We start from the raw sequence: 72,089 nt of genomic DNA, 5'->3' as shown, positions 1-72,089 counted from the left end.
TAAATACGAAGTCCAGTTCAGTTTTGCTACCAATATCTGAGATGGATTTTAAAGTAAGATTTCTGTCAGTGGTACATTCAACAGCACCCATGGCCTCATACAAGTACCAGTCTTTGGCAATAGCGATTTCATTTTTGTTATAGAATTACTCTTTAATACACAGTGAGGTAATTAATATTTTCGGATAGTTAGATGTAAATCCAATAATCATGTTATCACTTCTGTGAAGTGTCCTTCCTTCTGGCACTACGTTCTACTGAGCAGATTCATTCAAGTACGTCGTTTTCATACTTGCTCACTACCGCCCGATGATGGATGCATTACATAACGAGGGACTCTTCATGCTGCCTTTCAACTACAAACTAGAAACCTTACAATTATTTTGGCTTAAAATACTTGTCCCATAAGACATACCAGGTCTTCTATTAGTACTGGTGCGCAGTGAACATCCCAGACATGTTCCACATGTGTAATTTGAATTTTGTCACCCTCTACATCCACAAACATTAGTACTTCTTCCATTAGTGTTTCTACGGAATTACGAACAAACATATTAAGGGTTTTCAACACATACGCAATATAATATGCGTATGTCTTAAATTACGTTCTTCCCAGACGTTACTTCTCCTAGACATTTGACTTCAAAAGGCTCACCTTGTCTTTCAACACATCGTTAATACAAAAGACATCTACAAATAAAAACTGCAATTTAAGGCACACACAATTTTCATCTGAATTTGCAACATAAGCTATATTGAATAGGATACATTTTGTTTTCAAGGCCATTGTTTTTACCTCACTGATGTAAGCAATGAATGGCAATCGGCGTATTTCGTTTTGACACAAAACCTGCTGGCTGTTGCAAGAGAATAGTTTCCTGCAAGTCCCCTCATATAAAGTGAGGCTTAATATCAAAATGACGGTCAAGAGTTACAGCTAAACTGTTTAGAGCCCTACGGATACTACGTCTCACATCTCGTGAAAGAGTTTCATCATAATAAATACCAAACTTTGGTCAAAACCCCTTAGCGCGAAAACTAGCTCGACAGGGTGGTGTGCTAACTGCAATCCTTTCCGATTCTAGTATTTACGCACCTACAGTAATTTTCTTCTTAGAAAGATCTGCAAATTCCCAAAAATCGCTGTTCTGGAAACACTTTTCGTCTTTCAGTGCTTTATCCAGTCTTCTGTCACTGCTCGATATGGCATTCTTCGGATTCACAAGATCTCAAACTGAAAAAAATCACTTATCAAATACGGGATATAATAGGGTACATGTTGAGTTTGGGATACATTGACTGACCTACTGACTGGCTGGTTGTCTTCAGGATAATCAGGGTCCGCCGGCAGCACGTCAGTCTTCTCTATGTTACCACTGACTGAGCATTCGAGATATGGTATGGGTCCTCACCAGTGCAATAGGTCCCAGCACTGCTGAATTGCACTACTTTTTGACTTCACCCTGTTCAGCATATTGTTAAATTCGGCAGAATATACAGTGATCTTCATTTACAGGTTGTACCCTGATACTGTCAGCCATATACTGATTCTCCAGAAGAACAACTCTCCTGCCTTTCACAGTTTTCTTTGTATTCTGTGGATCAATTAGTCTGTAACTATTAGATATTTCATCTTCATTTACATAAACGGATTCCTTGGTTTTGGCAGCACACTTCCTATTTTAAGCTAATATATGGAGAAGGGCTCGAGTACCAAACAATTTCTAATAGTTCAAAGTAGATGATCCGTCCTTCCAAAGCTCTTCTGGTATCTTAACATTAAGTGCTCTGTGAAGAACACGGTTCCATATCTAAACTTCCGCATTGCATGTTTCTGCCCAATATTGCTTACGTAGACTGGATTCAAATAATTTACACCGTAAGATTTCATGAATTGATCTCTTAGTCCTTTCCACTGAACCATTCTGTTCTCGGCCATAGAGCACACTAATCTGATGAGGTAACTCATCCTTTCTGAAAAATTAAACAAACTTAGAGTTCACAAATTCACTGCCGTCGATGTAAAAGGTCTGATGTTTGCACCATCACTATTTACTAAACAAGTTCTAAACACACAAGAAAAATCATCAGAAAAAGACATGAGTGACCTTCTGTGATAATTATGTGCTTGTATACCCATGTACTTAGCCACACCGTGTGACATTTGCTGTTTACGTGTCAATAAATGTCCTAAGGAACTTTCCATCCTAATTCAGAACAAGAGAAGCACTGCAGTATCTTGTTTATCTCCGACACTGGACAAAATATCTCATACCTGTGGGAATATTCATAATGGGTGTACGAGTAAAGGTTAGTTGGCGACATGTGGAAGTTTTGGGTCTGTCCGTGAGTAGTGCACAGATAGCACAAAGATAAGGCAGTCGCTCGCGATAAGCGTGAAATCCGGGTTCGAGACACGGTCCCGCACTAATTCTCATTGTCATCATTCCATTCTACAGCTGATGGCTTTCCATATTCGCAATTGCTAATACGTTTAATGTCAAAGTTATCTGTCGCTGTACCTTGGAAAGAATGCAATAGATCTGCGTGCTGCTATTGTAAACCTAACTCTGAGAGCCGCGTCAATCTACACATAATGAAACCGTCTCCATACGCTCAGTTTGTCCTCTAGGCGTCCGTTACTACCAGTGGTGCAACCTGTTCCACTCCTCTCTGCCCCATTGTGCGAAGAAAGTGAGCGAAGGAATACCTGACATATTACATGGATCTGCAGCATTGGGCTCTCGCCATCTACTAGTTCAGGACTTATATGGCAGTTGATGATCGTCGTAGAAGAGAATGGAGACGGCCAGGATCCCATGTAAGTCCCAGATATGCATTCCCATGAGTACAAAAGCTGATGCATCAATACTGTATCGTGCTGGTATATCTGCAGTTATTTAGCTCTTCCCATCTCCTGTGGGGTATGGTAACAAGATAATCCTAACTGTTCGGAAACACGCCGACACACCATACCTACCTAGTGAACACATCCTTTCAAAAGGCAACAATACACGGAACCAACTATTGACGTGAAACCGGATGTTCCTGGCACTGGTTTGAGCAGAAAAGCGTACATACGACTGGATTGCCTTCACTTTGGTTAATGTCTTGTTTTTAATTTCACAGTGATGTTTATTTAGTTCTCGTCCATGCATTTTCATGCTATACTTGAATCTAACGACAGGTGTGCAGGGACAGCAAAACTTTTTACTCTTTTGTATATTGGATTCATTATGTGTGGTAATGAAATTCCCAGTGATAAAATTTTGCTCACATAGCAATTTTTGGCGATGATAGCAGTAAAGCAAGGCAATAAGTGATTCATAAGTGTTCGGAATTATTTTTCTTGCCGCTGCAGTTGTTATGCATTGCAAAAAATGAACCGAGTCTGCAAGTACTTACTGTAGTTTAGAGATTCGAGTAATTTTCGGAACGATGTACTTACATACAGGAAGCTATGAAACTTCCGGTCGTGGGTCGTTTCATAGACGTCGGTCTGAGAAGTTATAAGCTGTGCACGGCTTTAAACTACTTTAATAGATCTTTACGGCTTGAGGTGTAAGGTAATGTTCACATACCAAGTTTGTAACTTCGTCAGGCGCTCCAGCGCTCCGAGTACACAACTTTATTGCAAAACCTTCCACAAACATGAGTTAAACTTAATCTCTACTCCTAAACGTGACGCAATGCAAAAGAGATAGACGTCAGATGCAGTAGTTACTACGCTCACCAGGGCAGAATATTTCATCAATATTTACAAATTTCTCTTTACCAGATGCACCGAAAATTAAATACACAGTTAAGACGAGAGTCATCCGTTACATGCATGTAGTAGTGAGTTTCACATCACTTGCAGTACGATACCGGCATTGGTTATTACGCTACACTCGTAGTGGAAGATGTGAAAATGATTTGTTAAGTAAACATAACTGTTGTACAACCAAAGAAAGTTATGCCAGTTACGCCTTGTTTTCTGTGTAAACTCGTACGGTGCAAAAATATCTACGCTAATAGTGGTTACTGCTCATTCTAATATGCACGTTCCACTACTGACACATTTCTAAGAAAATTATCATATAGCGGGCTCCTTTCGAGGATGTTCCAATAATACACACATAAAAAAAAAAAATTTGCATCACCCCGGTTCCCAAATCTCCTGAAGGTAAACGTTGACTGTGGATATTGTAACTCGGACACAGTCCCTCTGACTGTCCAGAGATGTCACTAAACCCCCAAAGATATATACAACCATACTTGAGCAACGCCTATTAGACGAAGGGAGTCCGACAGCGATTCAGTTCGAGTCATTCCACCAGGAAGGAGGTACATGGCCCGTGTTGTCTTTAGTTCAACCGTGAATAGACGGTCAATACCGCGGTTCGAGCGCGTCCGCATTGTTACTTTGTGCCAACAAAGGCTCTCAACAAGGGAAGTGTCCAGGCGTCTCGAAGTGAACCAAAGCGATGTTGTTCGGACATGGAGAAGATAAAGGGAGACAGGAAATGTCGATGATATGCCTCGCTCAAGCCGCCCCAAGGCTACTACTACAGTGGATGACCGCTACCTTCGGATTATGCTCGAAGCAACCCTGACAGCAACACCACCATGTTGAATAATGCTTTTCGAGCAGCCACAGGACGTCGTTTTACGACTCAAACTCTGCGCATTAGGCTGCATGATGCCCAACGTCATTCCAGACGTCCATGTCGCGGTCCATCTTTGCAACCACGACACCATGCACAACGGTACAGATGGCCCCAACAACATTCCAAATGGACCGCTCAAGACTGGCGTCGCGTCCTCCTCACCAATCAGTGTCGCATATGCCTTCAAACAGGCAATCGTTTGGAGGCAACCCGGTGAGGTTCAGCGCCTTAGACACACTGTCCAGCGAGTGCAGCAAGGTGGAGGTTCCCTGCCTTTTTGGGGTGGCATTATGTGGGGCCGACGTACGCCACTGGTGGTCATTGTAGGTGCCGTAACGGCTGGACGATACGTGAATGCCAACCTCCGACCGATAGTGCAACCATATCGGCATTCGTCTTCATAGATGACAGTTCGCGCCTCCATCGTGCACATCTTGTGAATAACTTCCTTCAGGATAATAACATCGCTCGACTAGAGCGGCCAGTATGTTGTCCAGACATGAACCCTATCGGAGATGCTTCGGATAGATCGAAAACGGCTGTTTATGGACGACGCGACCCACCAACTACTCTTAGGGACAACGCCCAATCGCCGTTGAGGAGTGGGTCTACCTGGAGTAACAGTATGCCACGACGAACACAGGAATGCATCAATGCAAGAAGACGTGCTATTGGGTATTAGAGGTACTGGTATGTTTAGCACTCTGGACCACTACCTCTGAATGTCTCGCTGTATAGTGGTACAACATGCAATGTGTGGTTTTTTTGAGCAAAAAAAAGGGCGGAAATGATTTTTATGTTGATCTCTGTTCCAATTTTCTGTACATGTTCCGGAACTCTCGGAACCCAGGTGATGCAAACCTTGTTTTGTGTTTGCGTAAAGTGTGCCTCTGTGATGAAAATTTGATACTGGCGCAGAAACAGTAGGAACTCACAGGAAGGAATGATTTTAAGAATTGAAAGTGATTAAAAATATTGTCAACCTAAAAAGAGCTGTGAGAAAAAGACGAAACAGCTCTCAGCTAAAACGTCACAAACGCCTATTGGTGAAGATTTTAGGTCGACCAACACAACCTCTATGGTACACACTGACGTGTGAGGTACCAAGCTCCCAGGGGTGTATAAGTTTCTCGTTCTGTATTCACTGTCCCTAGAGTTTATTTCGTAGTAATCAGATATGTTGAGTTTTCTGATTTCATGACTGGAATTTCTACACATATCTAAAGGACAGGCTATCCGCTGGCTTCCTTCAACAAGTTGTTCGGAAATTCCCATTACAAACTTCCAAGACTTGCAGCGAGTGAGTATATAATATTTTGGCGTGAAATCCATGACCGGAAACACACAGTTACCATGCTGCAACGATTTAGAAACATGTTGGTAATACGACCGTATTTGCCATTAATTGATTAGGTGCGGCCGAGTAAATCTCTTGTTTTAGTATTCCACACTTTAGTTGCCAAAGAAATTGCTCGTGTACTCGTTGACGGATTCTCTTCAACGTGATGCAGTATGGCCTCTCCAATTGGAGTACCACTGGCACGCTTCCTGACAGTGAAGGTACCATATCTCGAAGCCGTTCTAGTATTCTGGCGAGAAGTGTGTGCGATGCATTCCGACGTTGTGGAGTACATTCTTGATAAAGGCTCTTCCATTACTGTGAGCTTTGCCATTGAGAAGTACCAAGTCGGTGTATTGTGCAAACGTATACTCAACAATGTTCCTCTAACACTCACAGATACGTGAATGAGGACTGAATCAGGTCAGAGAAGTGGGGTGGACGTCAAATGACATCAGCCGATCCGACGGAACCACTCCTAACATTGCCTATGCTCTTGCATACCCACCTAGTAAATATGTTTGCAAGCAGCTATAGCACGGAAACGGGACGTTTCCATATATGGGTTCTGTCATGTCACCGCCAACCACCACACTTGCTAGGTGGTAGCCTTTAAATCGGCCGCGGTCCGGTAGTATACGTCGGACCCGCGTGTCGCCACTGTCAGTGATTGCAGACCGAGCGCCACCACACGGCAGGTCTAGAGAGACGTCCTAGCACTCGCCCCAGTTGTACTTTGCTAGGAAAGGTTCACTGACAAATACGCTCTCATTTGCCGAGACGATAGTTAGCATAGCCTTCAGCTACGTCATTTGCTACGACCTAGCAAGGCGCCGTATTCAATTAATATTGCAATTATACTTTTGTATCGTCAAGAGCGATGTACACCAATTATAGATTAAAGTTAAGTATTACATCATCTACGTACTTTATTTGCAATTCTCAAGACATTGTCCTGTTCCAGACCTCACGCCAATCTATGTGAGCTTAAAAGCGTGCATTTCGGCCTCCTCTAGCAACACGGTGTTGGCTCTTCAGCCAACACTACACGTTCTTTCGTACAAAACGTACGGCCGGTCAAACTAATCGGGAGTGGGTTGCAACTTTGCAAGGCCTTACTAGGGATTGTGCTTCTGAGTGTGAATGTGGACTACCTTATTCAGATACTATGGTGCGTGATGCAATTGCACAGAACGTTTCTGATGTTCGTATAAGGGAACAGATTTTGAAACTAGTCAATCACTCCCTTCAACAAGTGATAGACATATTGGATAGGCAAGACACACTTGACTTTGCTCAGGAATCATTTAAACCTTCCCCAGCTGTGTGTCACATTAACCGGCCCGCCAGGCGCGCTGCACGGAACGGTAAACAGCCCTCGCGCCCATCCGCGCAGCTGCCGCCAAGCTCTCCGCTATGTGTGCCGTGCAAGCAAGCAAATGCAGTGCTAAAATCATGTCCGCCGTGTGCAACTAGACATTCGCGTGACAATTGCCTGTCACGCCAAGCTATTTGCTTTTTCTGTAATAAAAAAGGACATGTTCAGAGTGTTTTCCAGAAAAAGCTCAGATCGGACACTCCCAACCATTCCAGGCCCTTTGCTTCACGCCGGAATCGAAGCAATAATACTCAGGCTCGTGAACCTTCGCCCATGGACATTCATGCTGTTCTTTCCACTCCGCCCAGTGCCACTCTCTCTAACAGTGACTATGTTCGTCCCACAAAAAGTGTGCGTCGACGTCGCAGGAAATCCCGTCAAGTCCCAAGTGATTCTGTACAAGTGTCAGTTCACGTTGCACGAGACAGTCGCTCTTGTCGTCAGCAGGACAATAAACTTTTTGTAGACTTGGACATTAATGGCAACGTGGTCCCATTCCAGCTTGATACCAGAGCTGCAGTTTCATTGATCAATAGAGACACGTACAAACAACTGGGCACACCTCCGTTGCGTGCCGCAAATGTTAAGTTAAATAGTTATTCCGGTCAGAATATCCCTGTGTTAGGACAGTGCAGCCTTCTTGCAACATACAAGGGACAAACAAAACTTGTGTCATTTTACGTTCTTCGTTCTTCTTCTGCTGTGAACTTGTTTGGTTTAGATTTATTTCGGTTGTTTAACTTGTCTATACTCAATCAGGTCCTATCAGTGAACCAGACTGTGCCTTCAGCCAGTGTCTCTCGTCTATGTGAAGAATTTGCAGACATTTTTGAATCCGGCCCTTGGTTGCGATAAGAACTATGAAGCCCATTTGGAACTGAAAGTAAACGCGCAACCGAAATTTTTCCGAGCGCGCAAATTTCCCCACGCATTGCGTGATGAGGTCGCAAGAACCTTACACGATTTGGAATCACAAGGTGTGATTGAACGTGTGCAGGCTTCTCTCTGGGCATCACCCTTAGTAATATTGCCAAAACCTTCCGGAAAATTGAGACTTTGTGTGGACTTCAAGGCTACGGTGAATCCTCAACTAGTGATTGCAACTTGTCCTTTACCCCCCCCCCCCCGGAAGATCTTTTTGACAAACTGTGCCCGGGTACATATTTTTCGAAGTTGGACCTAGCAGATGCGTACTTGCAAATACCAGTGGACGAAGAATCCCAGCGCGTTTTGGTGGTTAACACGCTTCTTGGTTTGTATCGATTCAAACGACTGCCATTCGGGTGTGCATCCATCCCTGCATTGTTTCAGCACTATCTGCAAACTGTTTGTGCCTCGGTCCCTACTGCAGCAAACTATCTGGACGATATTGTGATCTCCGGAAAGACGGAAGAAGAACATTTAGCCAATCTCAGGACATTATTTCAGGTCTTGCGACAAAATGGTCTTCGCTTGCGGAAGGACAAATGTGTGTCTTTTGCTCGTGACTTACCCTATCTGGGACATGTAATCAATGCCCCAGCCATACATCCCAGTCCAGAGCACGTCCGTGCCATACAAGACTTGCCTTCGCCGCTGAATTTGAAGCAGCTACAGAGTGTGCTGGGAAAAATACATTACTATAACAGATATGTGCGCCACGCCTCTTCCATTTCAGCTCCGCTTCATCGCTTACGCCGTAAAGGTGTTCCGTTCGTCTGGACGACGGAATGCGAACGCGCCTTTCGCCAGTTGAAATTGGCGTTGCTTTCCACTACTTGCCTTACGCCATTCGATCCCCAGAAACCCCTTTTGTTGATGGTAGATGCATCGGATTTCGGGATCGGTGCTGTGCTTGCGCACAAAGATGGTTCGCACGATCGCCCTATTGCCTTTGCGTCCAAATTGCTCTCGTCTGCGCAAAGTAATTATTCACAGATAGAGAAAGAAGCTTTGGCTCTCGTATTTGGTGTTACTAAGTTTCATGATTTCTTGTATGGTCGTCACTTTACCATCATCACAGACCATAAAACCTTGACGTCGCTTTTACATCTGAACAAGCCTGTACCTACACGTACAGCGCAGAAATTCATTCGCTGGTCTATTTTCCTCTCGCAGTACCGCTACGATATCTTGTATCGGTCCACTGCTAAGCACGGAAACGCCGATGCGTTGTCCCGTTTGCCTGTTGCTGAGGATAGAGCATTCGATTCTTCCGAACTTGCTTGCATGTTCATTGACTCGGAAACCGATGACGTGGTCGAATCGTTTCCGATTGATTTACGTCGTGTAGCTACAGCCACAGCTGCTGACCCTGTCCTTGCTACCGTTTTGCGTTTTGTTGCTACGCAATGGCCGTTGTCAAAGTCACGGATCGAGGATCCGTTGGTTCGCCGATTTTTTGCTCACAAGGAGAGACTTTTTGTACGATGTGGTGTTTTGCTGTTGCGTTCTGATAATGATCAGTCCAGGGTCGTGGTCCCACGTTCGTTACAGTCCTCTGTCTTACGGCTTCTCCACCTAGGACATTGGGGTATAGTGCGAACGAAACAACTTGCTCGTCAGCACTGTACTTGGTTCGGAATCGATGCTGCGATTACGAATATGTGCTCTTCTTGCATGGCGTGTGCCGAACAACAATCCGCACCACCGCGGAAATTCTTTGCATGGCCGAAAGCCACTTCCCCTTGGCAACGCTTACACATCGATTTTGCTGGTCCATTCTGGAATGCTAGATGGTTGGTTCTGGTCGATTCATTCAGTAATTTTCCTTTTGTTGTCAAGATGCCTTCCACGACGTCATCTGCCACCATCCAAGCGTTATCTCCTATCTATTCTATTGAAGGTCTTCCACAGACTATTGTTTCCGACAATGGCCCACAATTCATGTCCGCAGAATTTCACTCATTCTGCAAGGCCAATGGTATTCAACATCTGACATCCGCGCAGTTTTCGCCTCAGTCAAACGGTGCCGCTGAACGACTGGTCCGGACTTTCAAGTCACAGATGTTGACGTTAAAAGAGTCGCATTCTCGGGAGGCCGCGTTATTGCTCTTCTTGTCCTCGTATCGCTCTCAGCCCCGAGATGGTCGCTCGCCGGCTGAGTTGTTGCACGGTCGTCCCCTTCGAACCTTGATGTCTTTGCTACATCCGCCGCATCAGGTTCCTGTGCAGACACCTGCTTTTGCCCCAGGCGACGTTGTATACTATCGCAACTATCGAGGTTCACGGCGTTGGCTCGCAGGGCGCATTCTTCGCTGCCTCGGCCGCGCTATGTATCTGGCTTTGGGGGCCACTGGTGAGGAGCGTCGGCATCTCAATCAGCTGCGCCTCTGTCGTCGCATGGGTTCTGCCACTTCCCGTCTGCTTTCAGCGACGGTGCCGTCATGTCAGCGCCCTGGGGACCCATCTACTGGCTCGCCTCATCCCCAGGTGTTACCGACGCTGTCTTCCATTTTGCCCCATGGCGCCGCGCCGCCACCGCCGCCGCCGCCGGTCCTCCCGCCGGCGACGCCCGCAGTGGACGCGTCGCTGCAACCGTCGGGCGCCTCCCTGGGTCACGCGCCGCCGATCGCTTCCCGTGACCAGCTGTCCTCCGACATGGAACTCTTGCCCGCTCCGGACCAGATGTCGTCTTCGCCCGTCGGGTGCACCGCCCCGATGGAGGTCGACCCTTCGGCCCCTCCTGTCTCTCTAAGGGCGCATACACCGCACGTTGGCGTGCACCCTGGACTAGGTTTCCAGGCGTTTCCTAGCTCCCCTCGGACCGAATCTCCGGGTGCGGTTGGCGCAGCCTCGCCTGTTGTTAGGCTCCCCACCTCGTCGCATACGTCAACATGGGGTCATCCCCACGGCGGGCGGAAGCCTTATAACACTACCGTACGCCGATTTGCGGTGGAGGAATGTGGTGTCACCGCCAGACACCACACTTGCTAGGTGGTATCCTTTAAATCGGCCGCGGTCCGGTAGTATACGTCGGACCCGCGTGTCGCCACTGTCAATGATTGCAGACCGAGCGCCACCACACGGCAGGTCTAGAGAGACGTCATAGCACTCGCCCCAGTTGTACAGCCGACTTTGCTAGGAAAGGTTCACTAACAAATACGCTCTCATTTGCCGAGACGATAGTTAGCATAGCCTTCAGCTACGTCATTTGCTACGTCCTAGCAAGGCGCCCTTACCAGTTTATATTGCGATTGTTATTAATGTACCGTCAAGAGCGATGTACACCAATTATGGATTAAAGTTAAGTATTACATCATCTACGTACTTTATTTGCAATTCTCAAGACATTGTCCTGTTCCAGACCTCACGCCAGTCTGCGTGAGCTTAAACGTGTGCCTTTCGGCTACCTCCGAGTGGCTTGGCTGTCTTGCCAAGTTACTACAGGTTCTTATTCAGAATATTATATTCTCACTCCCCTCTACAACTCTAGAAGTCTGTAACGGGGGTTTCCGAACACCCTGTATTGCTGAACAGACTTTATTAATTAATTTTTTTTTGGGGGGGGGGAGGCTGAGAGGGGAGTCTTCTGGTTTTATGCGGGCTCCCACGAATTCCTCTCCTGTGCCAACCTCTTCATCTCAGAGAGTAGCACCTGCAAACTACGTCCTCAGTTATATGCTAAATGTATTCCCATCTCTGTCTTCCTCTACAGTTTTTGTCCTTTACAGCTCCATCTGGTATCATGGAAGTCATTCCCTCATGTCTTAACAGATGTCCTATCATCCTGTCCCTTCTCTTTATCAATGTTTTCCACATAGTCATTTCCACTCCGATTCTGCGCAGAACCTCCTCATCCCTTACCTTATCAGACCACCTAATTTTCAACATTCGTCTGTAGCACATCTCAAATGCAATTTTCTTCCGTTCCGGAGTTCCGACAGTCCATATTTCACTTCCATGCAATGCTGTTCTCCAGACCCACAACAAAAGTGAGGCGTCACGTAAACGGTGGTGGATAGGGCAAGGAAAAACTGTGAACCAGAGCTGCTTTATGCAAAATTTGAACATCTGCATGGTTCAAGAATTGTTATTCGTTCTCTGAGGGGAAAAGAGCGTTACAACAACCGCGTAGTGATGCTCAAACGCCGGTGAAATCGAAACTTTTCCTGCCGTTCATTAAGGACGTGACTGACCGCATAGGAAAAAGTCTGGAGAAAGTGGAACATCGCGGTAACCTTCCATCTTCCATTTGGGTCTGTAAGATACAAGGTAAGCTAAAATTGGCAAAGTATGCTAGCAAACGCTGTGAAAGGCTGGAATTTATAGGATTCCGTGTCGTTGTGGGGAGCTGTACCTGGGTAATATAAAAGAACTGTCAAAAAACGACTCGAAGAGCACAAGAGCAATTGCAGAAGAGGGGAGATTGACAGATCAGCTGTTGCGTGACTTGATTTACAACAAGAAGACCATCACATTCATTTTGTCTGGCCTCAAGTACTGCCAGCCAAAAACAGATAGTATCACAAAAGGCTGTATAGAGAGGCCACAGAGATCGTGTAACACCCCAGGAATTTTAATAGGAAGGAGGAGGGTGTGACATTGAATGAAGTTTCGATTTAAATGCTGAAGAAAATGCGTACCAGTCTTCCGCCATGGGATGACAGTAACAGCGGACGACGGCAGTGTAGAACGCCAGTTGCGGTCGCTTATTGAAAACATGTGACGTCACGTCACTGCGCGGAAACTCGCGAAAGTGGAATTCTGTTGTAGTTAGCAGAGAGGCAGGGTGTAAATCGGACATTCAAGAAAGCTACGAAACGTCGGGCTTTAATGTGAAATCCCTACGACCATGGCATAATTACCGGGAATGTTTTATTAATTGTGAGAATTCCGGCCGTGAAAGTTTACATTTTCCAAATGGTTCAAATGGCTCTGAGTACTATGGGACTTAACATCTGAGGTCATCAGTCCCCTAGAACTTAGAACTACTTAAACCTATCTAACCTAAGGACGACACACACATCCATGCCCGCGGCAGGATTCGAACCTGCGACCGTAGCTGTCTCGCGGTTCCAGACTGAAGCACCTAGAACCGCTCGGCCACTCCGGCCGGCTTACATTTTACAATTACTGTATTCAAGCCTTGGTCTCCCTCAACAATATCTATCAAGTTGTGCGCCGGCCGCAGTGGCCAAGCCGTTCTAGGCGCTTCAGTCTGAATCCGCGCGACCGCTACTGTGTGTGATGTCCTTAGGTTAGTTAGGTTAAATTAGTAGTAAGTCCTAGGGGACTGATGACCTCAGATGTTAAGTCCCATAGTGCTCAGAGCAATCTGAACCATTTGAACCAACAAGTTGTTAAAGAAATTTGTTTTATTCACAATTCGATTCATTACCTCCTCATTACCTCATCTAATATTCAGCTTTCGCAACTAGCAGCACATTCCGAGGTTCATGTTCTGTTCTTTTATGAAGTGCGTATCGCCATCTGTCACTTCCCACGCAAGCTTACAGTCCAGAAAAGTAATTTCGGAAAAGACTTCACAACTTTTAAGTTTATATTAGATGTTGACAAATGTTTTTGTAACATTTGATTTTTTTTTTTTTTTTTGCTATCTCGAGCTTTCATTTTTACATCCTCTCTTCTTTGGCCACCATCAGTTACTTTTTCCCGAAATAGCAAAACTCGTTTGCTGTTTTACTGTCTCATTTCCCAGTCTAATTAACTCAACATCGCCTGACTTTAGTTGCTGGTATTAGAGTAACAGTTTTCTGTTAATAATCTGTAAATAATCTGTATCTATTTTTTTTACTTGTTAAATCGGTGGCTTGGTGGTATTTACACCTGTCAGGACCTGACTTAGTTTGAATTGGAATTATAACATTCTTCGTGAAACTGCCTGGCAGATTAAAGCTGTGTGCCGGGTCGAGACTCTAACTCGGGAACTGTGCCTTTCGGGGGCAAGTGCTCTACCATCTGAGCTACCCAAGCACGACTCACGGCCCGTCCTCACATCTTTACTTATGCGAGTACCTTGTCTCCTACCTTCCAAACTTTGCAGAAGCTCTCCTGCGAATCTATCAGACCTAGCACATCTGAAAGAAAGGATATTGCGGAAACATGGCTTAGCCACAGTCTGGGGGATGTTTCCAGAATGAGATTTTCACTCTGCAGCGGAGTGTGCGCTGATATGAAACTCCCTAGCAGATTAATACTGTATGCTGGACCGAGACTCAAACTCGGGAACTTTGCCTTCCGCGGGGGAGTGCTCTACCATCTGAGCTACCCAAGCACGACTCACTGCCCGTCCTCACAACTTAACTTCTGCCAGTACTTAGCCGCAAAAGGCAAAGGTCCCGAGTCAGAGTCTCGGTCCGGTACACAGTTTTAATCCGCCAGGAAATTTCATATCAGCACACACTCCACTGCACAGTGAAAGTGTCATTTTGGAATTCTTCGTCAAGTTCGCCCGTATGTTACCCTTCTCACATACACTATGTGATCAAAAGCATCCGGAAACCCCCAAAAATATACGTTTTTCATGTTGGGTTTATTGTGATGCCACCTACTGCCAGATACTCCACATCAGCGACGTCAGTAGTCATTAGACATCGTGAGAGTGCAGAATGGGGCGCTCCCCGAAACACACGGTCTTCGGGTTTTCGAACGTGGTCAAGTGATTTGGTGTAACTTGTGTCATACGTCTGTACGGAAGACTTCCACACTCCTAAACATCCCTATGTCCACAGTTTCCGATGTGATTGTGACGTGGAAACGTGAAGCGACACGTGCAGCAAAAAAGCGTACAGACCGACCTCGTCTGTTGACTGACAGACACCGCCGAAAGTTGAAGGGTGTCGTAATGTGTACTAGGCAGACATCTATCCAGACCATAATACAGGAATTACAAACTGCATCACGATCCACTGCAAGTACTATGACAGTTTGGCGGGAAGTGGAAAAACTCATAAGCTACACATCATGCCGGAAAATGCCAAACGACGTCTCGCTTGGTGTAAGGAGCGTAAACATTGGACGACTGAACAGTGGAAAAACGTTGTGCAGAGTGACGGATCACGGTACACAACGCGGCGATCCGATGGCAGGGTGTGCGTATGGAGAATGCCCGGTGAACGGCATCTGCCAGCGTGTGAAGAGCCAACAGTAAAATTCGGAGGCTGTGGTGTTATGGGGTGGTCGTGTTTTTCATGGAGGGACCCTCCATTCCTTGTTGTTTTGCGTGGCACTATCACAGCAAAGGCATCCATTGATGTTTTAAGCTCCTTCTTGCTTCCAACTATCGAACAGTAATTCGGGGAAAGCGATTGCATCTTTCAACATGATCTAGCCCCTGTTTATAACGCATGGCCAGTGGCGGAGTGGTATCACTACAATAACATCCCTGTAATGGACTGGCCTGCACAGAATCCAGATCTGAATCCTATAAAACACCTTTGTGATGTTTTGAAACGCCAGTTTCGTGCCAAGCCTCACCGACCCACATACATACCTCTCCTCAGTGCAGCACTCCGTGAAGAATGGGCTGCCATTCCCCAAGATACCTTCCAGCACCTGATTGAATGTATGCACGTGAGAGTAGAAGCTGTCATCAAGGCTAAGGGTGGGCTAACACCATATTGAATTCTAGCATTACCGATGGAGGGTGCCACGAAGTTGTAAGTCATTTTCAGCCAGGTGTCCGGATACTTTTGATGGCATAGTTTATCTTGCACACAAGGTCATGTGATTTAGCTACGGATAACTCTCTCAGATCGTCGTCTAGGGGTAGCGTCTTTGCTCAGTGATAAAGGTGTCCTTGGTCCCGTGTTTCGATCCTGCCATCACTTAAATGGTGAATAACGATTATCGGCAATGGAGGAAGACCTATGGCCTAAAAAGTCACTCTCATTCTTTCAACGGCCTTATCAAACAGACTGGAGAAACTGGCAGACGGTTAGGGAACTCTCTTAACTGTTTGGTGGGACAATGCACCTAAAGGTGGGCGAATCAGTAATAATCAAGGGCATGAGGATGCAGAAGGTAGTGAAAATAATTACATTAAAGACGCATAATATACATCCACAGGACATGTGGCCTGTAAATGTCAAAATGTCGTGATGATGTCTGCATTGGCAACAGGTTCTATTCAGATAGTCCGGGAGGGGACTGCCATGGGAGAAATTACCAGAAGGAAAGACCGAAAAACCAACGAAATAATCACGTTGTTCGAGTCGGGGTGTGGAATTTCAGAAGTTTGAGCCTTGGTATGGATCTAGATAATCTGAAAAGTGAAATGTTATTGTTCGAACCAGATATAGCGGGAGCCAGTGCAGTGAAGTGGGAAGAAGAGAAGAATTTCCGCTCAGATGAGAATAAGGTAATATCGGTAGGACCAGAAAATCGTATTGCGAGAGTAGGTTGCGTTATGAATAGGAAGGTAGGGCAGAGAGTGAGCTACTGTGGACATTTAAGTGAGAGGTTTAATTTCACCAGAATGGACAGAAAAAAAAAACAACAACTCTAGTTCAGCTATATATTCCGACGTCGCAAGCCAAAGATGAAGACATGGAAAAAGTTTGTCAGGATATTGAACGGGTAATTCAACAAGTAATGGGAGATGAAAATCTAATAATAATGGGGACTGGAATGCGGTTGTAGGGGAACGAGCAGAAGAAAGGATTAGAGAAAATGAGGCTTGTTCCTTGGTACTAGATATGAGAGAGATGAAAGACTAAATGAGATCTGCAAAATGTTTCAGCTAGTAAAAGCGAATACTCTATTCAAGAGTCACAGGAGAAGGACGTCTACTTGGCACAGGCCGGGAGCTACAGAAAGATTTGAATTAGATTGCATTTTGGTCAGGCAGAGATTACTAAACCAGATACTGGATCTGAATGTGGCTCCATCATTTGTTGCGTGAACCACCACCCCCACAAAATAGAAGACATAACAAAATATAGTAGCTAATCCACACACACATCGGAAACCTTAACTGTAAAAACCACATAAAACACAGTGAACACGCCTTCTGGCGTGTGTTCAAGTAACCATGGCACAACGTAAAGCACGAACCACAGTAGAACATGTTACTGTAACGATCATATTAACGTAACATTGACATAATTTTGAGCAAAGCCGAGACAACCGGATTACGCTATTATATCCTTTGAATTTAAATTTTATACCTACACAGGTCCAGACTTCTATATGACAGACAATGTTTAAAAATGAAATTTAGGCATGGAAATATACAACACAGCTCAAAAAACGTTTTGAAAAACCAATATACAAGTTCCTCATTAGTCATATATAGGTAAAATGACTGTACTCACACCTCCTAGAGTTTTTGAATCACCATGTGAGTATAAACCTATATACAATACCATATAAAACCTTTTTAAAACCTTTTAAAACCAGCATAGAAATTATTATGATATTCAGATAAAGTGACATTAAGATCGTGTAGTGCCATTACACGCCCTTGTTGTGCGGCTTTGTAGACTGATTACTCTCTTTCACTTCAATTTTAATTTGTACAACTTAATATTACAGTTTACTGTTATGGAATGTTTGTTATCTAAACATAAAAGGAAACAAAGAGGAACTGAGTCCTGCAAAACAGTTTTGTTCCTTCACGGTGTTCCGCTGCAGTAGCATTATATAAAAGTAACTATGGAAAGCCCCTACCCCCATGAACCATGGACAGATGGCCGTACCGTAGGTGCAACCACAACGGAGGGGTATCTGTTGAGAGGCCAGACAAACGTGTGGTTCCTGAAGAGGGGCAGCAGCCTTTTCAGTAGTTGCAGGGGCATCAGTCTGGATGATCTACTGATCTGGCCTTGTGACACTAACCAAAATGGCCTTGCTGTGCTAATACTGCGAACGGCTGAAAGCAAGGGGAAACTACAGCCGTAAATTTTCCCGAGTGCATGCAGCTTTACTGTATGGTTAAATGATGATGGCGTCCTCATGGGTAAAATATTCCGGAGGTAAAATAGTCCCCCATTCGGATCTCCGGGCAGGGACTACTCAAGAGGACGTCGTTATCAGGAGAAAGAAAACTGGGGTTCTACAGATCGGAGCGTGGAATGCCAGATCTCTTAATCGGGCAGGTAGGCTAGAAAATTTAAGAAGGGAAATGGATAGGTTAAAGATAGATATAGTGGGAATAAGTGAAGTTCGGTGGCAGGATGAACAAGATTTTTGGTTGGGTGAATACAGGGTTATAAATACAAAACCAAATAGGGGTAATGCAGGAGTAGGTTTAATAATGAATAAAATAATAGGAGTGCAGGTAAGCTGCTACAAACAGAATAGTGAACGCATTATTGTGGCCAAGATAGACACGAAGCGACTGCTTACTACAGTAGTACAAGTTTATATGCCAACTGGGTCTGCAGCTGATGAAACAATTGATGAAATGTATGATGAAATAAAAGAAATTATTCAGGTAGCGAAGGGAGACGAAAATTTAATCGTCATGGGTGACTGGAATTAGAGAGTAGGAAAAGGGAGAGAAGGAAACATAATGGGTGAATATGGATAGGGGGAGAGAAATGAAAGAGGAAGCCGTCCGGTAGAATTTTGCACAGAGCATACTTAATCATAGCTAACACTTGGTTCAAAAATCATAAAACAAGGTTGTATACATGGAAGAATCCTGGAGATACTAGAAAGTATGAGATAGATTATATAACGGTAAGACAGAGATTTAGGAACCAGGTTTTAAATTGTAAGACATTTCCAGGGCCAGATGTAGACTCTGACCACAATCTACTGGTTATGAACTGTAGATTAAAACTGAAGAAACTGAAAAAAGTTGGGAATTTAAGGAGATGGGACCTGGATAAACTGACTAAACCAGAGGTTGTACAGAGTTACATGGACAGCATAAGGGAACAATTGACAGGAATGGGGGAAATAAATACAGTAGAAGAAGAATGGGTAGCTCTGAGGGACGAAGCAGTGAAAAAAGTAGGTAAAAAAACAATGACTAGTCGAAATCCTTGGGTAACACAAGAAATATTGAATTTAGTTGATGAAAGGAGAAAATATAAATACGCAGTTAATAAAGCAGGCAAAAAGGAATACAAACGTCTCAGATTGACAGGAAGTGCAAAATGGCTAAGCAGGGATGGCTAGAGGACAAATGTAAGGATGTAGAGATTTATCTCACTAGGGGTAAGATAGATACAGTCTACAGGAAAATTAAAGAGACCTTTGGAGAAAAAAGAGCCACATGTATGAATATCAAGAGCTCAGATGAAAACCCAGTTATAAGCAAAGAATGGAAGCAGACAGGTGGAAGGAGTATATAGAGGGTCTATACAAATGACATGTACTTGAGGACAATATTATGGAAATTGAAGAGTATGTAGATGAAGATGAAATGGGAGACACGATACTGCATGAAGAGTTTGTCAGAGCACTGAAATACCTGTGTCGAAACAAGGCCCCGGGAGTAGACAACATTCCATTGGAACTACTGACGGCCTTGGGAGACCCAGTCCTGATAAAACTCTACCATCTGGTGAGCAAGATGTATGAGACAGGTGAAATACCCTCAGACTTCAAGAAGAATATAATAATTCCAATCCCAAAGAAAGCAGGTGTTGACAGATGTGAAAATTACCGAACTATCAGTTTAATAAGCCACAGCTGCAAAACACTAACGCGAATTCTTTACAGCCGAATGGAAAAACTGGTAGAAGCCGACCTCGGGGAAGATCAGTTTGGATTCCGCAGAAATGTTGGAACAGGTGAGGCGATACTGACCTTACGACTTATCTTAGAAAATAGATTAAGGAAAGGCAAACCTACGTTTCTAGCATTTGTAGACTGAGAGAAAGCTTCCGACAATGTTAACTGGAATACTCTCTTTCAAATTCTGAAGGTGGCAGGGGTAAAATACAGGGAGCGAAAGGCTATTTACAATTTGTACAGAAACCAGATGGCAGTTATAAGAGTCGAGGGGCATGAAAGGGAAGCAGCGGTTGGGAAGGGAGTGAGACAGGGTTTTAGCTTGTCCCCGATGTTATTCAATCTGTATATTGAGCAAGCAGTAAAGGAAACAAAAGGAAAATTCGGAGTAGGTATTAAAATCCATGGAGAAGAAATAAAGACTTTGAGGTTCGCCGATGACATTGTAATTTTGTCAGAGACAGCAAAGGACTTGGAAGAGCAATTAAACGGAATGGACAGTGTCTTGAAAAGAGGATGTAAGATGAACATCAAGAAAAACTAAACGAAGATAATTGAATGTATTCGAATTAAGTTGGGTGATGCTGAGGGAAATAGATTAGGAAATGAGACACTTAAAGTAGTAAAGGAGTTTTGCCATTTGGGGAGCAAAATAACTGATGATGGTCGAAGTAGAGAGGATATAAAATGTAGACTGGCAATGGGAAGGAATTCGTTTCTGAAGAAGAGAAATTTTTTAACATCGAATATTGATTTAAGTGTCAGGATGTCGTTTCTGAAAGTATTTGTATGGAGTGTAGCCATGTATGGAAGTGAAATATGGACGAGAAATAGTTTGGACAAGAAGAGAATAGAAGCTTTTGAAATGTGGTGCTACAAAAGAATACTGAAGATTAGATGGGTAGATCACGTAACAATGAGGAGGTATTGAATAGAACTGGGGAGAAGAGGAGTCTGTGGCACAACTTGACAAGAAGAAGGAATCGGTTGGTAGAACATGTTCTGAGGCATCAAGGGATCACAAGTTTAGCATTGGAGGGCAGCGTGGAGGGTAAAAATCGTAGAGGGAAACCAAGAGATGAATACACTAAGCAGATTCAGAAGGATGAATGTTGCAGTAAGTACTGGGAGATGAAGAAGCTGGCACAGGGTAGAGTAGCATGGAGAGCTGCATCAAACCAGTCTCAGGACTGAAGACAACAACAACAACAATGGAAAGCTCAGTGACCGTCCGTTAGAATGACGGGTCTCATTTTTCGTAGTCAACAGCAGAAGTGATACAATGGATTCCCATAAGTAATTGCTCTTCATTGACGTCTCCTCTTTGAGCAGCGTACATCTGACCGACTTTTTAATACAAAATATCCTTCTTTTAGTCCGCAGCTCGTGGTTGTGAGGTAGCGTTCTCGCTTCCCGCGCCCGAATTCTATTTCCGGCGGGGTCAGGGATTTTCTCTACCTCGTGATGACTGGGTGTTGTGTGATGTCCTTAGATTAGTTAGGTTTAAGTAGTTCTAAGTTCTAGGGGACTGATGACCATAGGTGTTAAGTCCCATAGTGCTCAGAGCCATTTGAACATTCTTTTAAGGAGATCGAGATACCTTCATTTTTCACCCTGTGGAACACGTTTAGTTATGATATCAGATGAAGGGAGTGGGAGTGCATGGCCAGTAGCAATTGAATATGCTATGAAATCATATTTTTCTTCCCCATCCTTCCCATTCAGTGGCACACGCTCGCGGAATGGCACATTAATACTCTAATTTTTTAAAAATTCTAGGTACTCTTGTGATGACAACATAATATAAATTTTTTCTATGCAGGTTTCAAAAGGTGTTTTAAAACGTTGTATAGAGTTTTATATCTATTGTTTTCATACGTCATTAAAAATGCATGAGTGTCAAAATTAAAGCCAGAAGTTGTGCTTGGTCACTCTACCTAGTTATGAATGATGACGAATTTTTACTCTGGATTTTAAAATTTTTTTACACTGTATTGTGTTTTTATACCTACATTGAATTTTAAACATTGTCTGTCTTATGGGCCGTTGGAACTGTATAAATATAAAATTTAATGTCAAAGAGCATAACGGTGTATTGTAATTCATTTGGTTTAGTTGAAATTATTTCAGTGTTTCAATAATACAAATGATGCAATACTACAGAATATTTAAGTATGGTCCATGAAAAACCATGTACGTTGGCACATGGTTCATGAAACAAATGTGAGCACTATCAGTTCCATGGAACAATTAATACTACAGATTTTTGCATTTGAGGTTCTTGATGTGTGCATTGATTAAATACTATATTTCGTTACGTCTTACGTTTTCAATAATAAAAGATAATGCAATAGTTATCATTTAAGTTGGCACTGTCGCATCCAAAGTTGGCAGTGAAAATAGCTGGGTAGCACCCTGTAAGCAGCCGGCACAGATGATGTTATACCTTCGGTCTGACAAGTGCTCTTCAATGATACGTGCAGATACTGCAGTTTCATTGTTGTATTTATGAGTCCACAGGGCTTTAATTCTGAACATGTTGATGCAAATGATCTCTTCTTTATATTCTTACCTGTATAGATGGCATATGTAGTATATTACAGTGTAGTCTAATTACTATAGTCTTGTTTCATCCACAGCGGTAATGATGGGCACATCGTGATTGAAACCGATTTGCAACACAAATAAAGATTTTTACTTCAACGACCAGCACTAATCCTCCTCCTCTTATTATATACTAGATTGTAAGGCGTACTCAGGAGCAGATATAGATTCAGATCAAACTTTAGTGGCGAAGAAGAGTGGCCTGAAGTTTAAGAGTTTGGTCAGGAAGAATCAATGTGCTAAGAAGTGAGATACAGAAGTACGAAGAAACTTAGAGATACGTTTCAAGTTCTCTGAGGCTGTAACTACTGCGATAAGGAATAGCATACTGGGCAGTTCAGCTGAAGACGAATGGACGTCTCTAAAGCAGGACAATCACAGAAATTGGAAATAAAGGGATAAGTACAAGGAAGGTAACTGCGAAGCAACCATGTGGAACAGAAGAAATACTTCAAGTGATCGACGAAACAATGAACTACAAAACTGTTGAGGGAAATTCAAGAATACAGAAAAACAAGTCACTAGCGAATGAAATAAATGGGAAGTGCATGAACAATGTGAAGAAACCTAAAATAAAAATATTGTCAGAAGGACTAACTCACCGTAAAATGAGGTTAAATTAACCTCCGGTGAAATGAAAAGAACGGGTGGTACTCAGCTTGGCAGCTCATGCATCCAAGTTACTGAAAAAAATAATATACAGAAGAACAGAAAATAAAGAAATGATGTGTTAGATGATGATCAGTTTACCCTTAGGAAAGGTAAAGCCCCCAAAGAGGCAATGCTGTCGTTATGGTTGACGCTGGAAGCAAGCCTAAAAGAAAATCAACACTCGGTCGTAGCATTTTTCGACTTGGAAAAAGCGTTTGACAATCTCAAATGGTGCCAGCTGCTCGAAATTCAGAGAAAAAACGAAAACTATACAGAGAAAGACGTGTAATATGCGGTATATACAAGAGCCAAGAGTGAACATTAAGAGTGGAAGACCAAGACCGAAGTGATCGGATCACGAAGGTTGTAAGACAGGGATGTAGTCTTTCTTCCCTACTCTTCAGTCTGTACATCGAAGAAGTAATGATGGAAATGTAAGAAAGGTTCCATAGTGGGATTAAAATCCAGGGTGAAAAGACATCAGTGGTAAGACTCGGGGATGACATTGCTATCCTCAGTGAAACGGAAGAATAATTATAGAATTGCTGAATGGTATGAGCAATCTAATGAGTATATAATATGGTTTGAGAGTAAATTGAAGAAAGAAGAAATTAATGAGCTGTAACATAAACGAGAAGCGCGAGAAACTTAACACCAAAACTGGGATACCGAAGTAGACGAAGATCGAAACTTCTGCTACCTAGGCAGCTAATAACCCTTGGTGGATGAAGCAAGGAGGATATAAAAAGCAGACTAGCCCTGGTAAAAAGGTCGTTCTTGGCCAAGAGTGAAACACATGCCTTAACATGAGGTAGGATTTTCTGATAATGTAAGTTTGGAGCACATCATTGTGTGGCAGTGAAACATGGACTGTGGAGAACAGAAGAGAACTGAAACCTTTGAAATGAAGCGCTACAGAAGCAAATTGAAAATTAGATGGACTGATTTGGTAAGGAATGAAGAGGTTCTCTGCAGAATCGGCGAGAGAAGGAACTTATGGAAAACACTGTGAACAAGGACGGATGGGAAAATAGGGCGTCTGATAAGATATCAGCGAATAATATCCCTTGTACTAGAGGATGCAGTAGAGAGTAAAAACTGTAGAGAGAGATTGCAATATATCCAGAAAATAATTGAGAACAAAAGTTGCAGGTGCTAGTCTGGGTTGAAAGACTTACCCATGTCAAACAAGTCAGAAGACTGACGCCAAAAAAATTTTGCACTGATTTTGGCTGATTCAGGGGTCTTGTTTGCAGATAGTTCTGTCAGTGCCCTGTTGGATACATGTTTCAAACCCTTCAGCTCATCATTTCTTACTTTCTCCGGTCTGTCTCTAACACTGTCCTAAGTTTTCTTCTTCGTGTTTATATTCTCTATACATTCCACCAACTTGTCGTCTTTTGCTTCTTTGATTGGTACTGGACTGCCATGTGAGCTCTGAAAATTGGTACAGCCGCTTCCCTTTCTTCCGAAAACGTCTTTAATTTTTCCTATATGCGGTAATAATTTTTTCTTTAGTGAGACGGGCTTCTATAGCCTTGACATTCCTGCCTATCCATTCCTGCTTAGCGATTTTGCACTTTCTGGCAGTCTCAATCCATATACGCCTTTATTTCCTGTTTGCAGCTAAATTTGCGGCATTTTTATATTTTCTGCTTCCGCGAATTAAATTCAGTTTCTCTTGTATTGTACAGGAATTTCCACTATCATCAACTACTGCCTTCATTATATCTTCTCTCATAGCTGTCCATTTAACTTATACTGTATTTATTTATGTGTTTCGACTAATCATAGTGTAATGTATATTTTTACAATTTTTTCAATTTTAATATGTAGTTCATAAGCAATTAATCGTGTTCAAAATCCATACCTGGTACTGGAAATGTCGTAAAACTTAAAATAGGATCCAAAAATCTCTGTGTTACCAGTAACTAATTTGTAACAATCCAACACCCCAGGCCTCTGCCACATTTGCAACCTCTTTTCATGTGTTAGCGATAGTTAAATTATTCTTTGTGCAAAATTAAACCAGACAGCTTTCTCGTTCCTCCCTTTCTCCAGTCCACATTCTTCTACTTTTTATTCCTTTTCTCCTTCCCTTCTTCATAGGCTAATTCCTGTTTCCTTAAGTATAGCTCGGTCCACCGTGAGATTGTCACTACAACATTTCCTTGGGTGGCATACATTTCGTCTACAAGATACTGATGTATTTCTTACAATTTTCGCAATCTTCTATTCATAAATTCTGTGTATGTGTTCGTTCGTTCACTCATTTGTCACACGTACCCACTCATTAAAGGAGTCTCATTTATATTCCTTTCCAATGGTTTCGCAGAATTTTAATTTCCATGGTCTCCAAAAGTTTCCTAGTTTTTGATATTTTATGTATAATCTGAGACATGTATGTCATAGTTGGTCTGCCTATTGTTTCGTATTTTCCTACTTTTGCATTTGTCCTAGATGTTAGTTTTTACAAATTATACCATTTAAACAAGCCGCCACTTCGTTTGCCTTTATTAGTTATTCTACGTTTCATCTACTGGGCAACTCATTATCAAGGTATTTAAATGTTACTACCTCTTGAAAACTTTTCCGTCCGTTCTCAGTTTTCATTTAACGGATTTCCCAGATAACATAACACATTTAGTTTTTTCAGTGGTTATGACCACGTTTAGGTTTATCGCTACCACGTTCATCACAGAAAATTTATTGTAAGTTCACTGTTTGCGACGAAAACTACATCGTGTGTATAGCCAATGAGATTTTTAGTTCTTCCTTTCCCTTTCTATAACCGGTACCAGCCAGAATCTTCTTAATCACGTCATCACTGACTGTATTGTAATGTTGTGGTCTAAAAGTATCACATTGTTTCGTACTCCGTTTAACAGGGATACAGCTAGTTAATCTGGAATTAGTTTTCGCCTGGATATAGTTGTTGCCATAGATATCGTCAGTTGTTTGTATTAAGCTGGAAATGCCACGATTGTAAAGCGGCTGTGTCACATTGATTAACTGGATCCTGTCAACTGCCTTCTGAAAGTCAATAAGACGGACATAAGCTGGTCCGTTGTATTCAAAGGACTTCTCTGCAACCTGTCCAGGAAATAATACTGCATTTGTTTATAACCTACCAGATCTAAGACCCTACTGCATCTCTGCAAGGGTTATGATGTTTCTTTTTATTTTATTTTATGTCATTTTTATGTAAGTTTAGAAGGAACAAACAAAAGAAACAAACATGTGGCCAGTATAGCTTGTTGTTGTTGTTGTGGTCTTCAGTCCTGAGACTGGTTTGATGCAGCTCTCCATGCTACTCTACCCTGTGCCAGCTTCTTCATTTCCCAGTACCTACTGCAACCTACATCCTTCTGATGTGCTTGGTGTACTCATCTCTTGGTCTCCCTCTACGATTTTTACCCTCCACGCTGCCCTCCAATACTAAATTGGTGATCCCCTGATGCCTCAGAACATGTCCTACCAACCGAACCCTTCTTCTGGTCAAGTTGTGCCACAAACTTCTCTTCTACCCAATCCTATTCAATACTTCCTCATTAGTTATGTGATCTACCCATCTAATCTTCAGCATTCTCCTGTAGCACCACATTTCAAAAGCTTCTATTCTCTACTTGCCTGAACTATTTATCGTCCATGTTTCACTTCCATACATGGCTACACTCCATACAAATACTTTCAGAAATGACTTCCTGACACTTAAATCTATACTCGATGTTAACAAATTCCTCTTCTTCAGAAACGCTTCCCTTGCCATTGCCAGTCTACATTTTATATCCTCTCTACTTCGACCATCATCAGTTATTTTGCTCCCAAATAGCAAAACACACATACTACTTTAAGTGTCTCATTTCCTAATCTAATTCCCTCCGCATCACCCAACTTAATTCGATTACATTCCATTATCCTCGTTTTGCTTTTGTTGATGTTCATCTTATATCCTCCTTTCAAGACACTGTCCTTTCCGTTCAACTGCTCTTCCAAGTCCTTTCCTGTCTCTGACAGAATTACAATGTCATCGGCAAACCTCAAAGTTTTTATTTCTTCTACATGGATTTTAATTCCTACTCCGAATTTTTCTTTTGTTTCCTTCACTGCTTGCTCAATATACAGATTGAATAACATCGGGGAGAGGCTACAACCCTGCCTCACTCCATTCCCAACCACTGCTTCCCATTCATGTCCCTCGACTCTGATAACTGTCATCCGGTTTCTGTAAAAATTGTAAATAGCCTTTCGATCCCTGTATTTTACCCGTGCCACCTTCACAATTTGAAAGAGAGTATTCCAGTCAACATTGTCAAAAGCTTTCTCTAAGTCTACAAATGTAGTGGGATGTGAAATTGAAGCGTCACCCATCCACCAGTGTCAGCCCAGTTTGCAGGTGAATATAAGTTTAATTTAGGGTTTTGTTTATGTATTTTTGTAATCTTTGTAATTGTTGTGAATTATCTAAAGTTTTGTATTTGTTGTTTATGTTTCATGTACGGAGAGGGTGGCGCAACGAACGGAGACAGCATCTTCACTGCCGGGGCCAGAAAGAAAATTGCTGGCCACTATACGTCGCGGGTCGACAGCCAGAGCGCAACAGAAGATCCTGAAACCGAATTGTTGCGTCGTGCTTCTAAAAAACTGAAAAAATAAGAATTTGTAGTGTTTGTACAACAATGACGCTATAGAAAGTTTAATCATGTTGTACATGTTCAGTCCTATCTTGTCAAGGCTCAGGTTCACGTCTATATGTAGTATATATTAAGATAATAAACTAGTGTATACTGCAAAGTTTAAATACGTGTTCCGAGAATTTATTTATGAAGAATGATATTAAGGAAGAAGCATTACTGATTTATTTGACAAGATTATTAATTTTTCACACCGTTCATCGCGAGTTTGAGTCTTAAAAGTTTATTCAATGTGGTTTTAATAAGTGTTAAAGCAGATAACTTGCATTAATATAATTTCTGAGAAGAAACAAGCGACATCTAAATTGGAAAAAGTTCGCGAAAACCAATTGGACTGAGTGACATAATTCTGCGCATACGACTCAAATGATGATGTTTTACAGTTTCGTTCAAGAACCATTCAGAGACAGTTTAAAAAGAATTTAAATAATTTTGAAGTGTGTTGTGACTGAAATAGGTGACGAAGTCTGCACATGGTCATATGTCAAAAGAAAATCATTTATCTAAAAACTTACGTCGTTACACTACACCGTGGCGACCTTAAAAACAGGACTTGTGTGCAACTAAGACACACAGGTACGAAACAAAACATCAAGAGTCCTTCGGAAGTCAACGCGAGTTTCGTGGAGCCTTCACCAGCCAGCGGTGACTTCGCGGGTGTGGGCAACTGACGGAGCGCAGCCAAGCAGTACGGTCACGCAGTTATTCTACGAGAAGGCGCATCTATTGGGCAGCAGCTGAACGCTGCAAACCCCGACAACCATTTTCTCCCTAAACTAACAGGCCCAGTACGTCAGCTGTGGGGCGTTCCTCCGGCTGGTATTAGAGGTGTTGCTGAGGGCTTCGCCAGACCACAGTGGGGTCGGGCGTGGTTGCAGCCAGTGACGTCTCCGGTGTTCGACTCAGCGTCCTGCCGGTTGCGGAAGCGGGGTCGCAGCATCTCAGCGGCTGCATCGACGGCTGTTACTTCTGCAGCCCATAGCAGTACACTGATCACCGAGGACTACAAACTACAATATTAGTGTCCGGTGAGTCTGTTTTAAGTTGGAAGTGGAGTGTTGTACATAGGGAGTGTGCTTTTATAGGATTGTTGATTACAAGTCTGCGTGTGTAACTAGTTAATATCTTACAATAATGTCGGGAAGTAAAATGTCAGACGAAGAGCAATCTATGTCCGATAGGAGCATGAGATCCCTTTTAGGGCGATTGCTAAATTGAAACAATCTAACGTAGAATCTACTGCTAGATTAAAACAGGAATTAAAACAGTCTAACGAGGAATCTACTGCTAGATTAAAAGAGGAGCTTACAAAATCTACAGACAGGTTACAAGAACATCTTAATGAAACCAGTCGAGAATTAAGTGATAAAATAGAGGCTTCTAAAGTTGAAATGCAGGAAAAACTAGTAGGACTTAGTAATAATATTGTTGATAATTGTAAAAGGTTAGAAGAACATATCCAGGAATCGCGTGAGGAAAAAGCTCGCATGCGAAATGATATTACTGGCTTAACCATCAGGCTAGATAATGTCAATGTCTTAGTTGTGAATGAAAGAGAGAAAAATAACGATAAGTTACGAGATGAATTTTCTATGCAAACAGTAAGTGTTCGTAGAGAAGTATTAGAATCTATTAAAGAGGTTTCTACCGAACCTGTAGAGATTTCTTCAATAGATAATGTAGAATTAGAGACATTAACTCATCGAGTAGAAAAAGATCATACTGAAATAGAAAACATGAAATTTTTAATTACCGAAATATTCAGTAACCTTGAGACTTCCAAAGATAATAACATTGACGAAGGTACAGAGCGTTCACATCGTGAACACAGTGAAGAATCGATATTAGCTAACCACGTATCCAATACAGAAATGCGCATACAGGAAATTACTAAACGGTTATCGGAATTAGATAATAATGAAAACATTTCAAGTAGTAGAAGCAATAACGTAATCAGATACGACAGTCGCATCGTGTTTGCTAGCTCGGACGACAACAACACAAATAAAGAAATCACGGCAAGCAAATCCGACGCTACTCCGTCTCTGCAATCTAAACAAAAACCAACTATGTCTCTCGCAGAATGTTGGGATGATAAAACGAGAAATTCAAATATAGCAAGTCGATTTCCTGTATTCAAACCAGGAGGCGAACGTCACCCTATAATCTTTATGAAAGCTTTTGAAACTTCATTGTCGCCTAAATGGAGTAATGAAAAACGGATTCAATTTGTAATAGGACATTTAGAAGCAGAAGCTGCGTAATGGTCAATACTGCATAGAACTGAATTTAGAGGCTGGGATGATTTTGTTAAGCAGTTTAAACAAAATTATTGGTCAAGAGGAAAAAAAAAAACAACACTTAACTTTAGAGTTGTTAGACCCTCCTCCATTTCTAAACGGTGGGGAGGTTATAGGAATTATTTCGAATGGCATTTAAACCGTGCTAAATTAATTGAAGAATCAATTATTGAAAGTCATCTAATACGAGTCCTAATTAGTAGGTTACCGTATTATATAAAGGAAAGATAAATGTTATTCTACAAATTGTCTATCCAAACGAAAAAAAAATATTCGCGAACAGATTGTTAAAAATGCTGAACGGAGAATTAAAAGTTATAATCAGCATGCTATAGAACCCTCGTTTCAGGTAGGAGATCATGTATTAGTACGATCTCATCCTAAAAGTTCGAAGATCAATAAGGAATGTAGAAAATTCTTCATTATCTTTGAAGGTCCATATGTTGGTCATAAGACTGTACATCCCAAAGCGTTACTTCTTATGGTATCTCCATCAGGTGTAATTAAAGGATTATATAGTGTCGATCATATTAAACCCTTCATTCCTAAATAAGTTAATACTTAGTATATGTTACATATGGACGAGCACTCATAGTTTATTCATTTGAAGTTTTTCGTGATAGTTACGTGTTATTTTAAAGAAATGACAGGAAGTTTAAACAAGTATTCTACATTAATCTACCGGTACTTCAATATGGGAAAGATAATTGAAAGGGGATTTATATGGAAGAAATTTTGTTATTAGGTCAGAAGGAATTTTGTATATTTTATATTTACTCGGATAGTAAGAACCAAAGGGGATGGTTAATAATTTTAGGGACCATGGGTGTCCAGAGCTATATGGCTCACGAGAACATGGCAGAGTTCCTTTAATAGAGATTTGTAATAGTGTTAATATAGAACACACCAAACGGGGCTCTCTCGCTTGTTTCTCTTAAATAAATTGCCATTACCCAACGAAATGTCCGAAGGTAAAGAATGCCGTGCCGAGATTCTAAAGAAAGTTTTGCTTGATTTCTTCTTGACCTCAGGCATAAATAAAGCATTAGGGAAAACAACGACGTAAAGTAAATACTACTATTAGCTATTGTGAGAAACTTATTAGTAATATACATTTTGGAAAGAATAACTCTAGTAAGTGAATAAAACTGAAACTAACCTATCACAATTTGAACGCTCTGTCTTAATGCAACAACGTTAAAGAACGTACATAATTATTATTTACTAGCAACTATTAAATGAAAAGAATTAATCTCCATATATTCGGTTGTGAATTACCATTATAGCACAATTAAAAATAAATGACGAATAGTCACAACAATATTGTCATAAAAGGATTGAACCTATCTAACATCAAGGACTTTAGATTACGGAAAACGTGAGAAAAATGTATAATATTAACAGTTAAATATTGTATATAGAAGAAGTTTAATTTCGGTTAAAACCTGACAAACTTAGCTTGTGGGTGGGGTATGTAGTGGGACGTGAAATTGAAGCGTCACCCATCCACCAGTGTCAGACCAGTTTGCAGGTGAATATAAGTTTCATTTAGGGTTTTGTTTATGTATTTTTGTAATCTTTGTAATTGTTGTGAATTATCTAAAGTTTTGTATTTATTTTTTATGTTTCATGTACGGAGAGGGCGGCGCAACGAACGGAGACAGCATCTTCACTGCTGGGGCCAGAGAGAAAGTTGCTGGCCACTATACGTCGCGGGTCGACAGCCAGAGCGCAACGGAAGATCCTGAAACCGAACTGTTGCATCGTTCTTCGAAAAAACTGAAAAAAGAAGAATTTTTAGTGTTTGTACAACAATGACGTTATAGAAAGTTTAATCATGTTGTAAATGTTCAGTCCTATCTTGTCAAGGCTCAGGTTCACGTCTATATGTAGTATATAGGAAGATAATAAACTAGTGTATACTGCAAAGTTGAAATATGTGTTCCGAGAATTTATTTATGAAGAATTATATTAAGGAAGAAGCATTACTGATTTATTTGACAAGATTACTAATTTTTCACACCGTTCATCGCGAGTTTGAGTCTTAAAAGTTTATTCAATGTGTTTTTAATATATATTAAAACAGATAACTTACATTAATATAATTTCTGAGAAGAAACAAACGATATCTAAATTGGAAAAAGTTCGCGAAAACCAATTGGACTGAGTGACGTAATTCTGCGCATACGACTCAAATGATAATGTCTTACAGTTTCGTTCAAGAACCATTCAGAGACAATTTAAAAGGAATTTAAATAATTTTGAAGTGTGTTGTAACTGACATAGGTGACGAAGTCTGCACATGGTCATATGTCAAAAGAAAATCATTTATACAAAAACTTACTTCTTCACACTACACCTCACGTGTTCCAATATTTCTACGGAACCCAAACTGATCTTCCCCGAGGTCGTTTTTCCATTCGTCTGTAAAGAATTCGCGTTAGTGTTTTGCAGCAGTGACTTATTAAACTGATATTTCGGTAATTTTCACATCTGTCAACACCTGCTTTCCTTGGGATTGGAATTATTACATTCTTTTTGAAGTTTGAGGGTATTTCACCTGTCTCATACATCTTGCTCACCAGACGGTAGAGTTTTGTCAGGACTGGCTTACGTTGTCAAAATCTCTCAAAAAATAGGAAACCCAATTAAGTCACAGAAAGCGAAGGTAGACTTCTCCATAAATAATATACTACATTTGAAATTAGTGCACACCTTAGATAATAACAGAGATAAATTATCAGAGTCAGGAATTTACAGAATCACGTGTAAACTTACCCAAGGTACTGGACAAGACATATAAACAGAAACTTTCGTACTCGACACAGTGGACACATCAGCTGTTACACACATAAGCAATTAATAAAATCGGCAATAGCAAGAACTTACAAAACACTGGTCACCCATTCATAACGTATAAGAAGATCTAAGGAAACTCCATCGCTTCCAGATATCCCATACCATCGATTAGTGGAGGAACTGGAAATATCTGTGTGCTACAAAAACCAAGGGAAAAAATTTACCGATGATAAACTAGATAGTGAAATGGTTTTTCTTTAAATACTTCTTCTGTTTGGAGTAAGTATAGCAAATTCCATAAATAAATGAATTTCTGCATATCCTTTACTCACTTTTTGCTACAATATTATAGAAATTAGACTATAAAGGAAAACTGATAATTTAAAAGTCAGTAATAGTCAGTAATGGTATGACAAAAAATTATGAAGGACAACCTCATGCAAATAATGTAATAAACATAATACTTGACAGTCCACGTCTATATCCGAACCCTTTGTAAAACCATACTATTATAGTATTTATAAATCATATTCTGATATTACAAACAAATAGTGTGGGTGAACGTTTTGTGTCTGTGTGGATTTCTGCTTGATCAAGGAAGTTCAGCACCTTTTAGTAGAAAAATGCTTTTTTCTGACACTGACACATAAAACATCTACAGGTTTATATTATTCGATTTTAAGACTGCAGTATAACCTAAAGTATGGTGCAAGAGAAACATAAAACACACATGAAAACATCACACAAAGTATTTATCTAAATATTTGCACTTGACTATGAGACACAGGTTCTCGAAATGCATCGCGCCTAGCATAAAAAAGTACCTTACTGGTGTAATGTTTTATTATTTAAATCATGAATTATAGAGTTACATGCTTTTAAAAGCATCGATTATGGCATACGAAGTTAAGAGCAGAGCTGAAGAGATTTAGTCATGTGTAATTTGTTAGGTCTCTGTCATCTTATTCCTTGAACTTGAGAGTAGTCATACACGTTCTCCATTCACATAGAGTTTTGTTATGAGGTATAACGTTCTTAAATAACTTGATTAATTGTTCTGTTACTAAACAGCGATCGTACTTTAGCTATTCATCGTGAATCCCGTATTTTCCTGGAGACTTTTACACTGTCGTTTATGTGTGCACTGACTTCTGCTGTCTTCCCAGTCTCTGGCAATTTTTTATCTTTAAACAACTGTGTTCGTCATTCAGTCATTTATTCCTCATTCACGTTCTTCACTTTCAAATAATATTTAATTCTTTCCTCTGTTGTCGTACCCCTTTCTAGGTATTTTTCTGCACGCCACCTTTTTTATATCGATTTCTCAGTATTCCTTCTTAAAACGGTTCACTAGTGACTGTCTCATTAAGAGAGCTTTTCTAATATTCTTAAGAGTTCTGTGTTTTGACTACTTTATATTTCAGTTAGGCACATATCTTTTCTTACATCCGTCCTTAACCTCTTTCCAAAATTTTGAGATTTTGTTTCCTTTGCAGTCATGCTTTGTAGCTCGTGTACCTAATGCTTCAAAACTTCCTTTGATTTACTCCCAACTATTATCTACATTATCGTCTCTATTAATAACGTTCTCTTTTATTTTCTCCACTAATCGTTTCTGATGTTAAACTTTTGTGTGTTCATTCCATAGTGACTCTACATGCCTTCTACTCCTTTACTAGCCGATCACCACAGCACTCACATACCGTTAGCTTTCTTCTGATGAATGATAGTAAGTAAAGTGTCGTATGTGGAATAACATCAGCTGCCCTCACGTGTCGTTTCCGGTGGCATAGCTCGTGATGTGTGCCCTGCTCTTTCCCTCCAAAGCTGTCCCAACACACGATGTGCTGGCATGTGTAGCATCGCAGCCGACCCGTGTGTGCAGATGGGTAAGGGCAGGAGCACAGATCAATGCATCATGCTATTGAAGTACTTATGCATTATACAATGTGCACATGAATGCAACAAATAATGTGAAAGTATGTACTAAACACACTGAAGATTGTAAAAAGCGTTGTATTCATTACTTTAAATCGCATCACGTAGCACATATCACCCAATAAAAGAATTTTCACAAATATTATAAAGATGAAAAGTCAAAAATAAATTGATTTTTCAAACAGTAAATAATTTTGCATCGTTTATAAAGTAGGCTACTTCTTTCCTCGATTTCAAGCTATCCCCATACCAAATGTCTTCGAAATCAGTTCAACGGGTTCGTGATGAGAACGTAACAGATAATATTAGTATTGGATAAGACTTTCAATTCCGATATATTTTCCTCTGTGATCCGATTTTGATGAAATAGTGCCGATACGGTGCCCCCAGCTATGTTCAGATATATTGTACTGATTGTGAAAACTTCACGAAAGTGATTTTTCAAACAGTAAATAATTTTGCATCGTTTATAAAGTAGGCTACTTGTTTCCTCGATATCAAGCTATCCCCATACCAAATGTCTTCGAAATCAGTTCAATGGGTTCGTGATGAGAACGTAACAGATAATATTAGTATTGGATAAGACTTTCAATTCCGATATATTTTCTTCTGTGATCCGATTTTGACGAAATAGTGCCGATACGGTGCCCCCAGCTATGTTCAAATATATTGTACTGATTGTGAAAACTTCACGAAAGTGATTTTTCAAACAGTAAATAATTTTGCATCGTTTATAAAGTAGGCTACTTCTTTCCTCGATTTCAAGCTATCCCCATACCAAATGTCTTCGAAATCAGTTCAACGGGTTCGTGATGAGAACGTAACAGATAATATTAGTATTGGATAAGACTTTCAATTCCGATATATTTTCCTCTGTGATCCGATTTTGATGAAATAGTGCCGATACGGTGCCCCAAGCTATGTTCAAATATATTGTACTGATTGTGAAAACTTCACGAAAGTGATTAGTGTGTTCAGACAAACAGAGAAATACGATGGTTTTGGGTAAAATTTTAAATCATGATTTTTTTTTTCGTGATCCGATTTTGATGAGATAAAGCTCATACGGTGTCCCAGTCTATGCTCAAGTTACCTGTGAAAACCTACGAAAATTTGTCTAGAGATTCGGAGATCAGCGTGGTCAGAGAAACATAGCAAGATTTTAGATAAGCATTTAAATCTCGATATTTCTTTTTCCATGATCCAATTTTGTCGAAATCAAACCTGTCTGTTGTCGAAAGCTACAACCACATCTTTTCTTCGTGATTCTATTTTGAGAGACTAAAGCCTATACGGTGCTTGTAGCTATTCCTAAGTTACTGTGAAAACGACATGAAAATTCGTTTAGTAGTCTTCGAGAATCGTGTCCAGTCAAACAGGTAGACACTACAGCTTTGCCAGATTTATCATTAGTATGGAAGAAGAAGAAGAAGATACCTTCTTCAACATGCATGTTTCTGCCCATATGCAATTTAATTTTTGCAGTAAGTATGGTACGATCACTCCTTGTCTTGCCAGGGTTTATTGTACGATCATGAAGTAATGACTGCAGACTGCTGTTCCTGTTTGTAAAAAATGCACTCTCTTGTAAATTTATGGCCTCCTGTGTTCTGAAATGTCTGTTTATCTGCTGTTTGTGATCATAGAAAGTTTTTTTTTTATTTTCTGTTTGCTACTTCAGCGTAATTTCTTAATAATCTCACGATTATTATTTAGATAGTTTTCATTAAGAAGTTGTTTAACTCCAGGGATGACACTACTTTCAATACGAGCATTAGAATCCCCAAATGTCACGATTAAGTTCGCCTGGAGGTATCAGATTGATTTCTTGTAGTTGCTCATACAAAGCCTCTCTTTCAGTCGAAGGTTTCCAATTCTCTGGACTTTCAAGAGATACATAGTTCAGTTTGTTGTGAGCCAGTTTTGTTGTATTGACACTCTTCAATAACAGCTTTGTATTTGCTGTGGATACGATTGTATGTCTGCTCTTGCTTTAGCTCTTGTTCACTTCTCCATTTGAATAACTGTCTTTCTTTTCCTATTACCAAATTCCAGTGGCCAATAACTTTTCCTGTCCTTACCTGCCTGAATAATTGGTTATATAATTATACGTTCTTTCAGTCATTTCATCATTAGCAGATTTAGCAGACATATTAACCTTTACAGTTTGGGGTGCTGTTGATTTCATGTACATCTTGGTTAATATAATGCGTACGTCGTGCTATTCCTCTTTATTAGCTTCTCCCTTCTTGCGTATTTTCTTCTTTGCAGAGACCTGAATGGATAAGCTTTTAAGGTGAAGCAGCCGTTTTCGTACGTATCTGCCATTGTTACCTTTGGGATTGTGTGGATTTTTTCCCAAAATCCGATGGTGAATCTTCAGATGCAGAGACACTAGAAACACACCGCATTGCAATGTTACCCGTGGTTATCACCTAATCTGATATCAATTCTTCCAAAGCACAGCTCTGGCTAGTACTTGACGCCTTGTGTCTTCCTTATCGCTTTACATTTCTCTATCCATTACGTTGTAGAACAGTTCCTCCCTTGCAGAAACCTATACTGTCTTCTTCCACCTATCCACTCTGTCTTATGTTTTAATAGTTGATTTCCTCTTATAAAGCAAAGACCTTTGATTTTAATTTCTTGTAAGGCTCTTTTGACTTTGGCAATAAGTCGTTATAATCACCTTTTCTTTTCAAATATCTTCACAATTTCGTGCTGCCACTTCGTCTTGGCTTCTAAGCCGTGCATATTTATTTCATTCAGAAAAGACTTCTGGTCTTTTCCAGGGCATTTTTGTAGTTACCTCTTTCGTAGATCAACTGAGGTTTTGCTGTTGTTAAATAAGATTTGTTCGAAGTTTCCTCCCCTGTAGCTATATTAGTTGACAAAACTTTTTGATTACAATTTTTGTATATATTCATTCCTCTTCAACTACTCGTTATTTTTATGTTCACTATCGTAGTATCTACATACTACATCCGCAGCCTTTAAAATTCTTACAGAACATACCAAAGCACATTTTATTGCTAATTTAGATACACAATAATTGATATATACTAAATTGGTAACATTCCGACTGTGTAACAACGGCGATATATAATTTCCTATTGTGTTACTAGTAGGATTTTTGTAGCATGCTACCTCTGTATAACATATTACATTTTATTCTTCTTTACGCGTTTCAGTATACTGTGTATGCAAAATTTGTTTTATGCCACAAGCTGTCCATTGTTAATCCTATGTAACTTGTTACCAGAGTAGCGCTTAAACTAATGTATACTGTGAACTGTCAAAAGAAATATGTATTACATTTACAGTGTTGAGATGGCTGGACGAGCACGTTCCGAAACCCAATAAATTAAAAAAGAGCACCTACATCCTTGGAGCAGTCCAAATGCTGGTTATTATTCCAAAGTAATTTATTACAGCAGTTCTTTCGATGCTGATTCTTTCGACTCAGTACCTTACTATAACATTTTTTCTCATTTTTATTGATTCTAACGATTCTCTTAGACTACATTACTAAATTGCGATCTGCGTCAGTAAGTGCTCCAGGTTATACCTTACAATCCTGTGTCTGACTTAGGGATCTCAGTTTGATCATTGACAAGACGGTAGCGGTGTTGAAAATGTGGAGCCGATGCAATGGTAATTGTAGTGAGGATGGGAGCCTATTTTTATCAGCATATAATTGTTAACCCAAAATTATTTTAGAAATAACAAATGTAACTGGGCCTGTAAGCAATGTTACATTCACGGTGTAGGTGAAGTGATTTGCACTAGTCATAGTAGCGTTAGCTGTACTCCTTCTAATGACGTAATTATACTGATAATTAAATAGATATTAGCATATTCTGGAACCAATATTCTCAATAATAACAAAAGTGCCAAGTTTACTGACCAATGCTCTATCAGTAGATACGAGGTAATAAAATCGTTAATGTTCTGCAGAAGACGCATAAAATCTTAAAATGTGTCACTATTGAATTTAACTTCCCTAGAAACTATAAAAACATAAGACAATGTGCTGTACCATTCGTTTCAATATTGAGTATGATCATCTCAACTCTGGAACATAAAACTGAAAATATGTTCATACGTTGAACACCTTCATCAACGAATATAGTTGCATTTATTGAATTGCATTCGTACTTTTACTAATCCACAGGACTGTCATTTAAAACAAAGGGATCCACAGGAAGACAAGATTGACTTGTGCGGCGCTAACGTGTAAGCCAAACAGCAAAACAGCATAGTCACCACCCTAAGCACTACAGCACTAAGTGACTTCTGCGAACACCAAGAAACAAAGCCGACAAGAAGAAACGACTGCCAGCACTCTTGCAACCAGTCGACATCGCGTTCACTGCGTTGTCCTCCTACACAGTGCAATGTGCGTCGCTCGCCCTCACGAGGCGTTGCTAACAGCGAAGCGCCCTTCCCTTCTCCTCGTTTGCTGCCGCAGTCGTCTCGTTCATCAAACTGAGCCAGGTGACCCTTCCACTGGAAGCTGCTGCTCTTCCCTCATCGACTTTCAGTACACTACTGAACTGCATGTGAATCTGGCGCCATCTGATGACCGAACTGGAACCTCCTACAGTGCCGCGAATATGGAGGCACACCATGCTGTAATTCAGTTGGAATCGTTTCACTTAGAGTTGTAAAACCGTAGTCTGTCATACATAAATGTAGACGAGAATTCTTTGGTTTTCCTAGTAACCATGATCACGCAAGATCGTAACCACTTTACCTGTACGTTAGGTATGTTGCCTACCTATAGGGCGTTACCATATTTCGATCGTTTTGTTTGCATATGCGCTCAGTGTCATGCTAGAGGCCCTAGGAACCGGAAGTGATGAATTGTCCAGAAACTGAGTGAGGATATGCAAAGGGCCACGTAAACAATGGAACCTTTTTGTTCCACATGGTTACATTCAGGTCTGTTACTTAAAAATAAACAGTATTTGTAGTAAAATTGAAATTGTCAATGTTTAATTCAGGTTTTACTCGAAAATTTGTTCATTTATAACGTGAAACAGAGGAATGTATAGCAAAAATTAAAGAAAATGTAATACAGATATATAATAAACGTAATTTCCTCAAAAGAGGTAAAGTAAAAAAGCACAAAAGATATCGAACCTCGCTTCAATACTTTGTCAAGCTTATGCAGAACATGTTCCTGTTATTCACCGATAATGTAACCACATGAAACTCTTGCCTTTGACCATCACGAAGAACATTCCCTTTAGTGGAAAATGACAATATATAGATAGACTTCTTATATTTGTGCATATAAACTGTACTTGTATAAAAAGTAATTGCCTTGGTTACCCAAAACTGCAAAAGTTACGCGATCAGCTAATTTACATTACTTATAAAATGTAATTTATATTCTGTAAGGATGTAAAATGCAGAACACTGTAGGATGTGTGGTTCGAATTACGTGAAAAATAAATACACGAAGGCCAAGAGAAGTCATCAGTTCCCAGTTTCTCCCTCTTGGATTTATTCGAGTTTCATTCCGTATCAACGCTGCCAATACTAAAGGTAATCTTACCAGTTACTATGTTATTTATGTACTGTAGCAAAAGTACCGAACCTTAGTTTTAGTAGGGCGCGTCTCGTGTCTTCTGACCTTTTACAAAGTTTACAGCGTTGGTCACGTGAGACACAACACACCTTTTATTTCGTAAGCAGTTCCATATATCGAACCGAGGTTTTAGGCTAAAGATAGTCGCAAAGTAGCACGTAATTCTCTTATATGATAAAGAATCGTAACTCTTGTATCGGATCGTGACACTGAAAGTAAGTATAAATTTTTAAATAGAGTGATATAAGTTTCAACGGAATCTGAAAGTGCTTGGAAAGACGAGTACAGTGGTATAATACTTGCTAATTTGGAGACTGAAGCTCTTTGCAAAAGATTCAGCAAAATGGTATAAAATTGGACAGCAAGTCGGCCGGAATCAGCTGTTCCGTTGTAAACACGTTCACGCCAGGCTACGTCGTTTTATCAAGCCTTTCGACCGTTTACTTGTCTGCACTGCAGAACTAGCAACAAATATGTCGCCTGTCGGCACTACATCGCTGCTTCAGCACTCCTTGTATATGGAGATGTACACCAACTAGGAGAATCTAGACACACTATTTATATACGGAGAATGTCGAAGAAACGCTGTCGAAACGGAACAGTGGTGTAGAGGTATCTATCCAAATCGACGATGTCAGTCACACCAAGGTCCTGCATAAATTATTTAGGTTACTAGTGCTAACAAGCAGCTTCAAAGTCAAACAAATGAAGAAGACGACCACTACAACTTACAGAGCACATGAAAAATATGTTCAGATTAGGGTGCTTATCAATCCGGATGCTGGCGCGAGACGCACAGATACGTCGCACAGCTGGTGGCACCGTCTCTTTCTAGTAGTGTCGTCTTTGCCATCGATTTCGCTTTGGCCGGCCACGAGTCAGTTGTTCATCGCGGGTTCAGCTATTTAAGTCTTCAGCGTCAAGGCAGTGGGTCCTCCCCCTCCCGGATGATGCCCTCTCTCCCTCGATTTATCCCTCCTATCAACTCTGATCCTCACCGCTCCTCCTTTCCTCCATCCTTTTCTTGGGCTCCCTCTCCCCCCCTTCCATCCTCCTTTTTCCCCACCTACCCTCTCTCTCCCCCCCTTCTCTCCCCCGAGTTCTTTTGCATTTCCCTCCTCTGCCTTTCCCCATTCCCTCTCGCGTCTGCCCTGCCCCTCCCCTCCCCTTATGAGTCCTCTCCCTCCTTTGGTTCCACCCCTCTTTCGTTTCTCTTCTTCTCCCTCCTTGTTTTCCCCCTAATCTGTCCAGGTACATCCCTACCCACCCATCTGCCCTACGCTATGGTGTGTCCTCTTTGTGCCGACATTTTAGTGCAGTGTTTATAGTAAGTGTTCAGTGTTGTGTGTCTTTTCCGAAGTGTTGCGAACGGCCATCATTCTGTCGCTGGGTGTGCTTTTATATCTCTTGCGAACAGAAACCAGACTGTCGCCATGTTTTTAATTGTGTGTCTACTATATTACCTGTCTGCATCCTGTGTATTTTATTCGCTTTGCCAACCCTTTGCTTTATGTTTTTAATTTCCACAATTTTCGGCAGTTTTACAATTTAAGTCCCCGTTTTATCGCCTCCTTTTATAGTTTCTTAACTTCTTGTTACGTTTTAAAAAGTCTGTCGGCTGCAGAGCAGCTTAATAAGCTGCTGTCAGCCCGCCTACTTCAGATGGAATCGAAATACAATAAAGGACAAAAAAAAGAGCAGTAAGTGTCACGGTATGGTCTGTCGATTCCGGTTACAGGTTGGCCCTTACTAGTGCACGCTCTCATTGCGCGTGGTATTATTGGAGTGCTGCGGCCGTAACCAGCGGAAAGATTTTGGATTCCAGCACGAGGCGTGGTGTCTGGCTTTCTCGCAACGCAGCGCATGTTTAGAAGAAGAGCTTGTCAGAGCATCGCCTGGCATTAACCGTTCGCCTGGGTGTACGGCGTGCTTTTTTTTTTTATAGAGGTGGAGTTGCGTGCTTATATATAGTTGTTAACAGATAGGTAATGTAATTTTTAGGGACGCCTCTGAAGTGTCAAGGTTATGTCACATGCCATGATAACGGAGCTTGGGCTTTCCACCTTAGTTTACTACCACTTTGGGAAGGATGTGCATCTATATGTAAGGAAACCCGGTGAGCTCCTTACTATTGAATGATGATATATCTAAAATTGTTGTAATCTTGGTCATTAAGTACCAAAATTCGCACATTAACAGAGGACGATGTTGTCTGCTAAAACTACATCAGATTCTATGAAAGTGCAGATCTGGTTGACTGTTGACCGTTTAAAGTAATACTCGGCTGTTGCCATTACCTTTCAAGGAACAATCTTATTTACGACTATACTGAAGTCTTTAAATTAATTCTTAAATGTTGAGTTACACTGGATATCGCAGATACTTATTTCCGCGTGAGCTACAGAGCTTATTTCTGATGTGTGTAGTGTTTTGTGATGATTCCAGTCACGATTAAAAATTTTTATAATTGCATAAGAAAGAAAAATATAAATCCGAACTGAGGGCACAGCACGTCAAGAAATAAAGAAAGGGATACGAACAATCATCACTAGAGAGCTGATCTCCAATGAATTAACTTGGTACCGAAATGAAACACGAGTGGTTACGGAAGAAGATCCGCACTGAAACAGGATCTACATAGCAGAAAACGTGCATGCTATTGCGTGAAACCTGTAGATGAGCTTATGATAGCTGAAAGTTGAAAAACTGGAATGAACTCCTCTCTCTTCATTTTATCAGGATCACCAAAGTTGGGAGTGCGCATTGCAGATGCAGACTGCAGACCATGCGCGGTGTTGCATTGGGTGTCTGCTGTTGCTGGCATGGGCTAATGCGATATGAATGCGATTGGTGGATCTCACCATCTTCCTGCTTACCAATTGAGGATGCCGGTATGTTCGAAATAGAAGCTCAAAAACATGGAAACTGGCCGAAGTGAAGGTAAACGCGTGCAAGCGCAGAATCCGAAACAGAATGAGCATTTTAATGAGAATTCTAAACTGAATAATCTCTTCAAATTGCGATGGCCTCCTTTCACACCTCAGAATGATGCCCAGTACAGTCTTCCCTTGTAGAGCTTGTAGAGTGTTCCCACAGTACGGGCGGAGTTTGAATATTTCGCCGACTCACATGCGACCTTATTCATAGCTTTTGGTGCACAAGAGAAAATTTGACAAGAAGCTGAGTTCTTAGCCCTTGCGTCATTAGTTTTCCCGTTCTGCTATAGAGGACTTGCAGAATAATCCACGAAAGGGTTACTCGGCGGCCTGTGGGGTCCTCTAGTACGAAAACTGCCCTTTGAGTAGAAACAGTTCCTGAAGAGATTACTAAAGGTTCCACCTATTTCAGACCATTGCCATGAGAAGTTCACTTGACCAAGACCAGATACTTTAAAGAGTGAAATTACTACAAGAATGAAATGTTAGACTAGGTACAGAGAGATGGGCTATTTATATTCACGCAGTACCTGATATTTGACGCTGTCCAAGTGACTTTCCAGGAAGACTCCGTTTCGCAGCCAGCAGACGTCATTTTTCCAATGTGTGATGACAGTTACAAAGTGGTCTCAGTTGCAAGAATAAGAAGCTGTCCAACTTAGCGACACTAGATTCGTACCTTGGAGAAGGTGTCCCAATTCTTTTGCGTCATCTTCGTTACATCTGGTTTATCTCAGTCGCGCCAGCTGAATGCCATACCGATTTCTTGAAGTACAAGATATAGGTTCTTTAGTTCCTTGCACGGGTTCTATGGTGCTTCCCTTAGAATTACCCCGATGTTTTTCGAACTAAACGGTTGATTGGTAGCAGATGCTCCCTTGTAAAAACTACATACTAGTACAGATAAACAACGTCTCTAAGACTATCTCTGGTTTTTAAATGTTGAAATATGAAATAGAAATAAATATTCCTTTCAACTGCATCCCTTGATATAGTTCTATAACAGAAAAATTATGATAGCTCACAATGTACATTCGGACCTTTAGTTCGAATTTCTTGTTGAAGGAATGTTGTTGGAAGGGTCTAAATATCAAACTGTTAAGCAAATTAGTGAACTACTTACCAGCGGATTCGTTGAACAAAATACAGTCAGACTCCTCTTTTAAATTCATCTTAAATAAACGACATCCAATGTACAAACGGATCGGACAACAATAAGTATGTTATTATGTAGTAAACAACAGTGTCAATAATATCGCTGGATTCTTTCAGCAAACCCATTTAAAAGCGATTGCAGTGGCTTCAGAGGCAAAGTTAACCCTCCATGTGAACAGTGGATCTGTGCCGCATTTGGACCCTCCGAACCGGCTTTGATGCTGTTATTGTAACGCACTGCTTCAGAGGTGATCTCTCACACAAAATCGTGAACAAAGGAGACTGCGAGATTATTCACGGTATAGCGCAAAGCCTTTTGGTATTATGCTCCATTATGGAGAGGACGGTGGTAATCTGCAGCGAATGGCGACAGATAACAACTGCTGAACGCGTCGATAGTCACCAACACACAGCGGCGTCCGGTCACTCGTGCGACCGCCTGGAATAACGCACCGGATGCGGAATTGCTGCGCACTGTCATCGTGTTTCAGTTTCGTGTATCTGAGCCTAATAAGCAGTGACTATAGCCATGCTGCTCGCCAATGATTTGGTGCAGATCGACAACGGAGCAAATCTCTAGTTCTCCCACCGATGTTTTTAGTCTACTGCAGCCGAGAGAAATGGCGCCGCAGTGAGACACTAGATACGCATTCTGTAGGACACCAGATCAAATCCCTGTCCGACCATCTAAATGTAGGTTATTCCTGATTTCCCTAAATCACTCAAACTAGATACCGGCACTGTTACGCTGAAAAAGACACGGTATACCTCCTTCTCCATTATTAACCAATCCCTAGTTCTATTTCGTCACTCTCGTCGATGGGACATATCTCAGTCTTCCTTCGTTTGGCATTAGGTAAACGAAGGCTCGCTCGGTTCAGTAAACGAATATTTTCATATTTTGGTAGTGTCAGTGTTCAGATCGTAATCATTCTTCTATCTCGACATTGGGATCACTAATTCTATACAAAATTTGTTTTTGCTTCCGCACTTCATGGTACGCTTTCACAGTTCAGTGGTCAGCCTGCCTGGCTCCTATGCGGAGGTTGCTGGTTCGATTCCCACAAGTGTCAGTGATGTTTCCCTGGTGGGAACGGAAGTCTGGAAAGGGGTCCACTCGACCTCGTGATGTCAGTTGAGAAGCTACTTAAGTGGAAACTATCGACTCCAAGATCAAGACAGTCGACAACGGTCGGAAGAACAGTGTGCTACCTCCATGTCCCTCCATACCAAATCCTAATGACGCCTCTGGCGTAGGATGACTCGACGGTCGGTCGGTCACGAACGGCCCGAATGGGACAGAACGCCGGCTTGCTTTGTATGTATACCTGATGGATAGTCATATGTTAAACACGAACAACTGCTTACATATTGTGACATGTGCCTGAAACTTATATCATCTATATTTCGAATAATGTTTCTTGTGCTAAGCTCCTCACTTTCGCGCGTCCGCTAGACCAAATATTCTCTGTAATCTATATTCATTTTATAATCATCCTCTCTTAATTCCTCCAACTCCTGCTACTTCCCGCGCCAATAAAAGTATCAATAAAGTTGTACCAAGGAGCCCACTAAGCTTTGTGTTTTTTATATTTATTGCCTGCCTCCTTGTGATGTGTCGGCAGCTGGGCCAACACCTTGTAGATAGAGGTGGCTTAAAAGGCACGCTAGACTAACGCAGACGGGCGTGAAGTACTGGAACAGGATACGTAATTAATGCTATGAAGAAAAGTACGTAGCTGGTATAATACTTATCTTTAATCAATCATTGTGGTACATCGCACAAAGGAGACTTTAATTACAATCACTGTAAGGCTAATGGCGCCTTGTTAGTTCGTAGCCATTAACTTAGCTGAAGGCTATTCTGTCTCTCGGCTAATGAGAGAGAAAGGCTTCGTACGTCTAGTCGCTAGCTCTGTCGTCCGTACAACTGGGCTGAGTTCGAGTCAGTCTCTCGAGACCTGCCTTGTGGTGGCGCTAGGTTTGCGATCACACAGTGGCGACACGCGGGTCCGACATGTACTACAGGACCGCGGCCGATTTAAGCTACCACCTAGCACGTGTGGTGTCTGGCTGTGACACCACACCTTGCCTCTATCTTTTCCGTGCCTTTACTTCAGACTCTTGATTATGACGTCGTTGCCGGCCGGTGTGGCCGTACGGTTAAAGGCGCTTCAGTCTGGAACCGCGTGACCGCTCCGGTCGCAGGTTCGAATCCTGCCTCGGGCATGGATGTGTGTGATGTCCTTAGGTTAGTTAGGTTTAAGTAGTTCTAAGTTCTAGGGGACTGATGACCACAGATGTTAAGTCCCATAGTGCTCAGAGCCATTTGAACCATGACGTCGTTCACAGGGAATACTACAGCATCCACCTACATGAGATACTAGTTGAAGAATCGGGCCTATCATGTTCTACACACGTATATCCTCACCCATTGCTTTCAGTATTTCTTAATTCCATAATTCGTCTTCTTCTTCTGTCGTGTCTTAGGCCTTGCTAAACGTCTTGCAGCTACATTTGGTCCTTACATCTGTTTACTGGGTTTTGGAGTGCATCTTTTATCTTGTCGAATATAGTGGTCCTTTATTCTTCCATTTTCAATAGATGGGATACACACTTTTGCCTATTCTCTTCATTTTTCGATTATATCAAACATTTTCAATTTCTTCCCAGTAACTACATTTCTTTTACAATGTAACTTTGTGTTTCCTGTTGTGTTCGCAAGAAATTTCATTTCGTTGGCCTGTAATCTTATTTTACCTTTTTCATCATTACTTATGATTAACGTCCATGTAGCAATATTGGTTGCGACATTAATTCACAAAATCTGAGATACGTTTCTGTTCCTCCTTGACGTTGTAGAGATTTCAAACTTCTCAAATTTGTCGTTTTGATCCAGAGCTCTTTTACACACTAGCATGGCCCAAAAACTTTAAATCTATCTTCTTGCTTTACGACCTTGTATTCATTACTGTCTTTGCCTTACTTGGTTTTGCCAGCAGATCACCATGGCTCTTGCCTTTTGTATTTAAACTGCCGTATTATACGTATGTCATATTTTATGTAGCTCATAAGTACCTCTCTGTAGGGCAATTTCACGGTAGGAGATTAAACTAGATTATCTGCAAAAACTAACGTCATTATATAATCTTTCTGGTTACAGTCGTGTTTATAATTATATATAGTCGTTTTTCATTGGCATAAATGTCATTAACGTATATATTAGGGAGAAGTGACGAAATGACGAAACGTGGCCGTACTTGTAAGTTATTAACCTCTCCTACTTTTTGGGTATGGCCAAATATTTGGATTTTTGTATTGTCACAGACCTTCTTAGTTACGTGTTTAAGATGTATGGTATGCCTCTTCATCTTAATATCTCTCACAGAAATTATCTGTTTACTTTATAGATTACCTTTTATATAAACTGTGAAAAAGAAATGATCTCCTTGTATTTTCCTGTAGCCCGTTTGGTTATGAATGTACTGTCTGCATAAATTCTTTCTTTTATGAATCCATTTTGTTTCTCTGATATAAAACACCCCGGTATGGAATTTAGTTTTCCGGTTATTATTCTTGAATATATCTTACATGACGATCTCGGTAACAATATCCCTCGTCAATTTTCGAGATTTGACTTGTCACCCTTTTTTAATATTTGTGTCATTAGTGATACCTTCTACTATTTTGGTATTTCATTCCTTATACAGCAAAGATTTGCCAAAAGAAATTTTGTTGCCAGAAGCGGGATGTGCTGCGTACACGAATACCTGCGATTTATGTGTTCTGCGGATAAGGACAATGTATTGTTGATAATTCAGACATCAGAGATCAAGTAAAATAAGAGGTTACAACATGAAGTTAAGCTGCTATTTGAAAAATCAACTGTCGTGCACATTGGAAACTTTGTTTGGTGAGGTACTAAAATCGAAAGGTCCCGTCACATGTTGCATTTGCTAGGAGAACTTGGGCATTTCAGTTTATTAATTTGATTTAATTGCTGAATTATAGAGTCTGATCTGGTAAACCTAATATTATTGACGAAGTAAACAATTTAGTCAAAACACACTAAAGTCGAGGTGAAAAACAACTTCAGAATAAATTTTACGTAAATAAAATAAAACAATGGTTTAAAAAATTGGTTATTTGGGTTACTACGACAGACAACATTTTATCAGTTAACTGTCAAAGTAGTCATAAAAACTTTTCAGAAGTTACTGTCCTCCAGAAAAGTTCTTGCGGTCGAATTATTCTTGGAACCGAGAGCTGGCTGAAACCTGCGAAGGCAGGGGCTGCCGGTTCCGCTACCTGTGCCGAGGCTGAGAGATCCAGTTGTTTCTGCAAATCTTGCAGTCAGCCCCCTTCTGGAGACACACCGACCTCCTCTCACCAAGCCAGATGCCTCATCTCTCATCATGACAGAACCATAGTCTGTCAGGGCCACTGCTTATGTTACCTTCCTCTGTGTGTACTGACTTAAACTATTACGCACCAGGCCACTGACGTCTTTCAAAAATATGACATGCATCCTTTACGAGAATTATCCAACCAGTGAACTTAAAAAGCAAGAAAATTAATCAAAATGACCTTTATAATTACTGTTTAATTCGGTTTAGTTCACAGAAAAAAACAAAGGAAACGAAAATAAACGTTAAAGTATTTCAGACACATACTGTAACTTTGACATAAAATCATTAGAAGAAACATTAATTTTACAAGGTAATTAATTTGACAAGCAAACATAGACTTTGCACATTGCGTGCCATCATTAATGAACCAGACATAGATCTTAACTGTATGCTAGTAATTAAAAAGGATACGAGAATATTTACAAATATAACATCATGAGCAAAAAAAACTTTTCAAATTAATCAAACAGATACAGAGAAATAACAGGAACAAAGAGAGTCTTGGAAAGAAATCATTTTTATCTGCTCATCCACACACACATGCACATGGCTAGTTCTGTAGTGTAGGATCTGTGTTATCGAATGCTTTCACTAATAGTGTTCCATTGTTCATACCCTTAATTCTAATAGAGCTTTGTGATGTGGGCAGCCACAGCCATCAAACTTCACACTGAATTGAAGAAAAATGAACCGCAAGACCGGTGTAATTGGTGATTTTCTTTATTATCACAATAGGGTTCGCTGCATTGAAGCAGCATCCTCAGATGAAAAGAATGTCACGTTAGAGCAGCAAGACTCGTAAGGTATAGGATTGGCAAGTGGGGCACATGGGCTGCTGGAGTGGACTGCTGATCATGTTTGACGATATAAAAATTTATTGTTACCACGTTAAAAAAGTGCACTATTAACAACACAATAATTAATTAGCATTTAAATTGCGGAGATCTACATCGATTATTCAATTGTTTAAAAGCAATGAGAATAAATGAAAAATTTTAACTGGAAAAAAATGGTTCAAATGGCTCTGAGCACTATGGGACTTCTGAAGTTATCAGTCCCCTAGAACTTAGAACTACTTAAACCTAACTAACCTAAGGACATCACACACATCCGTTCCCGGGGCAGGATTCGAACCTGCGACCGTAGCTGTCACGCGGTTCCAGACTGAAGCGCCTATAACCGATCGGCCACACCGGCCGGCAAAAGGAAAACAGCCTAATGGCCCCAACTTTAAATTAATATATAAAATTACTTAACAAAAATATAACTTTAACATAACTGCAGATCTGAGCTCACCATTTGTGAAATTAAGTCAATTATCAGGCCTTGTGAATATGAAAAATAACAATTTGTAAATGTAAGTAGGTTTGAAAAATTCTCAAATGGCAAGACCTCATAAATAAGTGGATTAACTATTATGGAAAAATTCAGCAACATGACATTATGGAAGGCTGAAAGATCTACCCAGCAATCAGCACATTCTCGACGTTGAGCGTTCACATCGGCCACGCGTCTGAGTTGCGTGCTCGAGAGATCACGTGACAACAACAGGCTGGAGGGCCTGCGCACATCGTCAACGGATTCTAGTACACACGCGGCGCTCGTGGACCACACCACAGCTAAGACACCTGAGGATGGGCCTATAACAGTCCGAAAACGGTCATGTGAAAATAAAGTAATTTATAACTGAAGCGGTATTTTCAACCTTTGCTAGCTCAAGATGATAATGACCATGCAATCCGCACACATCCTTAAATACCAAAGCACCGTCTGACAGCGCAGAATTGTTGCTGTCATTGTTTCCAACAAGGAAGAAGTTTGCAATTCCAATTTAAATTAGCGGCTGAAGTTTTATACAGAGAATAAACTTTGATTCATAAAATTGACCACTTAACATATTAACAATAATAATAAAAAAGGTGTCGTCAAATAAAGGCCACACTTGTAATTCAAGAGAAATGCAACGGAACCAGGGCATAGAGCAGTCACATAGACTTGCAATAGCAAGTGTCCCGGACTAACTTACAAGCGGTTTACGGAAAGACTGGCAAACAGCAGAGTGGCTACATGGAGCAGTCACATCCAAAAGTTCCACCACAAAAAGGCTCACCATTTAAAGTTAGTCCAGGAGCTTGCTGTTAACATGCACGCCGGGGTAAACTCCCGCGCTCTCCTCAGGATTCGAGATAGACACGACTCAAACAGAGAATTTGTTGACCGATGACTGCTTCTGCACTCCAGTTCCGCTCGCCACCACATCCAGGCGCCGGTATGTCAACAATGGGCGTCCTCGCAGTGCACCAAGCGCCGACTGACTACCCGTGATGCTCCGTGCGCTGTCGTCCCTCTGTCACTGACACCGACCGAGTCTCCTTCACTGCCCCCCCCCCCTCCGAGTCACTCCTCGCGAGCCGCGGCCGACCTAAAATAGAGGGCGTTAGCCAACCAGGACGCCACCAAGTGCATAACTTCCACAGAGAAACTACCCTGCCAACAGCATCGGAGGAATACACGGCTCAAAGACGACCCCAAACGTTCGTAGTCAACGTTGTCTTGGTGTGCTAACGCAACATTATTCCCACTTCAGGATGTTGTCTTAATGCAATGAAACCGGTTTTGACAATAAAGGAAATCACCAATTACAGCTGTCTTGTGGGTCATTTTACTTACTTTACTTCTAAGTTAGTTGCGAAGTGCATGAAACATACATTCATAAATAATGTCTACTGCTTGTCTTAAAGGAAACATGGTATTTACAACAGTGCACAAGAGCGTCACATCTCAAAATGCACCAGAAGAAAGAAATGACATTTAAAAATTTACTCCCGGGATGTACTTTTTTCCAACTCGTCGCTCCTTTCATTTTCCCTCAACTACTACACTAAATTGTCCAGCCAACCTCGATTTTCCTACTATTGTCGTTCTGAGCAACCTCATCTTTCAATAAAGAATTTTCACGTTTTCCTCTACATCTGGAAAGAAACTGAAACATGTGCAAAAGCCTGTCTGCATTTTGTCTACTATAGTGACATACCTGAAACATAATAACCGTGACATCTATAACTACCCAAAAAATTATTATCAGACACATCAACAGTAAACAGTATGTTCACTAAAAAACATTGAAAGGACAGATAAATTATGGAAAAACGAACTTCTGGATAGTTTATAACCATCTCCACTGTCATGTAGTTGCTCATTATGTCCTTGTCTTGCGAATAATTTCTCCTTCGATACCTCCAGGACCGTCATTATGGCTTTGCTGAGGTCTTTCTTTCTCTTGTTTGTGAATATTTTCAATTATGTGGGGCAGCATATCGTCCTGCAGTGAACTTATAGAAACGTAATTGCAAACTACACTTTCAATGAACGATTAGTTGAGCTGTCAGCAATGTTATAATACAATTGTTTTTACGCCTTATGGCTAGGTGTTGTGGTAATGTCTGATGTGGACAGTAGTAATGGAGTTTCATCATATCTCCCATGCAGTAGAATGAGTGAGCTGCAGAATGAACACCAAAGTCTGTAATGAATCTCTAACCTTCTCCAAACTGCTGGTGCTCCCAACACATGGAGTGTGGACAGCAGATAAACATCAACTGTCATAAACACTTCAACGGTCCAGGCAAACCCTAATGTAGACAAAATTCACTAGCAACAACTCATGATGGCTGTCTCCTCCTTCAACGTAGACACACAAAAAGAAAACTTCTTTCCACAGTATCTATGATGGTAATCGACTACGACTTTCTTCCCCTTCAATATACCCCATCTGATATCATCCACTCCACCCCATTCAGGTTCACAGAACCATGTTCCATGTTCTTGTTACTATTACCTTACTGTGCAGGTCGAACTTGTGTCATGGAGCCACATTTCAAATGCCAGTGTACATTATGAGCTCACTGAGTTCAGAAAAAACTACATTGTCACTTTAAAACTTGAAAAACACACACAGATGTGCACGATCTCAAATTACTCTTACCTCTGTAATTATAAAAAGAAATCAGAAGTCAGATCTGGATGTGTAAGTATTCGCGCTGAAACTAGTGCAGATTTTAACACCTGGAACCTTGTTTCCGATTAATCGTCCTAGATCTAGGCTGCTACTTTACTCATGAGGTATCACATCTGTTCTGTAGCTAAACATTCCACCATGACAAAACGCTTGTAAAATTTTGTGGGGTTGTAACAACAACAACTGTACATATAATAATTTTTTTTCTGATTTTCGTTAAGTTAGTGTAATCGATGTTCTTATTTCATTTCTTTTTCTTTTCATGCCATGATGTTAAAGGAACTGTAACCAATTTTCGATGTGAATATTAATGTTTATGTCAAATTGCAAGCAATATTACAACAAAATGGAAATGTAAGAAATGTTGAAACTGTTGTAAGATGTTAAAGTTGTATTTATGCGCCTGGTCCATACGTAGGCAATGTATTAGGATATGTGGAATGCAAAACCTTTGGTGAATACCCTGTCTGTAGGGGAGCGGTAAAAGGTGGATGGCAGGCGAGCGCGGGAAAATGCACACGGGCGCGGCACGGCATAACGGGCTCAGCAGTAGTAGTCGGAGTTGGGCATCGGTCTGAGAAACACGCTATGGATCGAGGAGGCTCTCCTGGAAAACGTGATTTCATTGAGCCTCGGATGTGCCGTTTCCCACGACTATACAGCATGGCTATATTCGATAGGCACTAAATGGAAAAGTATTGCGACGCTAAGAAGAAGCAAAGTGCCGATACATCAAGAGCCAAAGCTGTGATTGTATGTGTGCTTTGCACCTCGCCATCTCGCCGCCCGCCAACCACCGCTTCGATACGAACAGGTTGAATCTTTTAGTGCTGTATTCGTGTGGACCAGTGTTACTTTTGTTCCATACTGTTCAATAATAACTTTTACCAGAATTGTCCTATCATTTAATTATCCTCATCACTAACCTAGACAGGGTCCTTTCCACATGTTGTGCAATCCGAGTGTCCCGAAATGAAAGGTTAAAGTTTTTGTTAATAATAATTACCTGCAGACCTATCTATGTTAGAATGATGTTTAAAGAACTTTGTTGTTAATGAATATATAGTCAAATAATATAGGTCTCACTAAGTTGGAAGATAATGTTGAAATTGGTTTAGTAATGAAGTTTAATTAATTTGAAACAAAAATAATTGTAGTTAAATGAGCAGGAAATAAGCTAAAACGAGTAATAACTCATATATTGGAAATCTTGAGTGCTTAATACTTTCAATAATCAAAATTTCGGTACAGTGATCATAACAGTTTCAGGGACCCCCCCCCCCTTTTTCTTTTCTATTCATTTGAATTCTGAAGTGTACTGAACTAATTTTAACAGCAAAGTTAAAGTCAATATAAAACCAAAATTTATTAGTGTTTTACCCTTTTCAAAATTGACATTGTATGTGTGTTTCGAAAGTGCTATTTCTAGGGTAACCTATGCCCGATTTTAATTAGATCAATAGACAGTACGAACTTTGTAGTAAACATTATAGTGTATTGTTGTGTAATTTTGGCTTGTCCATATTAGTACAGAAAGTGAAATTATTAGTTCAGTAGATTTTCTGGTTCTAAAATTTACCATATTATGCAGTGTTATTACGTGTTGTTTTGCATACACGTACTTCAACTTGTACAGCGTAGAAACTCAATTAATGCCTAATTAGGCTGGCGAACGTCTTATTAACAAATTGTTAGCACCTGCTGTGTTGTTTCTTGTCCGTCATAACGTGTAGTTGTACTTCAGGCTTGCTTGACGTATCATTGTTGTTACTGAGTGGGTGAAAGTCTGATTTTGCCTCCATTTGGGTACACGCGGTCAATATGTACCCCAAAATCCTTTCTTATAAGGTGAAGCCCGTCAACTTACCATAGTACAGGCTTTAATAAGTATCGTACGCAGTCGCGTATTGTTACAAGTGGCTTCCCGATGACAAAACATCCAGTTGTTGTCGGTCACAAATTAATGTGAATACCGAACAGTGGATGTTCAGTGGCACGAATTGCAGTAATATTTAGTAAAGTAAATAGCAGTGAACGTCAAGTATAGTAGTGTGGTGTAATTTGCATTCAGTATGGACAGGAAAGTAGACACGGTAGATGTGCCGAGCGCAATGGAAAATGTGGCTGGCAATGACAGGAGTGTACGCAGCCAGATAACAGATGGCGTTAGCGGTAGACAATTGGCGTACATACAATACCACGAACATGTTAACGAACAGATTGAACTGTCGAGAGTGCCTCGAACACAGCAAGGGATAAAACAAGAAGCAGAGGGTGACTTTGTAGATGATAGTGGGTATGTGAATGAATCCACTGACATATTTGATTCTCCACAGATAAGGAAAGAACCGAAAGAAACTTTTGAAGTAGGATCGGAACACACAGATTCCGTAGAACAAAACAGTGTGAAAATTTTAAGCATAAACGATTTATTTGAGCAATTAACCAAACAAATTGCGGGACAGAATAATCAGCTTAAAACACACGTTGCGGAGCAGCTCAAAACGCAGAATGATCAGCTTCAGAAACAAGTCAGTAATCAGGTTAGTCAGCTTAAAACACACGTTGACGAGCAGCTTAGAACACAAAGTAATCAGCTCAAAACACAGAACGAGCAGCTTAAAACACACGTTGGGCAGCTTAAAGCACAGGTCGAAGAACAAGGAATTAAAATTAGTAAACAAATAGAACAGGTAGAACAAAAAGTGGGTAATTTAAGCTCTGTAGTAAATACTATGAAATTTGAAATTGACACAATTAACAAGAATATGGATACTATGCAGGGGGAAATTGACAACATTAACAGTAGATTTGATGTTGAAATCCTCAATATCCAAGAGAAAGTAGAGCCTCTGGTTGAAACAAAAGTAGACGAAAAAGTTTTCGGTCTTAAAACTGAGATCGTAAACGAATGTCAACACGTAATCTCACAATTGAAAAAGGCAGTTTCAGGCACTGAAAGAGATTTAGGTGAGAAAGTTACCGGATGTGTACAAAAATGTGAACAAAATACTTCGAAAATTCAAGGCAAAATTTTCGATCTTGAGAGTAAAATTAAAGATAGACCTGGTGTTGTCTGTAGTGGCACACCACTTACGAAGCTGCTATAAGGTGAGGAACGCTTCGATCCCGCCAAGAAACATAACGGATGGCATCCGTTAGATTTCATCAAAAATTGCGAGAGGATATTTCCTGAACACTTGTCTGATCAGGAAAAGATAAACGTAGTAATTAGCGCCTTAGCAGGTGATGCTAAGCGCTGGGGAATTAATTTGAATACCGAACGAATGACGTTCGGAGAATTTAAGCTAAAGTTTACGGAAGAATATTGGTCCGAACAAAAACAGGATCATTTATGGCGCGAGTTTATCATGGCCAAGCTTCATGATAACAGGGGTAGGAATTCTTTGAAAGATTTCTGCAAATATTGGTACCGGAAGTTGACGCATTTAAGAGGGAGAAGATCCGATTCGGAAATCATATGGGAGCTATATAAAAAGCTTCCAGAAGATTCGAAGAGATACGTGGGAAGCAATCATCGCAGCTTCCAAGCGTTTCACGAAAGGGTCGAAGACGAAGACCATTGGCGCGAAAGTCGTGCCAATCATCAATATTTTAGTAACAGGAATAATCGTAATCATGACGAGAGAAATGACGGCGATGGCTTTCGCGTCAATATGATACAGAGAGGTAGAGGCGGAGTAAGAGGAAAAGTAAGTTATTCAGGTCGCTGTAAAGGGTACACCGCGCTAAATAATAACGACGCGGGAAAGTGATTTCCGCGAACGTTGCGGGCCAAACGGAAGTGGACAGTATATACCGGCCCCAATTTAAGAAAGGTTACCGAACTGACTGTAAAGTTATGAGACAGGTTAGAGACAGGCGTGGAACGACGCAACGTGTTGTTGCGAAACAAGCGTCAGGTGCGAGCACGAATGAGTCATCTTCGCTGAGCAGAGTGCTACATATTAACAGGCGAGTGGAGCGTCAGGGGGCAACGGCCCAGCCTAGCAGAACAGGTGTTCAGAGAGAAGCCGCTAGCACTGCGACAGCATTAGGTACGAACATTGCCGTAAGAGCTGGTGAATACATTACGAGTGGTAATTCCGTGGCGAAGGAAATAATAGATGAAACTGTGGATACACAGAGAGGTGCGGTTAGCAGTGTTAGCAATAAAGTAAAAGGCGAGAATGAATTAGCGGAAGTAAGTAATTGGTGTGTGCAGATCGACGATCTGTACAAGGGCCTCAAGCAATGTGAGTGGGAGGATTTTAAGAAGGAGTATGAAGCAAGGAAGTTAATTAGTGAAAAAAGGAGATAGTAGGGACGTCGATAAGGTGACGTGGCCCGAGTTTGAAGAGGAGAGAGTAAATAGCGCCGCGCAAAGTACGCGTGCTGCCGATAGGTCGAAGGTTAAAGATAGAAAGGAATTGGAGAATGAAATCCTCAGCATAGACGAGGAAGTAACTTCCGTTAATGATCCGCCAACAGTACAAGCTGCTACCGAAAGGCACCGTGGGGAAGAGGCAGATAATAACCTGAAAATAATTGAAGTCCACGAGGATTACACAAAATATTAAGTAACAGTGGATGTGAGTAAAGCCGATAATGAGGCCGTTTTGCCAAAAGAGGATATTAAATTAAAATCAAAGCCTGACGAAAATGCAGAGGGAGAACTTAATGCCTGTCTCAGAATAGCTTTTATGTTAGAACCTGAAAGCGAGCCAGAAAGGTCGGATTCTGACGAGTGTTCAGATGATGAATATTTTGGTACTAGCGAAAATAATGGGGATACAGTTAATTGAGATATTGTATCTATTGATGATGAAGTTTCAAAACAAAACCCAGATGTTGAGACTGAACAAAGAAAGAAAGAGCCACCGGACGAATCAGTGTTTATTTTGCAACGACTTCAAGTAAGTAAAGACTTTGAACTCCAGAAACCGAAAAAGCCGCCAGATATAAATGATTCACAGGTCAGGAACGTATCTTGGGACAATTCACAGTCGACCAAGGTGCGTTGTGGAAAAACCAGGAAGGGGCATGATTTAGAGTCTGGGGCAGATTTATATTGGACTTTGAGAACGTCATGAACACAGTACATCATGAAACTAATGGGTTCCCACCGGAAGAAATTTTGTTAGGCAGCAGAAGTAAAAGCTTAATTGAAGAAAAACTAGAGTTTCCACCTTGTACAAGCTTGGGGTTGAGTCAAAAGAAAGAATTAGTCAGAAAGAGGGCAAAGCAAAAAGCTGAATCTAGATCTAAAAGGCATGATAAAAATCTGAAAGTTTCAAAATTTAAAATTGGGGATTATGTTCTTCTAAAAACCCACGAAAAGTCTAGTGAACTAAACCATGAAATTTCCAAATTTAAATATATTTATAATGGACCATATATAATACAGAACATTCCACACGATAATGCTTACTACCTGATCTACCCAAAATCCAAAAGACCTTTAGGTGTAAGAAACGTTGTGGACCTGAAACTGTATGTTCCTAGGAGTGAGTGACCTAAGTACAATCAGAAAGCAATTTGCAATAAATGTGCTGTATATTATGCTAAAACTATTTTATTCCAAATGTAACAAATCTTTGTAAATGTATGTATACCAATGACAGTGTGCTAATGTAGTTATGTGAGTTTCAGATTGCCAAATGTACTGTAAATGTAAAGATGTATGGAGAAAAGGGCTGAAAAGAAAGAGTAAATGCTGCAAGCCAAATAAAAGATGGGACTGTCAAAAATCAAAGTGGGCAGTATATGAGTCATAATATAAAGGACTGCCAAACACCACTGAGGGCAGATAAATAGTAAATGGTGAATTGTAAGTGTGGTACAGGTGATGTGGTAAAATGATGCGAAATGGACTGCCCAAATCTGAATAATAGGCAGCAATTATTTGTAGTGATTTTTCTAAATATTATTGGGTGTTTTTTTTTTTTTTTTTTTTTTTTTTGTAAGTAAGGAAATGGACTGCCATTCAATGCAAGCAGCAATAAATTTTCTTATTGTGTATATAGATATTTGCATTTGCTTTTGTAGTTAAATGTTTGTGTTCCAGATTTTGAAATTATTTCTTTGAGAAATTTAGTAAAAAATGGGTAATTTGCTATTTACATAATGTTGTGATAGGAGAGTGGACTGTGCCAAAGGCACTTAAGTAAATGATAAGTAAATGTTCTTGATATGTTAAAAAGTGTAGACCTATATAATGTGAGTGAAAGGAAGCTTGTGGTATAATTTTTTTTTTGGATGGGAAATTCACACAAAGATTCAGAACCACTGTATAAATATAAAAATTAGTGTTCCCATCAAATTTGCACTTAGTGAAATTTACTGGAAACAGGGGCATGTGCAACAACAACAACTGTACATATAATAATTTTTTTTCTGATTTTCGTTAAATTAGTGTAATCGATGTTCTGATTTCATTTCTTTTTCTTTTCATGCCATGATGTTAAAGGAACTGTAACCAATTTTCGATGTGAATATTAATGTTTATGTCAAATTGCAAGCAATATTACAACAAAATGGAAATGTAAGAAATGTTGAAACTGTTGTAAGATGTTAAAGTTGTATTTATGCGCCTGGTCCATACGTAGGCAATGTATTAGGATATGTGGAATGCAAAACCTTTGGTGAATACCCTGTCTGTAGGGGAGCGGTAAAAGGTGGATGGCAGGCGAGCGCGGGAAAATGCACACGGGCGCGGCACGGCATAACGGGCTCAGCAGTAGTAGTCGGAGTTGGGCATCGGTCTGAGAAACACGCTATGGATCGAGGAGGCTCTCCTGGAAAACGTGATTTCATTGAGCCTCGGATGTGCCGTTTCCCACGACTATACAGCATGGCTATATTCGATAGGCACTAAATGGAAAAGTATTGCGACGCTAAGAAGAAGCAAAGTGCCGATACATCAAGAGCCAAAGCTGTGATTGTATGTGTGCTTTGCGCCTCGCCATCTCGCCGCCCGCCAACCACCGCTTCGATACGAACAGGTTGAATCTTTTAGTACTGTATTCTTGTGGACCAGTGTTACTTTTGTTCCATACTGTTCAATAATAACTTTTACCAGAATTGTCCTATCATTTAATTATCCTCATCACTAACCTAGACAGGGTCCTTTCCACATGTTGTGCAATCCGAGTGTCCCGAAATGAAAGGTTAAAGTTTTTGTTAATAATAATTACCTGCAGACCTATCTATGTTAGAATGATGTTGAAAGAACTTTGTTGTTAATGAATATATAGTCAAATAATATAGGTCTCACTAAGTTGGAAGATAATGTTGAAATTGGTTTAGTAATGAAGTTTAATTAATTTGAAACAAAAATAATTGTAGTTAAATGAGCGGGAAATAAGCTAAAACGAGTAATAACTCATATATTGGAAATCTTGAGTGCTTAATACTTTCAATAATCAAAATTTCGGTACAGTGATCATAAAAGTTTCAGCCCCCCGCCCCCCTTTTTCTTTTCTATTCATTTGAATTCTGAAGTGTACTGAACTAATTTTAACAGCAAAGTTAAAGTCAATATAAAACCAAAATTTATTAGTGTTTTACCCTTTTCAAAATTGACATTGTATGTGTGTTTCGAAAGTGCTATTTCTAGGGTAACCTATGCCCGATTTTAATTAGATCAATAGACAGTACGAACTTTGTAGTAAACATTATAGTGTATTGTTGTGTAATTTTGGCTTATCCATATTAGTACAGAAAGTGAAATTATTAGTTCAGTAGATTTTCTGGTTCTAAAATTTACCATATTATGCAGTGTTATTACGTGTTGTTTTGCATACACGTACTTCAACTTGTACAGGGTAGAAACTGAATTAATGCCTAATTAGGCTGGCGACCGTCTTATTAACAAATTGGTAGCACCTGCTGTGTTGAAACTTCCTGGCAGATTAAAACTGTGTGCCCGACCGAGACTCGAACTCGGGACCTTTGCCTTTCGCGGGCAAGTGCTGTACCAACTGCAAGGTTCGCAGGAGAGCTTCTGTAAAGTTTGGAAGGTAGGAGACGAGGTACTGGCAGAAGTAAAGCTGTGAGTACCAAGCGTGAGTCGTGCTGCGGTAGCGCAGTTGGTAGAGCACTTGCCCGCGAAAGGCAAAGGTCCCGAGTTCGAGTCACGGTCGGGCACACAGTTTTAATCTGCCAGGAAGTTTCATATCAGCGCACACTCCACTGCAGAGTGAAAATCTCATTCTGTTAACCTGCTGTGTTGTTTCTTGTCCGTCATAACGTGTAGTTGTACTTCAGGCTTGCTTGACGTATCATTGTTGTTACTGAGTGGGTGAAAGTCTGATTTTGCCTCCATTCGGGTACACGCGGTCAACATTTACCACAAAATCCTTTCTTATAAGGTGAAGCCCGTCAACTTACCATAGTACAGGCTTTAATAAGTATCGTACGCAGTAGCGTAGTGTTACAGGGTCCCGCCCACTCGTCTCGTATAGGGTGCCTAAAGGATGCTGCGTTCTCGGAATGCTTTAAAACAATTCGAGCAAATCACATTAATAGCGTTATTACAATAAAGAAGATTGACAATACCTAACTCCGAATTTACAAAGGTGTCGCAAGCGATGCGCGACATGCAAACAGTCAATCACCTGTCACTGCTATCGTAGCACTATCTTAGTACTATGCTAATACTGGCTAATACTGTATGACCGAGGGTGACAGGAGCAGCGCTTGTATTGTCTTCGGCTAGAGGGCGTTCCTGTCGTGCTGCGGTCTTTGTCAGTGAGCTACTGGCTGACATCGTCTCACCACCTTCTTTGCTCTTGCGATGTTCGTCTTCTTGCCGGCACTTGTTGGTACGCCGGAACAAATTTTATAAGACTTAGACATCCTCTAAGTTGTCTTTTTGTAGTAGGCATATGAGGAACCCAATGTACGTTCGCTATTTGTCCATTACTTTGTCATTAATATAGATTTTCTATCGGCATCTCTTAGGTTATCAAATTTTAGAAGCAAAATTTAACTTTCTATAAGCCGTCTCAATTTAAATTCAGTCTCGTTTTTCTCTATATCTTTAGATATTACTCACATCTTGTACACTCCTGGAAATGGAAAAAATAACACATTGACACCGGTGTGTCGGACCCACCATACTTGCTCCGGACACTGCGAGAGGGCTGTACAAGCTATGATCACACGCACGGCACAGCGGACACACCAGGAACCGCGGTGTTGGCCGTCGAATGGCGCTAGCTGCGCAGCATTTGTGCACCGCCGCCGTCAGTGTCAGCCAGTTTGCCGTGGCATACGGAGCTCCATCTCAGTCTTTAACACTGGTAGCATGCCGCGACAGCGTGGACGTGAACCGTATGTGCAGTTGACGGACTTTGAGCGAGGGCGTATAGTGGGCATGCGGGAGGCCGGGTGGACGTACCGCCGAATTGCTCAACACGTGGGGCGTGAGGTCTCCACAGTACATCGATGTTGTCGCCAGTGGTCGGCGGAAGGTGCACGTGCCCGTCGACCTGGGACCGGACCGCAGCGACGCACGGATGCACGCCAAGACCGTAGGATCCTACGCAGTGCCGTAGGGGACCGCACCGTCACTTCCCAGCAAATTAGGGACACTGTTGCTCCTGGGGTATCGGCGAGGACCATTCGCAACCGTCTCCATGAAGCTGGGCTACGGTCCCGCACACCGTTAGGCCGTCTTCCGCTCACGCCCCAACATCGTGCAGCCCGCCTCCAGTGGTGTCGCGACAGGCGTGAATGGAGGGACGAATGGAGACGTGTCGTCTTCAGCGATGAGAGTCGCTTCTGCCCTGGTGCCAATGATGGTCGAATGCGTGTTTGGCGCCGTGCAGGTGAGCGCCACAATCAGGACTGCATACGACCGAGGCACACAGGGCCAACACCCGGCATCATGGTGTGGGGAGCGATCTCCTACACTGGCCGTACACCATTGGTGATCGTCGAGGGGACACTGAATGGTGCACGATACATCCAAACCGTCATCGAACCAATCGTTCTACCATTCCTAGACCGGCAAGGGAACTTGCTGTTCCAACAGGACAATGCACGTCCGCATGTATCCCGTGCCACCCAACGTGCTCTAGAAGGTGTAAGTCAACTACCCTGGCCAGCAAGATCTCCGGATCTGTCCCCCATTGAGCATGTTTGGGACTGGATGAAGCGTCGTCTCACGCGGTCTGCACGTCCAGCACGAACGCTGGTCCAACTGAGGCGCCAGGTGGAAATGGCATGGGAAGCCGTTCCACAGGACTACATCCAGCATCTCTACGATCGTCTCCATGGGAGAATAGCAGCCTGCATTGCTGCGAAAGGTGGATATACACTGTACTAGTGCCGACATTGTGCATGCTCTGTTGCCTGTGTCTATGTGCCTGTGGTTCTGTCAGTGTGATCATGTGATGTATCTGACCCCAGGAATGTGTCAATAAAGTTTCCCCTTCCTGGGACAATGAATTCACGGTGTTCTTATTTCAATTTCCAGGAGTGTATAATTTAGTTTCATAAAATCATACCCCCCGCCCCCGCCTCCCATGAACCATGGACATTGCCGCTGGTGTGGAGGCTTGCGTGCCTCAGCGATACAGATAGCCGTAGCAACTTTCACAATGTTATGAGCCCTCTACTTTTTGGTAGGCGTCTGTCCTTTTCCTTTTCAGATCTCTTGGAACGCTGAACGATGTTTGTCAATGTACTACCCATTCATCAGACTGCACGCCATATTCTGTGCTCCAGTAGTTCACAAAGTGTCCTGCTCCCTGAAAGGTGCTCAGGTTATTTCGTTATGAGGTAACTCTGATCTGGAAGCGTAACAAGAACGAGTCTCATTCTGCAACTGCAATGTGGCATCATTCTAAAGCGGAAAGCTTTCCCAGAGTTACTTGAGTAAATGTGCAGACGTTTCAGAAATAATACACGAAGAGTGTAAGCCTACACTGACGGTACAGAATAGCAATAACGAAAAATAATAAAAATGTAGTAATGCAATTTCTGGAATAGATTAGTCTGGATATAATACTTAAGTCAATGACATTGCGAGATCACGGGTTTATCCGCGAGACACGCTATTCCAAAACTGAAATGTTGCTACATTAATAACCAGTGGAACCGCTAAAAAGTAGAATAAAATCAAGCAAAAGTACATGCATTATGTTGTACAGGTGCCGGATGTCAGTTTGTGGGTTGGAGTTACATGCCTGCTGCACTTGGTCGGTCAATACGACGGAACGCTTTTTGTGGATGACCATGGAGTTGTTTCCGATGATGTCCCATATCGGCTCGACTGGAAACAGATCTGGTGATAAAGCAGTCCAAGCCAGTATGTTGACACTCTGTGGAGCGTGTTGGGTTACAACAACAGTATGTGGGAGAGCTTTATCACGTCGGAAAATACCCCCTAGGACGGACTAGAACGATGTTCTTGAATGGCAGCAGAACAGATCGAATCACCAGACTGACGAATAAATTTGCAGTCAGGGTGCGTGGGATAACCACGACGGTAATCCTGCTGTCATACCGAATGGCACGCCAGATGTAAACGCAGCACGCAGACCGGTTGGTTGTAGACCCTCAACAGGCCTTCCTTCTAAGCAGCACACGGCCATCACTGGCACCGAGGCAGTACCAGCATTCACCAGAAAACGCAACAGACCTCCATCCTGCCCTCCAATAAGTTTTTCCTTGACACAACTGAAGTCGCCATTGGCGATCGTTTGGCGTCAGCGGAATGCACGATACAGGGAGTCTGGCAGCGCGCTGTCATTGAAATAACCGATTTGTAACAGTTGTTTGTGTCACTGAGGTGCCAACTGATGCTCCAGTTTCTGCTGCAGATGCAGTACGATGCGCCAGAGTCATACGCCAAACGCGATGATTTTAACGCTCGGTGTTGCCAAGTGGGCCACTTGATATTCTCGTGACCACCGCTGCCAAGAATCACGTACACTGGCCTCATTCCTTCCAATCCTTTGTGTAATATCGCACAAGGAACTTCCCACTTCTCGTACCCTTATTAGACGACCTCGTTCAAACTCAGTGAGGTGTTGATGATGGCATTCTTTATTAACGTTAACTCACCACGTCCAATCTCAAAGGTAAGTAGCTCTCACGACCGCTACAGCGTGTATTTAAAGCAAACCTGATTTACATCCTCATAGCGGCGCCACTAGTGCCACTCTTGCCCAATTGGCTAGAAATTTGAATGGACATGATCTTCCAGATGTAGAAGAAATTCGCCTATCAACTTTCGTTTATGTCGTAAAACTCCTTCTTGGCTTTGAGATTCTTTTTTCAGTCATATTATATGAGGTATGATTAAATGAAATGAGGTTGAGGATAATGATGCTACGCTAGAAGTGATTAAAGTTGGAGAAAATGTTTTACACTAGGACGTCTCCAAATTGTTTATAGAAAAGTAAATCGTTTAAAGCTGCATAGCTCAAGAACTATTCTATTCCTCAGAAAAGGTCATAAGAAAACTGTAGATATAACAACTGCTTGTACAAATTGTACAGGATCACTATAGTTGTCACCAACAAGCTGGTTTTTGAAGTAGGAACACGAAAAAATTCGAAAGCATCACTGTTAAGCTTTCACGAATAAACTGCTGAACCGATTTTAATCTAATTTGATACGGAAACTGTTTGAACGCTGAGGAAGAACGTAAGCTACTTTAAAAACTGTGTAGCACAACTTATGTATTCATTCGAAGACTATAACGAGCAATGTGAGATAATAATTACTCTCTGGAGAAGCTATCTATCTTTGACTTTTGAACTTTAGCATATTTGTGAAAATACCTTTATTGTTTGGTACGTTCTACGTGATACGATTCAACGTAATGAATACAATATTTATACAATTCTCCCCATGTTTATGTCTATTTCCATACTATTATCAGTCACAAACCTGTCATACGTCAATCGTCTCTTATAAATAGGTTTAATTCTGCATTCACATTTCCGCGAACAGCCCGTGGTCATGCGGTTAGCATCGATGTTTGCCGATCACTTCAGTTCCCGCCCATTTCTCTTTTTTCTGCAAGGGTTTGGATGTATGCGTTGTCATCATTTTATCATCATCGACATGGAAGTCACCGAAGTGGCGTCAAATAAAAAGACTTGCACTTGGCGCCCGAACATTCAAATCAAGCTCTCCTGGCCAATAAAGCCATACGCACGTTTCATTTCATTTTACTTGTACGCCAGCGGAGCCGTGGGTAACAACTAGAATACAATGCATATACAATCCTAAACGTGTTTAACCCATGCCACACCGAGTTTCCGTACCAAATATTACAAATGCTGAAGTAATTCTGCAGTTTCGTTTTCACGACTAAGCCACTGAACCGATATCCATGAAATTTGGCCTGAGGTAGTAGGTAGCTTTAACCGTGATGAAGAAGATAGGCTACTTTGCAAAGTGTATACTACAACATACGTATTGAATTGAAAAATAATATGCAAATTAAGGGAAACTATTTACTCTTTCAAGAAGCTATTTACTCTTTCACTTTTGAACTGTATATTTGTGAAAATGTTTTTATTGGTTGATGTGTTCTGTGCAGCATGAGTCAACATAATTAGTGCAATGCTTATTCAATTCTCAACTTTTTTAATCCATACTTCCACACTAATACCATTATTATTAACTGCTAAAGTAACTCACTCTGTTACATTTTCATGACTAATGCTGAACCGATTCCAATGTTATCTGTTATGGAGATTGCTTGAATCCCGAGGAAGACCATAGGCTAATTTTTTAAGTTGTATCTTTTTTATATTATTAATGTTGAACGTCCTAGGAAATTAAAATCGTGTGCCAGACCAAGACTCGAACTAGGGACATTTGCCTTTCGTGGTAGAGCACTTGCTCGCGAAAGGCAAATGTCCCGATTTCGAGTCTCGGTGTGACACACAGTTTTAATCTTCCAGGAAGTTTCATATCAGGGCGCACTCCGCTATAGAGGGAAAATTTCATTCTGTATTATTAATATTTTGAAATATAGTATATGTGAGTGGCATGCAGATGACTCTGGTGCTATGGTTAGCCGTTGTTAGAGTCTACAGATTAGTTCGTGACAGTGCAAATCTAATATCACTGTGCACGTGGTTTTCAATATTGACTTCCTACACTATCTGGCATAGCTACAGAGATTTGGTGGAGATAAGACAATAAAATCGGACGATAAGCACGATAATCATATTTAAAACTATCACTACGACCGTCGCAAACGTAAGTCTGATAGAGCGCATCGTTCTAAATCGGTCAACCTGAGACAGTTACTCGAATCCAGCAAATCTCAGAGCAATCTCATGTCCGACGGAACTTGGATGCAGAACGTCAGGTGGCCTTAAGAGCTACACTGAGACAGTCACAAGCCTGTCGCCTTTTAGACCTTTAACAGCTTCCAACACGGTGGAAGAAACACGTCTCATTTAGAGGACGAAAGACAGAGAGTCGCACTTTTACATGTGGAACGGGGGAGACTTTTTGTGAGGCTGCATTTCGTTATGATCTATTAGCTGACAACGTTAACCTTAAATTAGTCATCATATTGGAATACACTACTGGCCATTAAAATTGCTACACCACGAAGGTGACGAGCTACAAATGCGAAATTTAACCGACAGGAAGAAGATGATATGATGTTGTTGTGGTCTTCAGTCCAGAGACTGGTGTGATGCAGCTCTCCATGCTACTCTATCCTGTGCAAGCTTCTTCATCTCCCAGTACCTACTGCAACCTCGCCGGCTGAAGTGTCCGTGCGGTTAAAGGCGCTGCAGTCTGGAACCGCAAGACAGCTACGGTCGCAGGTTCGAATCCTGCCTCGGGCATGGATGTTTGTGATGTCCTTAGGTTAGGTTTAACTAGTTCTAAGTTCTAGGGGACTAATGACCTCAGCAGTTGAGTCCCATAGTGCTCAGAGCCATTTGAACCATTTTTTACTGCAACCTACATCCTTCTGAATCTGCTTAGTGTATTCATCTCTTGGTCTCCCTCTACGATTTTTACCCTCCAAGCTGCCCTCCAATACTAAATTAGTGATCCATTGATGCCTCAGAACATGTCCTACCAACCGATCCCCTCTCCTGGTCAAGTTGTGCCACAAACTTCTCTTCTCCCCAGTCATATTCAATACTTCCTCATTAGTTATGTGATCTACCCATCTAATCTTCAGCATTCTTCTGTAGCACCACATTTCGAAAGCTTCTATTCTCTTCTTGTCTGAACTATTTATCGTCAATGTTTCACTTCCATACGTGGCTACACTCCATACAAATACTTTCAGAAATGACTTCCTGACACTTAAATCTATACTCGAAGTTAACAAATTTCACTTCTTCAGAAACGCTTTCCTTGCCATTGCCAGTCTACATTTTATATCCTCTCTACTTCGACCATCATCAGTTATTTTGCTCCCCAAATAGCAAAACACATTTACTACTTTAAGTGTCTCATTTCCTAATCTAATTCCCTCAGCATCACCCGACTTAATTCGACTACATTAAATTATCCGAATTTTCCTTTACTGCTTGCTCAATATACAGATTGAACAACATCGGGGAGAGGCTACAACCCTGTCTTACCCCCTTCCAAACCGCTGATTCCCTTTCATGTCCCTCGACTATTATAACTGCCATCTGGTTTCTGTACAAATTGTAAATAGCCTTTCGCTCCCTGTATTTTACCCCTGCCACCTTTAGAATTTGAAAGAGAGTATTCCAGTCAACATTGCCAAAAGCTTTCTCTAAGTCTACAAGTGCTAAAAACGTAGGTTTGCCTTTCCTTAATCTTTCTTCTAAGGTAAGTCGTAAGGTCAGTATTGCCTCACGTGTTCCAGTGTTTCTACGGAATCCAAACTGATCTCCCCCGAGGTTGGCTTCTACTAGTTTTTCCATTCGTCTGTAAAGAATTCGTGTTAGTATTTTGCAGCTGTGACTGATTAAACTGATAGTTCGGTAATTTTCACATCTGTCAACACCTGCTTTCTTTGGTATTGGAATTATTGTATTCTTCTTGAAGTCTGTGGGTATTTCGCCTGTCTCATACATCTTGCTCACCAGATGGTAGAGTTTTGTCATGACTGGCTCTCCCAAGGCCATCAGTAGTTCTAATGGAATGTTGTCTACTCCCGGGGCCATGTTTCGACTCAGGTCTTTCAGTGCTCTGTCAAACTCTTCACGCAGTATCTCCCATTTCATCTTCATCTGCATCCTCTTCCATTTCCATAATATTGTCCTCAAGTACATCGCCCTTGTATAAACCCTCTATATACTCCTTCCACCTTTCTGCCTTCCCTTCTTTGCTTAGAACTGGGTAGCCATCTGAGCTCTTGATATTCATACAAGTGGTTCTCTTCTCTCCAAAGGTCTCTTTAATTTTCCTGTAGGCAGTATCTATCTTACTCCTAGTGAGACAACCCTCTACATCCTTACATTTGTCCTCTAGCCATCCCTGCTTAGCCATTTTGCACTTTCTGTCGATCTCATTTTTGAGACGTTTGTATTCCCTTTTGCCTGCTTCATTTACTGCATTTTTATATTTTCTCCTTTCATCAATTAAATTCAATATTTCTCCTGTTACCCAAGGATTTCTATTAGCCCTCGTCTTTTTACCTACTTGATCCTCTGCTGTCTTCACTACGTCATCCCTCAGAGCTACCCATTCTTCTTCTACTGTATTTCTTTCCCCCAATCCTGTCAATTGTTCCCTTATGCTCTCCCTAAAACTCTGTACAACCTCTGGTTCTATCAGTTTATCCAGGTCCCATCTCCTTATATTCCCACCTTTTTGCAGTTTCTTCAGTTTTAATCTACAGATCATAACCAATAGATTGTGGTCAGAGTCCACATCTGCCCCTGGAAATGTCTTACAATTTAAAATCTGGCTCCTAAATCTCTGTCTTACCATTATGTAATCTATCTGATACCTTTTAGTATCTCCAGGGTTCTTCCGTGTATACAACCTTCTTTCATGATTCTTAAACCAAGTGTCAGCTATGATTAAGTTATGCTCTGTGCAAAATTCTACAAGGCGGCTTCCTCTTTCATTTCTTAGCCCCAATCCATATTCACCTACTATGTTTCCTTCTCTCCCTTTTCCTACACTCGAATTCCAGTTACCCATGACTATTAAATTTTCGTCCCCCTTCACTATCTGAATAATTTCTTTTATTTCATCATACATTTCTTCAATTTCTTCGTCATCTGCAGAGCTAGTTGGCATATAAACTTGTACTACTATAGTACGTGATATGATATAAAAATGATTACCTTTTCAGAGCATTCACACAAGGTTAGCGCCGGTGGCACCACCTACAACGTGCTGACATGAGGAAAGTTTCCAACCGATTTCTCATACACAAACAGCAGTTGACCGGCGTTGCCTGGTGAAACGTTATTGTGATGCCTCGTGTAAGGAGGAGTAATGCGTACCATCAGGTTTTCGATTTCGATAAAGGTCGGATTGTAGCCTATCGCGATTGCGGTTTTGTCTTATCGCGACATCGCTGCTCGCGTCTGTCGAGATCCAATACTGTTAGCATAATATGGAATCGGTGGGTTGTGGAGGATAATACGGAACACCGTGCTGAATCCCAACGGCATCGCATCACTAGCAGTCGAGATGACAGGCATCTTATCCGCATGGCTGTAACGGATCGGACAGCCACGTCTCGATCCCCGAGTCAACAGAGAGGGACGTTTGAAAGACAACAACCATCTGCGCGAACAATTCGACGACGTTTGCAGCAGCATGGACTATCAGCTTGGAGACCATGGCTGCGGTTACCCTTGACGCTGCATCACAGACAGGAGCGCCTACGATGGTGTACTCAACGACGAGCCTGGGTGCACGAATGGCAAAACGTCATTTTGTCGGATGAATCCAGGTTCTGTTTACAGCATCATGATGGTCGCATCCGTGTTTGGCGACATCGCGGTGAACGCACATTGGAAGCGTGTATTCGTCATCGCCATACTGGCGTATCATCCGGCGTCATGGTATGGGGTGCCATCTGTTACACGTCTCGGTCACCTCTTGTTCCCATTTACAGCACTTTGAACAGTGGACGTTACGTTCCAGATGTATTACGACCCGTGGCTCTACCCATCATTCGATCCCTGCGAAACCCTACATTTCAGCAGGCTAATGTACGATCGCATGTTGCAGGTCCTGTACAGGCCTTTCTAGGCACAGAAAATGTTCGACTGCTGCCCTGGCCAGCAAATGCTCCAGATCTGTCACCAACTGAAAACGTGTGGCCAATGATGGATAAGCAACTGGCTCGTCACTATACACCAATCACTACACTTGATGAACTGTGGTATCGTGTTGAAGCTGCATGGGCACCTGTACCTGTACACGCCATCCAAGCTCTGTTTGACTCAATGCCCAGGCGTGTCAAGGCCGTTATTACGGCCAGAGGTGGTTGTTCTGGGTACTGATTTCTCAGGGTCCATGCACCAAAATTGCGTGAAAATTTAATCACATGTCAGTTCTAGTATAATACATTTGTCCAATGAATACTGAATACCCGTTTATCATCTGCATTTCTTCTTGGTGTAGCAATATTTATTGCCAATAGTGTAGATAATAAATGTAGAAACCATAACGCACTAAAACGGAATGGAGAAACTATGTGTTGTTCTGGTGGTAAAATCACACATCCAGTACAAGGTGAGCCGGAGTAACGCCTAGAAACTTCAAGTTGTGATACCATGTTTCATCGCCTGTTGCTGTTCGACAAAAAATCATCGCAATAAGGCTCGTAACATGCAAGCCATTCAGTAAAGATTTTCCTTCAGTACAGTTACTCGGCCAGGAACCCAGCAGGCATAGACCTTTGAATACCCAGTCTGGTGAAAGAGTTTGTCAGCACTACCCAGAGAGACGACCAGTTGAGCATCGATGTGTTTGACTGTGATCGGTCGCGACCTCGAGTGAGAGCGTCCGCACGTCCCAACATTGCAGGAGTCGAAGTTGTCTGCACCCGGCC

The sequence above is a fragment of the Schistocerca nitens genome, chromosome 8 (genome assembly GCF_023898315.1).
Source record: "Schistocerca nitens isolate TAMUIC-IGC-003100 chromosome 8, iqSchNite1.1, whole genome shotgun sequence".
In the NCBI taxonomy this organism is placed as follows: domain Eukaryota; kingdom Metazoa; phylum Arthropoda; class Insecta; order Orthoptera; family Acrididae; genus Schistocerca; species Schistocerca nitens.
This window is presented reverse-complemented; position numbering follows the sequence as displayed.